Source organism: Lissotriton vulgaris, chromosome 7 (assembly GCF_964263255.1).
Source record: "Lissotriton vulgaris chromosome 7, aLisVul1.2, whole genome shotgun sequence".
In the NCBI taxonomy this organism is placed as follows: domain Eukaryota; kingdom Metazoa; phylum Chordata; class Amphibia; order Caudata; family Salamandridae; genus Lissotriton; species Lissotriton vulgaris.
Window position 1 is genome coordinate 1,696,133,143 of NC_141695.1, and position 72,089 is coordinate 1,696,205,231.

The window sequence follows — 72,089 nt, forward strand, 5'->3', positions numbered from 1 at the left end:
GCCCCTCACTTTCCATTGCAGTCCTCTCCCTTCCTTGAGCCCCTCTGTCTCCTGCTCACCTATAACCTCCCCTCATGTCCAGGGTCGGATTGGTAAGGCGGGCACTCGGGCAATGGCCGAGGGCCCGCTATCGAAGTTCCAGCTTTGGGCTGCTTTTTTGGCAGCCTGGGGGGCCAATTTCGGCTGTGCCTGGTGTGTTCAGATGTCGCCAGTGGCCCAATGGGACCCTGAGTGGCCTTTCTGTAGATAGATGGGCATCCAATACCTCCCTTTTATCAACGGGCAGAGGTGTCACTCTCTAGCTGGTCCGGCCAATTAATGTATTAATACTGAGGGGGGCAGGGGGCCTCAGCAGAAGTGGTCTCACTTGTTTTCAGGTGTGTATAAAAATTTGCTGAAGCAGTGTTTTGAGGACAGGCAATATGCAAATGTGAGCCACTTTTTTTTTAGCGTGCCCAGGCCGATTTATAATCCCAATCCAACCCTGCTCATGTCTCCCCTTTTTTTCTTTTATTTTGTATTTTTTTATGTCTCTCCCTACCTCCCCCACCTCAAAAACCCCTGCAGTCCCTCAAGGAATGCGGGTTGTCTAATGCCAGAAAGTGCAGGTTTCATATTGTAATCTGCTCTTTGTGGCATCAGACATCCTCCAGGCGACTCTGTAAGGTTACGGATGTGACATAGCACAGTCCCCAGCAGTGACATTGCACAGGCTGTACAGCATGAATGTGTCAGGCATACTTCAGTCTACTGCAAAAATACTGCAAACTCTGTGGTTTTGGGTCACCAATTTTGCCTTTTTTGGCTGCAAACTTTGCCACCCAATGTTTCACAGTCCTGTGGTGGCTGGTTTAGGTAGCGTAACCGATAGTCTGGGCCAATTCAATGATGCTGTTTTGTGCCAGAGCATTTTCGATACATGTGATTAACATTAGTAGCCTGATAATACAGTGTGTGTTGCATAGTTTGCAAATTTCAACCAACATTTTTTTCTATGAAATTGACCTAAAATTACTTCATAAAAAAAGCATGGGCCTCATTTATGAGGCTGTGCATCACTTTTACGCCGCCGGTGCGTCACTTTTTGTGACGCACTAGTGGCGTAAAAAATGCAACTTGTTGCGCCATATTTACAAAGTGACGCATTTAGGTAGATGCGTCACTTTGTAAACCCCTGCGCAGCATTATACCTGCGCCAGGTATAATGTAAGGGGGGCGTATTGACGCAAGGGAGGGTCGTAGAAGTGACGCAGTGAAATCTATGAGATTTCACTGCGTCACTTTTAGGACGCCGTTGCGTCAAAATCTTGCGCTTGCCTCACAGCAGGCGTAAGACTGACGCAGGCCCTTTCACATGGGGCTTGCCCCATGTGAAAGGACGCATTGCTGGAGTTGCGTCACTTTTGTGACATACTCCAGCAATGCGTCACTTTTGCGCTTACAGATACGTCAGAAATACTGACGTATCTGTAACTCCTTGCGACATGATGCATCATACATTAAAAATTACGCATCAGGAATGTCGCAAGGAGTGCGCACTGAGAAGTGACGCATCGCTGCTTTCACGCAGAGATGCGTCATTTCTCATAAATGAGGCCCCATGCTTGCAGTGCTGCGCAGTGCAAGACCCTTGGCAAAAGCACCTTTCTGGGCTGATTTCTGTGATCGGGTGTCAAAGTGGCTCTAATGAGGAAAAACGTTGCCCGGACAGACAGTATTAATGTGTGTTAAAATGCCAAGGGGCAGATTTACAAGCCCCAGGCGCCACTTTTGCGCCATTTCGATCATGGGGAAAATGACGCAAAAGTGGCACAAGGGGCTTGTAAATCTGCCCCCAAATATCGAAATAATACTGAATAATTTGCCTTTTCCTGCCGCACAATTTTGTCCTCCATTGCCACATATAGGGTGACCAACCGTCCGTAAATTTTACGGGCAGTCCGTAATTTTGGCTGTCTGTCCGTTGTCCATGAAGGATTCTTTAACGGACGCCATTTGTCCGTAATTTTAACCGGGCACAGCTTGCCCCCACCTCCCTTCTTGACTCCGATGCTGTATGAAAGCTCAGCCCCCCAGCAGCACTGTAGAGGCACAGCGGGATGGCAACCCTCACACCTCCAGCCCTTGATGAGCTGTTAAGAGGTGCTTGAAGGTGACAGAGAAAGGGCTGCAGGTTCAGGAGCAGGGGGCATCCATTCACATGCAAACAGCCCTGAATGTGTCTTGTATCTGCTATTTAGAGGGGGGGCTCACACATTCCATTTCTACCCAGGGCCCCAAACATCCTTGACTCGGCCAGATTACACCCCTGATTACACCGAGGCAGCACGTGGTTCTCTTCACCGAGCTTAATTACTGTCACTAATTTGTAAGCAAACCTCGGTTCTTCAAACATGCATAATGTAATACAATAAAGAAATGGCACAATCGCACCCACACTGATTAACAAAGTATGGAGGACAATCAGTCAGTCCTCTTAGAGTATCTCCTGTAAGTACTGTATATCACAGTGGGGGGGGGCTTTTGGACAGAGAGCCTGTCTTCTCCTTGTCGTGGGCAGGAGGGGGCGAGAAGCCCAAGATGATACTAGAATACAACATGCCCACCCCTGTGCCCACCCTGGTGGATCACGTTCCCTCTCCTGTGATGACTCCTGCTCCTGTCCCCCATGTGGTGGCTCCAGTCCACCCCCCGCCTGGGATGGCTCCTGTCCCCCCATGTTGTGGCTCCAGTCCACCCCCGCCTGTGATGGCTCTTGTCCCCCCCTGTGGTGGATCCTGTCTCCTCCCCGGGTGGCTTCTGTACCAGTCCTGGAACGGCCCCTGCAGCGAGGGTGAAGTTCTTGATGGGCCTCTTCTCAAAAGGGCTCAGCTCAAAATTAATATGGAAAGGTGGGCGAGTAAGTAAGTGAAGGGATTTGTAAATGGCTGGATGAATTAGTGAAAGGGTGAATGGATGAATGAAAGATTGAATACATGGATAATGAGAGAGGATAGATGGATTGATGAGTGAGGGGAAGGATGGAGAGAAAATGTAAATAGCTGGATGTATGGGTGGAAGGGTAGCTGGATGATTGATGAGGGGAAAGATGGATGAGGGGAAGGATGATGGATGGAGGGGAAGGATGGATGGATGAGGGGAAGGATAAATGGATGAGGGGAAGGATGGAGGGGAAGGATGGATGGATGAGGGGCAGGAGAAATGGATGGGATGGATGGATGGGTGAGGGGAAGGATGGATGAAAGGAAGTTTGGATGAGGGGAAGGATGGATGGATGACGTGAAAGGATGGATGATGAGGGGAAGGATGGATGGATGGATGGATGGATGGATGATGAGGGGGTGGGTGAACGGATGGATGATGAGGGGAAGGGTGGATGGATGGGTGATGAGGGAGTGGGTGAAAGGATGGATGGATGGATGATGAGGGAATGGATGGATGATGAGGGGGTGGGTGAAAGGATGGATGGATGGATGATGAAGGGAAGGATGGGTGGATGATGAGGGGAAGGATGGATGGATGGATGATGAGGGAAAAGGATGGATGGATGATGGGAAGGATGGATGGATGATGAGGGGAAGGACAGATGGATGGATGGATGATGAGGGAAAAGGATGGATGGATGATGAGGGGAAGGATAGATGGATGATGAGGGAAAAGGATGGATGGATGATGAGGGGAAGGATGGATGGATGATGAGGGAAAAGGATGGATGGATGATGAGGGAAAAGGATGGATTGATGATGAGGGGAAGGATGGATGGATGATGAGGGGATGGATGGATGACGAGGGGAAGGACAGATGGATGGATGGATGGATGGATGATGGGTGGGTGAAAGGATGGATGGATGGAGAGTGGGTGAAAGGATGAATGGATGGATAAGTGGGTGGGTGAAAGGATGGATGGATGGATGATGAGTGGGTGGGTGAAAGGATGGATGGATGGATGATGAGTGGGTTGGGTGAAAGGATGGATGGATGATGAGGGGAAGGACAGATGGATGGATGGATGGATGGATGATGAGGGAAAAGGATGGATGGATGATGAGGGGAAGGATGGATGGATGATGAGGGAAAAGGATGGATGGATGATGAGGGGAAGGATGGATGGATGATGAGGGGATGGATGGATGACGAGGGGAAGGACAGATGGCTGGATGGATGGATGGATGATGGGTGGGTGAAAGGATGGATGGATGGAGAGTGGGTGAAAGGATGGATGGATGGATAAGTGGGTGGGTGAAAGGATGGATGGATGGATGATGAGTGGGTGGGTGAAAGGATGGATGGATGGATGATGAGTGGGTTGGGTGAAAGGATGGATGGATGAGTGGGTGGGTGGATGGTGGGTGGGTGAAAGGATGGATCAGTGGATTGGATGGTGGGTGGGTGAAAGGATGGATGAGTGGGTGGGTGGATGGTGGGTGGGTGGATGATGGGGGGTAGGTGGATGAGTGAAATGATGAATGGATTGATGGATTGATAAGTGCAAGGGTGAATGAATGGACATATGAGTGAAAGGGTGGGTGTAAGGATGGATGAGTGAGTGAAAGGGAGGGTAGATGGACAAAAGTATGAATAGATGTGTGAAGGAGTGAAATGATAGATGGATGAGTGATAGGGGCAATGGATGGATTCATTAGTGGATGAGTAGATGGATGGATGGGTAGGTGGATGGATGGATGGAAGGAAGGCTAAGTGAAAGGGTCGATGGAGAGAGAAAGGGAGGATGGATGGATGACTAAAAGAGTGGATGGGTGGAAGGATTAGTAAGTGAAAGGATGGCTGGATTGGTGAAAGGGTAAATGGCTGAATAGATGAGTGAATGGATGGATGGGATGAAGAGTGGATGGATAAGTGTACAGATGGATAGGGTGAAAGGGTGGATGGATGGATGGAGGGGGGAGGATGGATGGATGAGGGGCAGGATAAATGGATGGGATGGATGGTTGGGTGAGGGGAAGGATGGATGAAAGGAAGGATGGATGAGGGGAAGGATGGATGGATGACAGGAAAGGATGGATGATGAGGGGAAGGATGGATGGATGGATGGATGGATGGATGGATGGATGATGAGGGGAAGGATGGATGGATGGATGATGAGGGGGTGGGTGAACGGATGGATGATGAGGGGAAGGGTGGATGGATGGATGATGAGGGGGTGGGTGAAAGGATGGATGGATGGATGATGAGGGAATGGATGGATGATGAGGGGGTGGGTGAAAGGATGGATGGATGATGAAGGGAAGGATGGGTGGATGATGAGGGGAAGGATGGATGATGAGGGAAAAGGATGGATGGATGATGAGGGAAAAGGATGGATGGATGATGAGGGGAAGGATGGATGGATGATGAGGGGAAGGACAGATGGATGGATGGTTGGATGATGAGGGAAAAGGATGGATGGATGATGAGGGAAAAGGATGGATGGATGATGAGGGGAAGGATGGATGGATGATGAGGGGATGGATGGATGATGAGGGGAAGGACAGATGGATGGATGGATGGATGGATGGATGATGGGTGGGTGAAAGGATGGATGGATGGAGAGTGGGTGAAAGGATGGATGGATGGATAAGTGGGTGGGTGAAAGGATGGATGGATGGATGATGAGTGGGTGGGTGAAAGGATGGATGGATGGATGATGAGTGGGTTGGGTGAAAGGATGGATGGATGAGTGGGTGGGTGGATGGTGGGTGGGTGGGTGAAAGGATGGATCAGTGGATTGGATGGTGGGTGGGTGAAAGGATGGATGAGTGGGTGGGTGGATGGTGGGTGGGTGGATGATGGGGGGTAGGTGGATGAGTAAAATGATGGATGGATTGATGGATTGATAAGTGCAAGGGTGAATGAATGGACATATGAGTGAAAGGGTGGGTGTAAGGATGGATGAGTGAGTGAAAGGGAGGGTAGATGGACAAAAGGATGAATAGATGTGTGAAGGAGTGAAATGATAGATGGATGAGTGATACGGGCAATGGATGGATTCATGAGTGGATGAGTAGATGGATGGATGGGTAGGTGGATGGATGGATGGATGGAAGGAAGGCTAAGTGAAAGGGTCGATGGAGAGAGAAAGGGGGGATGGATGGATGACTAAAAGAGTGGATGGGTGGAAGGATTAGTAAGTGAAAGGATGGCTGGATTGGTGAAAGGGTAAATGGCTGTATAGATGAGTGAATGGATGGATGGGATGAAGAGTGGATGGATAAGTGTACAGATGGATAGGGCGAAAGGGTGGATGGATGGATGGATAATGGAGGATGAGTGAAAGGATGGATGAGGGGATGGATGAAGGGATGGATGAGTGAAATGATAGATGGAAGGATACATGATGGGTAGGTATGCAAATGGTTGAATATGTTTGGAAATGGCTGGGCTTACTTATATACTATTGCGCGACCTCTGATGTGTCTGTAAAACGTACCTATTGTCCTGAAGTTTTGTCCTGAATTTTGACCTCCTGTCCTGAATTTGTGTCCTGAATTTTGACCCTTTGTCCTGAATTTTTACACTCACCGTCCTGAATTTGGACCAATGCCAGTTGGTCACCCTTGCCACATAACGTCAGTGAGTCTACACACAGTACAGCCCTTGCTTACTTTTTGACAGGTACTGTGAAGCACAGAAAACGCTAAACTTCGCTAAGTTGTTTTTTTCCCCTCAAATATGAGAGATAGAACATGAGTTTTCCCGCGAGAGATATATGGCCCAAACATCCAAATGGCTAGACATCTAGACATCAGTCGTTGCGCGCACCCCATCCCGTCTGTGCACTCTGAGCCGGTTGCACCCCCGAGAGCTTCGGAACCAGATCTGTGCGAGGGGCGGCTCAGGGCCGTCCGAGAGCCAGGCGCGCGCCATCTGCTCGCGATCCTTGTTTGGCGCCGGGCGGGCTCCATATTCCTGACAGCCGCCTCAGGCCTACAGGGGGCTCTGGGGGGTGGGGGGTGTTTAACTATGGGCTGCCCGATGGCTATATACAGAGTGCTAATGTATGTGATGCTCCAAATTGGCATTCCATAAGCCAGCCAGATTTTGCGTCGTCTGTTTCCACGTGACAGGAAGGTGCGAGCCTCGCGACCCTTCAACACGCGCGCAGATGAGGCTGACGAACCCCGTCTCGAGGAACCCCCTCGAGATGCAGCCCCTCGTCGGCTGCTCAGAAGGCTAATGCGCATGCTGCACAAGTCTGTGTGAGGTGGGGATCACAGCGTCTGCGCAACATGCCATTCCTTTTTTTGCGCTTTATCTGCACGTCACTCAATAGGCATAGCAGCCCTCGTGTGTGTCGCATGCAAACGACTTTGGGGGACTCTTTGTTGAAATGCGTTAAATGCGGGTGTAGAGAGATATATTAAAACCAAAAATGTATTAAATATAGAGAATTTTATTTTAAGAACGCTGGCCAGGCACTGGATGGATGGTGCCCGGAGGACTCATATTTTTGGTACAATGATGCAGGGACGAGTTGGGCAAGGGTTCACCGTGACCTCCAGGACGCTTATTAAAGTGTCGAAATTACTTAGGCAAACCAGCCTGCACTCTCAAAAAAACATGGATGATGTGTTAGGAGTGAGAGCTTTCTGTGTACATCCACTGGTTGGCTCACTTTTCCTCCAAACCTACCAGGCTTTCAATTACAGGGGCTCTGGCAATTGCTTGGGGTGTCACTGACTCTACCCTGCCCTACAGGCCCCGTGTGTTTGGAATTCTTAGCACTTCTTATGAGCCTGCCTTCGTTTGGCGATATGTGGTTTCTTTCCCTTTTTACCCTGCCTGGCCTAGGTGCAATGATCACAGCCTGGGGGCTGGTGTCTCTTTGGCAGTCATTTCTTACACACAAGGGCAGTCACAGGGGTAGGGACTATGGAGAGGCACCTAGGCAGTGAAAGTATCAAGGAGGTGAGGAAGAAAAACAAGTTTTGCAAGAAGAGGTATCGAGTTGCTCCTTGTTAGGCATTAGCACATATTAGTGCCTTTTTTTATAGTTCTGTGTATCGCTTCGTTGGTGATTGAATGTATGTGTTTGTTCCAGATTGACCCTCTTGTTCATAACTGGACAATGGCTCCTTTGGTCTGACCACCATATTCGTTTGAAACAAAAGTGGACTTTCGGCCTACCCTACATGCAAGTGACATGTCTTGTTGCATTCTATACATACTATACACAGGGCTTTTAGTGGGATGAAACAAGCCGTCTCTAAAAGGGGCATGACCTATCTACATTTTATTTATACAGTTTTATATAGCGCGAACGTGACCCACGAGGGTATCAAAGCGCTTTACAATATACAATTATTAAATATGGATGTGGCTTAAATATGTTAACTGAATTTCTGTCATTTCCAAAGTGCGCTCCCCTGACCAGTATTTTACTGCCTCTGAGTTTTCTGCTGTTGCATCCAGATATATAATGCAACAACAGTCATTCATCCAAAACAAGTCAGGACTATTGGTTTTGTCAATGGTTGCTACCTGTTTGAGATGATACCACTGATGTTAGGGTATCTGGGAGAAGATTCAAGCACTCTGAATTGACTCTGTGCCCTTGTGATACCTAATCCCCCGAAATGATCTTCATTTATTATTTTTCTGTGGTTCTTACGAGCGGGAAAGAAAGAAATTAATTGTCCCGATTTTAAAGCAGCATTATTTTAAACTATGTCGGGTTGCAGTGTAATTTTTAAAATTTATATAATCATAAATGCACTGTGTTACATTAAATGACATGCAACCTGTGATACTGTGCACAAGTGCTCTTAAGAAGTGAACAGAACCTATGACACATGAAGAAATATATACAGCGGGAAAAGGAGGTGCAAACAAGGTTATATATAGAGTGAGGTCATTTGTGATGCCTGTACAGATAGTATATTTATGGACAAGGTAGTTCTTCTTGGGCAACCACAGAAAAGGCGCTGTGAATTACGCTGTGGGGGTCGACGGCGTTTCGGCCTTTGCTAAATGTTAGGCCATCATCAGGACCAGGTTACAGATTTGTAAGATCGTAAGTCCTGGATGGAATCCAGGCTGGAGGCTTGTCTGTGGGGCAGGCGGGGGTGTTCTCTATCCGGGGTCTGTTGGATGAGCAATATGGGCTTGCAGTTGAAACTGAATTATGGGGTGCGGTTAAGTGTGAAATCAGCCAAGGATGCACATTTAGGTGGGGCTGGGGATCAGAGTGAGTCAGAGAAGATCACCGGGCAGCTGGAGTCAATCAGCAGTGGAGTGGAACAGCCGGGTACAGTCTGCTGGATACCAGGAGGGGCAGTACGTCCAGCATGAGTCTGGAAGAAACTGATTCTTAACTATTTCCCTTTCAAACGATACCCTGTGCGACATTGTCTATGTTATACAACGTTTCTTGACACAAACAGGCAATACAAATATTTTGCTTCCTGCTTCCCATGGGGGCTTTAACCCCTTCCGTGCGTCAGATGGACCCCGGCCGTCTGACGTCACTTTGGGTGTGTGCGTCGGGTGGCCGGGGGCCGTCCAAACCGCGCATGCGTCATTTTTTTGAGCACCTCGGCGGAATGTCTGCTGCCGCAAAGGTGGTAATGCAGCCTGCATGGAGAACATGTGAAGTGCGCAAGACTCTTTTGGGTGGCCGGAGAGGGTCGGTCAAGCATTCGTTGCGCACTTAAAAGGGTGCTACCACTCCTCCCCTACTCCTGCCCCCTCATGTAATACTGCGGAAGTAGGAGGAAATAAAATGATAATAGCACGAGTTATTATAATTTTATTTTCTGTTTCCGCCTTGGCGGAGGGGCCGCCACTGGTTAGTTAGATGCCCAAAACGCCTTGCCTTTCCGATAATACTCTCACCTGGCAGGGATAATTACCTTCATGACAGGGATACTTTTTTTGTCAAATGGATTAAAATGAAACAGAATTTGGAACTTAATTTCCTGCTAAAAGGCTCGCCTATCCCGACCTCCAGCCACCACCTGATATTTCACCTTCTCGGGTGGGAGGAAGCAGGGCAGGGGAGTTATCCCAGGCCTGGGCCAGAACATGTGGTGGGATTCGCTCAAGCTACACAATCCTGGATTGACAGGGCATCTCATTTTCAAAAATGACTCATGATGATCGATTTCCTTGGGGGCTGGCTGACTCGACTACAAATGCAGCAGCCATCAAGCATTGGCAACGTACACCATTTTTCAGTTGCTCTGAATCCTTTTACATGGTCCCAGTTTTTTGCCCTACTTGTCTCATATGATACACTCTGCCAAAAACATGAGGTAGTGTTTTTACAAGACTATGGGAATGCAAAATGGTTGGGTATTTGCACAGGTCAATCTGGAAATCTACATAGGAGATTCCTGTTGCATATATCAGAGGAAAAGTTGTTGTTTTGCCTTTGGTTTGGTGTTTGCAGGGCAAAGTGGATAAGAAAAAGTGGAGAGACTGGTGCTACCAAGACCATTCTCGATTCCTCCGGGTCACAAGTAGTCAACAATGTTCCTTCGTTGCTGGCTGTTGGAGCCTTTCATGGTCCAGGAGAGCAGGCGACCCAGCTTTGAGTTCTCTGTACAAAGTTGCTGATTTGTTTTTCATTCATTTTTGCCTCAGCACACACTTCATTTATTCATGTATGCAGAGCCCCTGTGCCAGGGAATGTAACTCAAATCCAAGATCTGCAGACAGGAGGGACACACTATGTACACCTTCTTTTACCAAGCTAACTCAAAGTAAAATTAATACAATAAAAAATGTTATTTAATTACAAACATGTTGGTGACATCCCTCTCTTTTCTTAGCCTAATCGAGTCATCATTGTCTGCACTCAACAAGGACGAATTAAGCATTCAGTGGCAAAGACAATAGGTAGCGGCAGATCCTTCTCCCACCTCTCCGCCAAGACCTGGAACACCCTCCCCATCCACCTACGGCAGACCCAAGACCTGCTGACCTTCAGGAAACTCCTCAAGACCTGGCTTTTCGAGCGGTAGCAGCATTCCCCACCCCAGCGCCTTGAGACCCTCACGGGTGAGTAGTGCGCTTTACAAATGATATGATTGATTGATTGATTGACAGCCGTCGTGTGCTAAAGCGTGACAAAATAGACATTTAACAATGTGATGGTGGTAATGATGGAAGTGTTAATGGTTTGGGTAGTAATTGAGCCACTGGCAATGGTGGTTTTGGTAACAGAAGTGGTCTTGATAGTAATAGATATTGATGTTAGTGGTAATGATGGAGGTAATAAAGTTGGTGGTGCTGTTCATGGTAAATGTGGTAATAGTGGTGATGGTGGTAATATTGGTGATGTGAAGTGCATTGTGGTGGATGGTAGTTAGAAAGAGATGACAGACATATGGGAAGAAGAAAGCTGTCTTTATTGAGGAGCCAAAGAAGGGGAGTGTGTCACAGAACAAACAGGAGCGCCGGTAGCGGGAGAGTCTTTGGGTGTGATTGGTAGAAGAGCCGCTGGGCCAGGACTTACAAGTTAAACACAAGTACCTGGCGGAAGTACAAGGCTGCCTCATGCTTTCCATTGTGAGAGCTACCAGGGTGCTCTAAGTAAAAGTAGCGGCCCAGCAGCAGAATAACCACAGCCACACTACTAACAGCAGTGGGCGGGTTGAGACAAGACAGCCATTCATTTTGGGGTGAGAAATCTCGATGCGTAAAAATGAAAATGCAATTTTCCGCCCATTTTAAGGTAAGGGTTGCATTCAAGTCCCTACAAAAATAATAATTAAACAAGCATTGGTAAAGCCAATAGGTCTCGACAATGCACGAGTTATTGGCGTTGTCAATGTGAATGTCTTATAGATGTATCTGGTCCCCTAACCGATGTTATTGTGACAGTGTTGTGAAATGTCAAAGAGAAACAGAGATGCATTGCACAGCGGTGGTTCGGATGAGAGCGTCAATGGGGGTCCTGTGTGATTGTCGAGGATGCTGTAGACGAGGGCTTGTTATGCAAAGACTTACTTCGGGGATGCATCCTGCAGCTGCTGTTCCATGAGCTGCAGGCTGCGATGTGATATCCTGTGTTAGGGATGAGTCACGCAGTGGCAGTTCTAATGCGGGGCTGTGAGGAAATGCATTGCTCTGCATCAGTTCTGCCCAAGAGACAACAGCCTTGCTGGCAGAGCACCTTCAAGTCCCATTTCTAGGGTCTAGGGCATGGGGTGGCACTACTTTGGGAGCAAGACTCACAGCAGCAGGCAGAGACCAGATGCTGGGTTCAAGATGGTTAGTGCATTTTCTGTCCCTGAGGCACTGTGCAGGAGGCCAGCCAAGTAGCAATGTAAGTCACTCGAGTGGTCCTTGGTTCAAGATGCTGGTCCGGTCCTCCTCACTCAGACAGCAGGGCAACAGGGCAGTGGAGTACCAGTCCTTGGAGAGCAGCACAACAGTCTTTCTAAGACTTCCACAGGTCCAGAGGAGTACTGAAGAGTTGGGTCTGAGGGTTCCTGTTACCAGCTTTGAAGAAGGAATATGTTCTGGAGGCTTCAACCCCCAAGAAGTGTTTAGAATTGCCTGCCTCCCTGCCTTGGCCCCTGTTTGTCTGGGGTCAATCAACCAATCAATCAATCAATCAATCAATCAATCAATCAATCACATAGTATTTGTAGAGCATGGTTTGTCACCCAAAAGGGTATCCAGGTGCTTGCAGTGGGTCTCAGTTGAAGAGCCAGGACTTGAGGCCCTTTTTCAAGTCAATCAGCGAGGGCAAGGTACAGAAGTGGAGGAGGAGGTTGTTCAGGCTTTGACGGTGAGATGGAAGAAGGAGCGTCCTCTGACATGGAAGCAGCATATGCAAGTGGTCAGGGTGAAGGCGAGGTGTGCAGAGCGGAGGTTCTTGGAGGGTGGATGGAAGTGCAGGCGGTGGTTCAAGTAGACGGGTCCTTGGTGGTGGAGTGCTTTGTATGCATGGGTCAGGAGCTTGAACTGCCATCTCTTCTGGATTGGGAGCCAGTGGAGGTTTTCAGATGCTGGGTGATATGGGGTGTCGTGGGTAGGTTGATCAGTCTGGCGTCTGCTTTCTGGTTTGTGTGGAGTCTTTGCAGGAATTCAGTGTTGGTTCCTGCATATAGTGACTTGCCGTATTCCAGTAGGCTGGTGATGAGGTCCTGCATAAACGTCTTCCTGGTATTGATGGTGAGCCACTTGAAGATTTTGCAGAGCATGCTGAGTATGTGGAAGCAGGCTGAGGAGAAGGTGTTGACCTGACATTACATGGAGAGTTCGCTGTCAAGGATGATGCTGAGGTTGCAGATGTGTTCTTTCAGCGAGGGGAAGGGTCTGAGTTCTGACGGCCACCAGAAGTTGTTCCAGAGGGCGGTGTTTTTGCAAAGATGAGAACTTTTGTTTTGTCCGTGTTGAGTTTGAGGCAGTTGTCCTTCATCATTGTAAATAGTTCTTCATACAGTTGTGGAAGTTTGCTTTAGTCACGGTGGAGTCGGCTGGGAGCAATAGGATGAGCTGAGTGTTGCCAGGGTACGAGATGATGTTGATGTTATGCGATCAGACGTTGTCTGCCAGTGGTGTCATGTAAATGTTCAAGAGGGTTGGGCTGAGTGATGAGCCTTGGGGAATGGCACAGATGTTGTGCTTGGCTTGGAATGTGAAGGGAGGGAGGCAGACTTTCTGGGAGCGTCCCATGAGAAATGATGCTATTCATCTGAGTGCGTCATCCATTATGCCAATCTGGCATAGGCGATCGATGAGTGTGTGGTGGGAGAACATGTCGAAGGCTGTGGAGAGGTCAAGCAGGATCAGGGCGGCTGATTCTCCTCTGTCGAGTAGGGTGCAAATGTCATCTGTCACTGTAATAGGGCTGTCTCGGTTCTGTGGTTGTTCTGAAACCTGATTGGGAATGGTCCAGCATGTTTCTCTCCAGGTGTTCAGTGAGTTGAATGTTCATGCTTTCTCTAGGACTTTGGCGGGGAACAGCGAGATTGGATGGTAGTTCTGGAGTTTACTGGAGTCTGCCAAGGCTTTGTTGAGGAGGGATCTAACCTCGGTGTGCTTTCTGACTTTGGGAAAGGTGGCCATGGTTAACAAGGCAATGGGGATGATGGTGAGTTGGCGGCTGATCTTGTCTCTTCCGAGGTTGAAAAAATGATGGGGGTAGGGATCTGTGGGTGCCCCTGAGTGGATGGAGTTCATAAGGGTGGTTGTGTTCGGCATGCTGAGTTGTTTCCATGCCTTGAGTGGGTGGTTGGCAGTGGCAGTCAACCAGAGGCTGATGAGGTTGAAGAGTTAGGGATCGAAGTTTTTATAAATGGTAACTATCTTGTTGTGGAAATGGTCAGCAAGGGCGTCGCAGAGTTCCTGTGATGAGGGGATGGAGTTTTGGGTAGCTGAGGGCAGGTGAACTCTCTGACAGTAATGAAGAGTTCCTTGGCTTGGCGCTGGTATCGATCAGGGGGTCAGGGCCTCCCTTTTGTTGGCTTTGATCTGTCGGTGGTATTTATTGAGAGCTGATTTGAAGGTGACTCTGTCAGTGTGGTTCTTGCTGGTGCACCATCTTCTTCCTAGTTGTTTGTACCTGTGTATTGACATGCTGAGTTCCGGTGTGTAGCAGCTGGCTTGTTTGGAGGGTCTGTGATTTTTGCATGGTTTGGTGGGGGGCGACTCCGTTGGTGGCATTGTTGAGCCAGTAGATAAAGTTCTGTACTGCATGATCCAGGTTGGTGGTGACTTTGGGCTGTGGTGCTGAGGGCATTGATCCATTGTTGCTGAGTGACCTTAGACCAGCTGTGGAAGGGGGTGTTCTAATGGTTGGGGATGGTGCAGGCAGGTCTGTCAATGGTGAAGTGTATGATGGAGTTGTCTGACCAGGTGAATTCCCTGGTGTGATTATATCTTATTCAGTAGCTAGACATGAAGAGGGGTTCCAGCATGTGTCCTGCTTTGTGCATGGGGTCAGTGACTAGCTGCTTGAGGCTGATGTTGTCTAGTCTTTCCAGGAAGTCAGTGGAGTTGGAGTCAGTGGTGGTCACAATAGACTAATGTCAAGCCATGTGTGAGTGTGCTCAGGCAGAGCCTTTGTGATGTGCAAGTGTGGTAGGTGACAGCTCCTCCCCCTCATCAATTCAGAGACGGCCCGTTCTCCAAACACCTATCCCCCTTTGTCTCACTGCCTGGGAACAATATACAAAGCCCCACTGCCAGCTACATCTGGTCATGTGACCCAGGATACAGACTGCATGCACCAAATGGTTGAGACAAAAAAATGCCAACTTTCCGACAGTGGTATTATCAGAATTATGACTTTGAATCTGACTTAACAATTAAAGAGACTTTTAAATTGCAATTCTATGGATACCAAACTCAATATTCCTACCTGTTTTCAATGGACAGTTATCACTTAATAAATGTAACAAGGTAGCACAATATTATCTTATGGGAGAGGCAGGCTTTACAGTAGTGGAAAACGATTTCAAGAGTTTTTCACTACCAGGACATGAAAAAGTTAAAAGTACATGTCCAACCTTTAAATGCACCGCATCTTGGCCCATTGGCCATTTAGTGCCTACCCTAGGAATGACTTATATGTCTGAAAAATGAACTTTTGGGTCTGGCAAAAGGTTTATTTTGAACATACAATTGAAGTGGTGCGGTGCACACCTTGTTTTTATATTTCTTTATATTTGTCCTGATTATCTAAGAGTGCGTGCTTGTTGGTGAGGTACCATGCCCAATAGGTACCTTAGTTACTGACAAAATGATGGGGTGGGGCATTCTCTTGCCCCAAACCGACCGCACAGCTGTATTGCGCCATGTTGGCAAATAGTTCATAGACTAAGGAGGAAACCGGGGATTTTGACTTGTGCATGAGCACACTGCATTATGGGCAACGTAGTTGATTTAATTTGAAAGCATTTTTGACTAACGTTTTCATGGCGGGAGAATGTTAATTAGTGGGCCAATTAGGAGGTACTGGCTACGGAGGTAGTGGTTAAATAAAGGGTAGGATTATGGGTGGGACAAACATTTGCCGAAATGGAGACGGAGATAGATTAGTTTAAAAGTCCGAAGCAGGTATGTGGAAGTTCCAGATGGTTCTGTTTCAGTTAAAGGTGCATGTGTAGTGCGTGTTTTGGCTAAGAGTGAGAATGTTTGAGTGGATGAAAGTTCTTATCAGGAAGAGGTGAGCACAAATACAGGAATTGTTTAAAAGAGTAATGTCGAGGACACTAGTAGAGATGGGAACAGATTGGATGGAGTGGGATGAATGTGTAGCAGGAATGAGGAAAGGGTTTGCGAGAGCGTGAGCCTAATGAAAGGAGGAGGAGTAGTGTGTAGTGAGAAGGTGAGAGAAAGAACAGGTTTATGGAGCTCCGTGTAAAATTAATGGAGGAGGAGAAAGCAGTATGTATGCGGAAGCGGAGATAAGTAAGGGGTGGAAAAGTATGTGGCTTTAAGCTATATTTACCCAGAGAAATGGCAGATGTTTGTTTAGCAGAATAGAGGGGGTGACATAAAGGAAATTGGCGAATTCGGTCACCCATGAGAACAGAGGGGTATTGGTGTTATTTCATATTGCTTACAATGAAGACGGGGTGAAACGGTGCAAGGGGTTTAAAAATTTTATTTCATTTTTTGATTGTTTTGGTGATTATCTAAAATGTTGATCTAAGGTCATTGTAATGATGGATATTTGTTTTATTACCATTTACAGTGTCCCCTGACGAAGGGCGCTCTTAGCCCGAAATGCATTGGGTTTTAAATAAATGCTGCTTTGGACAAACTCCTGCTTTTGTCGTGTTTAAGCAAGAAGTCCGGATGGGCGCAGTTTTTACATAAGAAACTTGAAAATGGCATAACATCCCGCGCTTGGATTTTGAGGATCAGTCGCAAAATATGGAGATGCAATAAGAGATGAATAGATGCTTAAAAATGGATTACAATTGAGAGAAAATATGAACTATTTGCCAACATGGCGCAATGCCCCACCCCATCAAAAGGTTTATTTTGCCAGGTCAAAATGACAGTTTAAAATTGCACACACAGGTTGCAATGGCAGGCCTGTGACATGATTAAAATGCTACTTAAGTTGGTGGTACAATTAGTGCTGCAGGCCCAATAGTCGGGGAACAGAAATGTTTGGGCCCTATCTCTGACCGGCTTGGACCTCAACTATGTAGCAAAAACAGAACAAAGTAGCCAGTCAGGATGACTTATATAATAATTTGGAGTCCACCCAGCCTGCCTGTACTGAGTGAAACACAAGGTTTGTTAGAAACAGTTTTTTATTATTTTTTGTCAAAGTTTGGTTATCTTATCAGCATGTTTTCAAGAGCACATTTATCAAAACAATCAAGTAAACATTCAGACCAAAATATGTGCGCAATATATACAAGTGTAGAAACTGTACACAATAAATAATCAAAATTCAGAAACACCAAAGAATGTACTAAACACAAATCAATTTAAAGTGTGAAAGCATTTGACACATATGCCAGTCCTTACAATTGTTAACCACAACAGACAGGCGGACAAAGAGACTGAGTGATACTGCCTGCCTGTCTCATTAGACCTGTGTTTGGATGTTTTTAGGATTGCGAAACCAGGGGGGGGAAACATTAGTGTTGTTGATTCCCTAGCTGCACCCTTCTTCCTTTACACAGGATGGAAGTCTACGCGTTTTCGAACCACGGAGAGGTTAAGGGTTCTCTTCAGGACAAAGACTGGGTCGATCCATTTCTGCTGGAAGCACAAAGTCGCTGCATAGATGAAAGGCAGCTTCGCACGGTAAGGAATTTCTGAATTTGAAAATGGGTAAGTGCAGAGACGAGTTAGGAGTTGAGGACGCTTGGTAAAAGATCCGGCTGTCGGGAAGGGGCACAGCTTGCCTTCGATTAGAAATGATGCTGGGAAAGGACTGAATCCATTGCGCGGTCTCCGACGTCTGGCGTAGCATTTAATCTACAGGCAGATATCACTTAACTGGGGACTTACAAGTAAATTAAATGTGCCAATTGGGTGTAAGCCATTGGTACCATGTTTTAGGGAGAGTGCACATGCACTTTAGCACTGGGTAGAAGTGGCAAAGTGCACAATATCGTAATACCAACCCAAACGAGTTCAGCAAGAATGGAAGAAATTTAAAAAGTTTGGGGGAAGACCACCCTAAGGCTGACAGGTCAATGAGTAATTGAGATCTGAGTGGAGCAAAATACAAATAAAAGCAAAACAAACTTGAGCAGGTGTTATTCGCATAATATTTAATGCAACATACCCAAGTCAGTATTTTGTGTAATATCATGTGATTTTTTTCAGTTTTTGGGCAGTTTGTCCACGCTTCTCAGATTCCAGACGGAGCCACTCAAAAGTTCATGCACAAGCATCTTTTTCGGTGTGGAATGGGCAGGGATCATGCACATGGATACCAATAAAAACCTGCTGAAACCATTCCTGAGGGTTTTGATGCAGGTGATGAATGACACTCACCTGATAAAGGTAATGGCAAGTCCAGTGATGGTTGCATGCAGTTCAGGGCATGGAAGAAGCACATCTAAAAGTACAGAATGCAAAGGAAAACGATCCTAAATGAACTAGTGCTGATTTAGAGGTTGGCAGAGGAGGTACTCCTTAGCAACAGCAACAGAGTACTATCTCCACGAGACATACAGTCCTCCTGCCCAATTTAGAAGTGGGCAGACCAATAGTACATTGACAATAGAGACTACTGCAGCTCAGTCGCCAACATAGGGGCATATTATCAAGGATGGCGTTAAGATTATCGCCAGTTTAGCGGCAAAAACTGCTGCTACAGCGGAGATAATGGGCTTGATAATATGCCCCAGAGAATTCCAATAGAAGCCCATGTTCACACCAGAAACCGGCGATCATTTTTAACACCATTCTTGATAATATGCCCCATACTCCTTTAAGAGCCCGGATGACTTTTTTTGCTGTCCATCAACACCAGGTCTTACTTAGCATTGACAGACAGAAGGGGAAAAAGCACAGCAAAAAACATTTTCCCCATGTCATGGGAGAAAACTTCTACAGTGTGTGGGTCATTAGTTCTACTTCCCAGTAAAACAGATTTCTGCTTTTGGGTTTTTTTTTGTTGAAAAAATTAAAGCTATGGAAAATTTTGACGGATGACCATCCTGTTTGACATAGCCATCCATCAAACTTTTTTTTTTACCTGAACTGCCATGACGGCGGTTCCTGCTAATATTAAGGCATGTCCAAGTAGACAGCGGACATTTCTAGATTAGGGGGACAGGATGTTCGTCAGGGTGACAGAGTGTTTTACTCTGTCACCCTGATGGACATTACTCTGTCCTCCAAACTACAAATCGACCGATAGTTTCTGAATGTATCTGTGCACTCTACAGAGCACCGAAAGATTGGTAAAGATTCAGGAACTGGACAGTCTTTCACTTCACAGTGAGTCCCTGTTGAATCTTGTAGCCGTCCTCAAGATAATCCTAAACTGTCAATCTCCTGGCCAGCTGGAGGGGTGTCTGCTCACTGTTACAGGACAAGTCTCTTCCCATTGGCTGGTAAAGATGCTGTACCAAAGCAGTACTGAAGGTGATCCTCACAAAGTGATGCAGGCCTTTTATCTACTCCCCCTGGTTGTGGGGACCAGTGTTCCTATACTCTCCAGCAGCGAGCGTATATTTAGTGAGAAACGTTACACGGCCTTTCAGTGCTCCAGGTAACATAGCCTGTAATGTTCTGCAGCTTGCACCTTACAGTGAAACAAGACAATTTTAGGTTGACTTTTATAGTAGGGTGGCCAAAATTCACATACTTTCCTTTGTCAAACGACACAAACTGGCCCCAAAATTACACACAATTTACCGAAATATTGCTTTGGCATTTTGGATGCGAGTATTCATTTGCAGTAAAAACCCACAAAAAATCACAAGTGTCGTGAATAACAGCTGCATGTGTACTGTTCATTCGCATTGTTCCTGTGCTCCCACAGGAAGACTTTATCTAACTGAACTTCTCAATAGCTTGACGTGGTATAACGCTATAATTTGCATTTCGCCTAAGAATTTTCCCTTGCCAAATTTGCAGTATTTTAGGGCCACCACTCTGAGGTTACCCATGGCTACTGCCTTACCGAGCCTAGTTATTGAAATCCTGGCCCTGGGATCAGTATTTTGCTGCAGGGACTCTGAACTTTGCAATGTTCATATAGTTACCTACAGTGTATGAGTAGAGATGGGGGCCTACTGGTCAGGGATTCTGGTCCCCTGTGGTCCACCTTACAGTATGGATGCCCGCATCAGGCACTGAGGCGTCTTCTATTCATCGTTGTGCTGCCCATGCCAGCATGACACTCCGCTGTTCTTGAAAGCACACAAATCTTCCATCCAGTGGTTAATTCGTGAAAAATTAAGTGCCAGGGCTCTCTTAAGGAGGGAGCTTGCACCCGTCCACTGCTCCTATTAGCACCATTTACAACTGAACCAACTACTAACCATGAAACCATACAAGCGGGGAGAGGATGTGGTGTAACAGCCAGAGCTGTCGACTTTGGAGATGGGGAACCCGGCTCGAGTCTCCGGTAGGTTCAACATCATGTGATTCTGGGCAAATCACTTAATCTTCTGTGCCTATCAAAAAATGAATGTGTCCTTAACTGGTGTACATGAACAGCACTCCAAATCAATACCTTTGGGTCCAGCTCAGTGCTGACAGTTAAGTGCCGGTGCCGAGCATCAGAAACCACCTGCTCAAATTAAGCACTGCAGTTCCAACTCTCCATTACTTGCGAGTCGTCCACTTTGGCATCGTTGTGTGCCTCCTTAGACTCAGTAGGCTCACTTCCTAGTAAACCATCATCACTCTTCTAAAATGGCGGACCTTTGTTAACTTTATTTTGACCACTTTCACTATAAGCCTTCATTACTCTCCTAAAAGAGTTTGTCCTCATTGAACCCTCCCAGTATGGTTTCACCCATCACCTTCCTCGACAGGTCGGGGCTCGGACGGAAGCACAGAGGTGCCACTTAGAAAAGTACGGGCGGAACAAGCCCCCCTTTCTGCTGGTGTGGGGGTGGGGGGGGGGGGATCATCATCAGTGCAGACAGGGCCTTGTGCGGAAGTGATTGCCTCTTGGACTTCAGCATCAAGAGACTCCCTGTGCGTTACTTTTAATTTCCCTGCAGTCAGGCCATAAAGGTTTTAATGAGCATCCTAATTATTACATTAAGACCGGAGTATCCTTCGTCGTTTGACATGGGGTAGGTCACAGTAGCCATAAATGGTAATACTCCTGCTTCCTATGGGGGGCGGGGGGTGTGGGTCATCAAACCTTTTGAAATTACAGAGGAGAAATCCTTCGTCGACCGAAATAAAATCTAATAGTGAAGGAAGATCTGCTGTAGTCTCACGGGGCAGTGACGTGTCAATATCTACCACTGCCCTTATGCGCGGAACCTGTGTTAATACAAGTGAGAGAAAAAAAATCCGCCTACACACCACTAACGAGGACCACGTGTGCACAAAGGACAAGAATAGTTGGTGTTTTAGGGCCCGATTCACAGAACTAACTTAAGACAAAATCCTAAACTTACTACCATTTTGGTATTCACAGAAGGCACTTACTCATTTCGGTATTCACAGTAGTTAGGAGTCCTAACTTTAGGACTCCTAAATGCCTTCTGTGAATACCGAAAGTCTTAAAATTAGGATTTTTCTCAGTTTAGTAGTAGTAAAGTTAGGACTCCTAACTTTAGGACTCCTAAATGCCTTCTGTGAATTCCTAAAGTCGTAAAGGTAGGATTTTTCTCAGTTTAGGAGTCCTAAAGTTAGCAGTCCTAACTTTACTACTACTAATCGGAGAAAAATCCTAATTTTAAGACTTTCGGTATTCACAGAAGGAATTTAGGAGTCCTCAAGTTAGGAATCCTAGCTTCTGTGAATATCGAAATGAGTAAGTGCCTTCTGTGAATACCAAAATGGTAGTAAGTTTAGGATTTTGTCTTAAGTTAGTTCAGTGAATCGGGCCCTTAGTCCTTAACATCATCTTCCTGGTCAGTGAATGTTAATGTCTTCCCCAACTTCCACTTCCAGATCAGTGAATGGCAGTGCAAGCTAGCACTTCCTCAGGTAGAGGTGTGTTAAGTTGCATAACTTTTTTCATTGCGAAGGACATATAGGCAGGGCTTTAAGTGGGCCGGGTCTCACCAGTGCTGAGCACCAGCAGTTTTTTAAAGGGGGCCTCGAAACCAGTCTCTATCGTCAGGCCCTGTTTTGTGTCCTGGCTCAGGTGTTCCGATTTTTTCGGACTGCAGTGACAGCAGCAGGCACCTCGATGTGCACTGCTCACTTCTCACTAGTGGAGAAGTTACGCATGACGTCATGACAGGTGAGGAATGGGAAATCCATTAAAGAGAGTCATTTTCTCTCTGGATTTCCCTTCTCTTTTTGAAACTCAAGAATAACAATATTGTTGTGGTGTCACTAGGGCTTTTTGTGGAAGCTTTTTCAATATTACTTACAAGCCATAGTTGCTGCTTATTTATCGTATGTAACTAACAGCCATTGACAAAGCCAATAGTCCTGACTTGTTGTAGGTATGATGTTACTTGTTGTATCATATATCAGGATGCAATGACAGAAACAGCAAAACACAAGTAGGCCGGCACACGTATGCTAAGGACATATTTTTAGCATAAGTGTTTTTAAGCCACGCCCTTAATTACATTGATCTCGCCCCTTTGAGAGACCCTCTAGTTTTTTCATCCCACTTAAAGCCCTGCATATAGGGCGATATTTACAATGAAGGTGACTCAGTGGGTGCTGCAAGCCATTTGGCTGTGCCACTCTGAATCACTTTCAAAGCACAGGGATGCAACATATTAACGACAATATGTTGTATCCCTGCGCCTTCACCTGCGCTGGTGCACAATCAGCTGCCATGAGCTCACGCAGGCACCCTTGCACCATGGTGCAAGGATGCCTGTGTCATGGGGAGATTTTTTTGTGCAGGAAGGGACACCTTCCTGCATAAAAAGAATAAATTGAGGGGATTTTCTCTTTCCATGCGTGCTGTAGAATGCAGCACGCATTGAAAGAGGAAAATAACGAGGAGAAATGTAAACACTCCTTGTTGCGCCTCACTGCACCACCCCTGGGGCAGCATTTCATTTTGACGCATTTCCAGGTTTATGATTTCTCGTACATCTGGAAATGCATCAGAATACATGGTTGTTTTGTGGGAACACCCACAGCAACACCCATGTCACACCCGTTACACGCAAAGTATTGCTCGAGAAAGGGCGATATTTATGAGGGTGGCTTTGGGTGTCCTTGTAAATATCAGGCAGCAGGTTGCGCCACCGGTGCGTCCCACAACGTGACGTAGCGGCGGCGAAAGGAGCTTCAATTTTTATAAAACTACAAAAACATGCATAGTACCCGCAGTTCTTTGCAATGGATGAAGACCTTCCACATGAAAATTGGGACTTTCACAAGAATTTTGTGTGGAATCATGGTAATATAAGAAAAACAAAATATCTCAGTATGGACAACTCAGTGCAGTAACCACTTAAGTGAACTGTGAACATAACAAAAACAATAAAAGGACTTTCAGAGCTGCTTACGGAAAACCATAAACGGTGCCCCTATCTCTCACACTTTTTCAACCATCACATTGCTAAGCACTGTGTCCCATGTCATGGTAACCACACCTCAGTGGTCATAAAGCCCTACATGAAAACACTTCCCACATAGGACAAACACAACATCATTTCAAGCATATATCCTACACAGTTTATTGAGCTACCCATGTAGACAAGCACCTAAGCACCCCACATAGGAGCAGTACGCGTACTCACGGGAAAAGGTGCTCACTAAGATCCCTAATTTTGTGAGTTACTGGAGCGAGACGCTTTTAAATTAATTAGTAAATGTTGTGATAGAAAATGCTTGAGAGGTACCAGTGAAAAACTAACCATCTCGAGAGAAAACTACTGGAATGTCTAAGCAAATGGAAAGCAGGAATCTCTGTGACCTGCAGGCAGGCCAATGATCGGAGCTCAGTGAAATTGCATACATGTTAAAAAAATCAAGGGACCTCAGTGAGATTACACGCATGTTACAAAATCGATGCACAACGAGCCATCAATTCTGCAATTGGACAAAATATATGCTGGGAACCCTAAAATAGGGCCAAGGTGCGACAGAAAACAGGGTGGAGTTACGAAAGGGAGAACAATGAAAAGCAGAATCCGAAAGTCTACTTACATTTATTTTAAAAATATACTGCAAAGAAATTGGCAACAAGGGTCAATGTGACAGTAAATCAGTTCGAGCTTAATTGGCAACAAAGAGACTGCAATTTGAAATATCTTACTAGATGAAGAAACCTGCTACAAAGTGGGCCCTGCACTTTTCATGAGATTATAATAATGGTAAAATAACTCTAGTGGGTAATGCAGTTCCTTTGAAAGTTTTGTGTTTTGTTATAATTTTTAGTCACAAGGAGACAGAGGGTTAATGTGCCTGCTGCAAAGCACATAGTGAAGCATGTCTATCATAGATTTGTATTTTATGTAGATAGTTAAGTGGGTTACTGCTTTTGACACAGAGATTTATTTATTTTATTTATTTTTTACACTTGTATGGCGCACAGCTACCCAAAAAGGGTTTCCAGGCGCCGAGACATATCACTGAACGGAGGTATGAGATGAGCTGATCATTCAAGTTATTCAAGATATACGTCTTAGGTCTCTCCTGAGACAGAGCTGCACTCTTGCCTGCAATACATTTTGTTTACTTACAGGGGACAGCCAGCCCATTGCTTATCATTGGATAGCTTCATCGTCGCTCTCATTTGTTAGCTCCTGTTTGGCCAGTCTGTCCTCTTCTTGTGTTTGTTCCTTCCCTAGAGCATGGCCCAAGTACTGCTTCCTTGCCCACTGTTCGTTAACTGCTAGCGCTTTCGGAGCTTCTTTTTTCTTCTTGTGGAATCACCCCATAAGAGTACATGTGTTTGCTCCCAATGTCTGTCATGTTGCTTGACCCTCCTGCCCTCCATAGTGTTGCTTCTCTCCTCCCAACCTCTTCCTGCTGAGTATCATGTTACTTGCCTCCTTTCCCTCTCAGTCTGCTCTCTGTCGTACTGCCTCCACATCCCCCTCTTCTCCCACTGTTAGCTGTGTTGTATGCTGCCTTCAACCATCTGCGGTTTTCCATGCACCCTCCATACCTCCTCCACTATCCATTGTGTTGCTTACTCGACCCACCCACCTGCCGCTGTCTGTTGTCTTCCTTCTGTTTGCCCTGCCCCCGCTGTTTGATGTGATCCTAGCCTCTCCTGCTTTTCCTTGTGTTTTCTGCACCCTTCTGTTTTCCTCATGCTCTCTGTATTGGCCCACCCTCACCCACTATAAAAAAGCAATATGGCCCAGCCTGCTCTGGTCGCTTCATAGCGCATTTTTCCTACCTTTTTCAAAAATTGCATTGCTGCGTGCTCATTCCCACCCCAGGGGCGGCTCTAGGCTCATGGCGGCCCTGGGCAGGGAGCGTAGGTAGGGGGCCCGGGAAGAGGGGATCCGGGCGGGGCAGAGCGCGGAAGCCAGTTAAGAGTGTGGGGGGGGGGTCAGGGTGTTTCGAAGTGAACCAAATCCCTGCCAGGGGCTGCCACGCAAATATGTCTCCATCCTCAGAGGATTATTATATTAAGGATATATATTGGCGTGGTGGCCCCTGGGGTTTGGTGGCCCTGTGCAGGTGCACAGCTTGCACTTGCCTAAGGCCGCCCCTGCCCACCCTATCCTGCTTTGTTGATATTTCCATCCAATTCTGTGTTGCAGTCAACTCCCATAAAACAAACAATGACAAAATGACAACACCAGGTAGTTTTCACATGCATGAGAGTTATTTGACTTTGTCTAAATTTTTTCCAGCCATGTTGTACAGTAGCACAACTGCTGTGCAACATGATTGAAAGAAAAAGAAAAAGAGCGCTGCTGTACAATATGGCTGAAACAACATTGATGAAGCCAATAGATCTCACATAGACGGAACCTAAAGGCTCTGCCTGTCCTTGTTTTACTTCCAGATCCTAAGTTGCAATCCTCCTATTATAGCATAGTGAGCTATGGATCAGCGTCAAGGAGCTGTATGCGTATCGCAAGTCTTGAGTTTATTAGAGTCTTAGGGTTTCATTTATGAGAAATGACGCATCGCTGCGAGAAAACTTCTCAGTGCCCACTCCTTGCGTCATGATTTATAATATGACGCATCATGTCGCAAGGAGTTACAGATACGTCAGTATTTCTGACGTATCTGTATTGTGCAAAAGTGACGCATTGCTGGAGTGTGTCACAAAAGTGACGCAACTCCAGCAATGTTTCCTTTCACATGGGCAAGTCCCATGTTGTTAGTGCCTGCGTCAGTCTTACGCCTTCCATGAAGCAGGCGTAAGATTTTGACGCATTAGCGGCCAAGAAATAGTGCAGTGAAATCTTACAGATTTCACTGCGTCACTTCCATGACCCTTTCTTGCATCAAACCCCCCCCCCCCCCTTGTATACATTATACCTGGCGCAGGTATGATGTGGCGCAGGGGTTTAAAAGTGACGCATCTACCTGGATGCGGCACTTTGTAAATCTGGCGCAACAAGACACATTTTTTACGCCACTGGTGCTTCACAAAAAGTGACTCACCAGGGGACTGGAGACCAGGGCCGGACTGACTGCCGGGCGTTTTGGAATTTTGCCGAGCTGGGGACTGATTTCACTGCGGTGGGGGCTGATTTCGTTCATGGAGACCTGCGTTTACTTCAAAGTAATTAAAGCAAAACGAATTTCGTTCAGTACACGCAGGTCCTTATCAACGAAATCAGCCCCCAGCCCAGCAGCATTCCATATCGCCCGGTAGCCAGTCCGGCCCTGCTGGAGACGAAGCACACGAGGAAGAGGGCAACACGAAGCGAGGGAGCGAGGGAGTTTGCATGGTAGAAGCCAGCAAGAGAGAACAACACAGAGTGCAGGTGGGCAGCTGTGTATTTGGCAAGATGGGAGAAGCGATGTTGATTCTGGACTGTCCAATTGAAGAGTGCACATGAGGTAACAAGTTTGCTGGTTTGATGACAGTAATTGCAAGCGCACATAATGTGGTATGTATGTAGGATTACATTATATCTGCTATGTTTGCGTTTATGTTTCAGTGTTTCAGTGTTCAGCTGTTCTGAGTCCTGAGGCGAACCCGGAAATACCAAATGATTCAAAATGGGTCTACAGTTTTTTCAACCAACAAGTACATTTGAAAAACGGGCACTGGCGCTCCGGGATAAAATTGAGTAAAACATTGTACTAGTGTTCATACAGTTGGGTCATCATTTGGGCACTGTGTGGTTGCTAAGTCCAATAACTCCAATAAGTAGGAGCATCAAATGTATGATGTACTAATTAAGCTCCCTTTAGCGCAAGTGAATTCAACACATGGGCACAGTATTTCAGTTTAAGTGTGGAAAACATGGGTAAAATAATGTTTGATTTTTCATAATGTTGTAAGTATTATCAGTGAGGTATATGTCGTAATTATTGTATGTTCAATGCATGACATGTATGTTCTGTGTATGCTCATTCAGCCAAGAGTATGAGCACTGGAACAATGAAAAATTGTCAAAATAAATGGTATTCACAGTAATTCATTTGTGGAATCATGGATCGAATTTATAGTTTGTGAATGAAAGTCAGTATTGACAATTGTGCTGTAGTTTGAACTTTCTAAAAGTGGCATTTTCAAACTTGTAATTGTTTACCGATTCCCATTTGGAGGTTACAGTTTATTAAATGTAATAAGGTAACTGCAATGTTATCCTCCTCGGATAGGTTGGCCTTGCAATAGTGAAAACATGTATTTAAGTCTTTTTCGCTATCTTGACATGTAACAAAACTTAAAAGTACATGTCCTACGTTGTAAATACACTGCACCCTGCCCTATGGGCTGTTCTAGGCCTACCCTACAGGTGACTTATATGAATTAAAAAGGAAGGTCTAAACCTGCCAAAAGGTTTATTTTGTCAGGTCGAAATGGCAGTTTAAAAATACACACACAGACTGCAATGGAAGGCCTGAGACAGGTTTTAAGGGGCAACCTAAGGGGTGGCACAATAAGTGCTGCAGGCCCACTAGTGCAATTTAATTCACAGGCCTTCTGTACTTCTAGTACCACTTTACTAAGGGCATATAAGTAAATGAAATATGGCAACTTGGGACAAGCCAGTGTTACCATTTTTTATGGAGTGAGCACGTGCTCTTTCGCATTGGTTAGCAGTGAAAACGTGCACAGAGTCTTAAGGCCAACAAAAACAAAATCAAGATCAGAAAAACATGGAGGAGAGAGACAAAAAGTTTGGAAGAAGACCACCCTAAGGCTTAACCTGGTGTCTTGCACATCAAAAGTGTTTCATTTAGTGTGGGAATTATGGTGTGGCTGTTGTGCGAGTAATGTATTTCCGAGCTAACTATAGCATGCACATTTCTGTGTCCTTTTGGTTTTATTATTTAATCATGACTGTACTTTAATACTCTGTTTTACCTGACTAGATATATTTGACAGAGTGACAAAAAACTTAAAGCTATTAATATTTCTTGCAGATTTGTTAAAATGGGTGCACAATTATAGAGGCACACTCTCAATAACAGCATCCAAATGGTCCTCATTAGATGGGATTGAACTCTAAATATTCATCTCATCCAAATTTATCAGCTTTATACTCACCAAAACTCCAACCAGGAGCCTCAAGTAAAAAAATATATGATACTTGTATCAAAAAACTAATTTTACCAACTACAGGGGTCATATATTCTTTGATGGTGACAATACAGTTCACAGGGTCGGCTGATGCCATCACGGCTGCTCACTCATTAGAGGACAGCTTGCCGTATTTAAAGACCCCTACCAGCCTTGCAGGCATCTTTTTACCCAAAGTGCAGAAGCCAGTGCAACACAAAAGCAAATATCTGCTTGAGCCATCATGCTGATGCAGTCTGCTCTGCATTAAATTTTCTTTCTCAAAAACAACTCACCAAAGGTTGGGTTCTGACAGTGGCCCTGATGAGCAGAGTCACCTCCCCGCTCACAGAAGTAATTGGGGTAGATTTTCTAACATTTTGTGCTGGGTTAGCATTACAAAAGTAACGCTGACCAGCACAAAATGTTTTTGGGGGAATTTACTTTCCAGAGCAAAACTCGAGGCGCTGCTTTACGTTACTTAACACCAAGGGGGCATTACATGGGCATTCCCATGGATCCACCCATACCTTTTGACGCGAAACCTTATCTACAAAGAATTGCAGACAGAGTTTTGTGCCAAAAGTTAGCGCCACAACACAGGAGGCGCAAACCAGGGACGGCTCCTCCACGTGGGCAGAGTGTCGCCCCACTACTTTCTTGCTGTTTGAGAAGCAGAAAGGAATGCCTGGTCGGGGGCGGGCAATCTTGCAGGAGTCCAGGGGAGGAGTGACTTGCCCACTCTGAGTGTGCTGACTGTTTGGTCGGCCCCATTGCAGCGTTGTAATTGACTTAGGGAAGGAGAGGGAGGCTGGCTGCTTCCTGTATAGAGAAGAGAGAGGAGACGCAATGCGATGCTGGACCGGAGGAGATAGTACACTCAGGGGCATATTATCAAGGGGGTTTATCTCCGCTTTTTTGGCTTTAAAAGCCAAGAAACTTGAGATAAAATTATCTCCCTATTACCTAGCTGTCGCTAACACCAGTTAGCGACAGCTAGTAGGAGATAGCGACCATCTTGGGCCCCACTTTGCATGTCAGTGATATTTATCACTAATGACATGCAAAGTGGGCATGCCAAGATGTTAGAGACTGAAAACAGTCGCTAACATCGCTATCTCCTATTACCAACTTTTGGAGATATTCACGCTAAGGGCGAATATCTCCAAAAGCTAACACCTGCCCCTGAGCAGTTCTTAGCCATGTTATCCAATGGGAGGTGGATAACATGGCTAAGAGCATAACTCGGTAATGCATGAATATCTTTGACTTTTCAGCGATATTCATGCATTGCGGCCGTTTTTTATCGCATTTGCGATAAACCTTGGTAATACCAAGGTTTATTTGCGATAAAAATCGCCGCAAGTCAGCGGTAATTTTTTGTCTCTAACTAAGCAATAGCGATAATTATCGCTTTGCTTGGTAATATGCCCCTTATTTTTTATTAAACTAACACCGTGCTCCCCGCGTGATACTCTTCCTGTATAAAACCTATGCTAGACTCACGCTCACACCCTAGAGCTATGGTGCTGAGGTGTTTGCGTGGTGCCCTTCAGATGAGATTAGCAGAGTGTAAAAAAGTGATGACCTTTTGACCCAAATTTGCTAAATAGGTTCGAAAGTGCTTTGCAATGAAATATGTAAAAGCTGTGTTTTCATTTAAGACCTCTGTCAGGAACCAATAGACGTTATCAAATCCATTAAAACATGTTTGTAGTAATCGTATCAGATTGGACCATTTTATTTTAAAATGCACAATTTATCGTTCCGTTTTCTTTTATTTATTCAAAGGATATCTCCACCCAGTGCTTAAAGTATTTAAATTGTTACCTCCATCTCCTTAGGTTTACCTTTTAGCCCTCCACTCGCCCTCTCCCCAAAGTTCGGGTCAAGTTGCAACAGTGTACATTAAATCAAAATAAACAGGGCAATTGCCACCTAAATCAAGGAAACACTGCCATCTAGTGGAAAATAGAGCGAATAACATCACTCATCTACTAATAACACATTTGAATCCAGAAGAGGGTCAAAACCTAGGAAACACTATCATCTTGCGGCATAGCATGGAAAGTTGTGTTGATTTATTGTGATTTTTGTTTCCTACCAAGATGTAATCGGGTGTTAAGTTGTAGAAGCAGGTTCATGCTCGAGTATGGGGGGCCAGGTGCTCATAGAAAAAGATGCAAATCTACCATCTCAAAGGATTATAATAGTTATGTATTTCAATATTCAACCACACATGCATTAGAACTGATGTAGGCCACAGCTGTCAACTTTGGAACTCGGGAACCGGGTTCAAGTCTCAGCATTTACTCAACATCCAGCGACTCTGGCCAAATCACATAGGGGAACATTTCACGCAATGCGGGCAAGGTTGTTGCACTGAAAGAGGAACAGCAGAAAAGCTCCACATCTACTAAGATATGACGACTTTCTGATGTCTCCTTGCCCATAGTGCAAGGGTGTCTGTGTCACAGGTGGGATTTTTTGTGTGTACAGGAAGCAATACCTTCCTGCACAAACACAATAGTTAGAAGCAATTTCTTGTCTCTTTGCAGGAGAAATACATAGACAGCTTCTCGTTACACCTGGGGGGAAAAAAACAATTGATGGACAGAATGCAGAACAATGTTATACATTCACCTCAGTACAGAGATCTGGGCCTAAATTGTTTTTTTGCTCACCATGCCATTCCAGTTTGGACCCAACCATATGCAAATCAGTCTTGACCCCGCGCCCAATGGTAAAAAAATTGTAAATTGATACTTGTATAGCGCACTACTCACCCGCAAGGGTCTCAAGGCGCTTGTACGAATACCACTGTGGAACCCATCCTGGCTTTCCCTGTGAGGAGTCCACTCCTGGGCACCCCCAAGGTGGAGGCCGGGCATCCTTAGCGTTGTGGGGGCCGTTGTCGAGATTAAGCAAGCTATTGCCCAGAGTTGCAGAGTGGGACTCCATGATTGGAATAGGCACCGAGGCGAGAATTATCAGGTCCGTGGAATTTTTTAGCCCAAGACCCGCTGAGGCGGGGAATTGAACCCTGGTCCCGGGCTAAACCTTTGCATCCGGGTCTGCCGCTCTAATCATTGAGCCACACTTCTCCATGGAAACAGTCCAGCCCGAGCTGCTAGGCCAGGCCCTCCCTGGACTGGAAACAAGCATCCTAGGACCGGTTTCAGGGGGTCACTCACCCCTCATCAGCCAGTATAGCTTGACTCCAGTGGCATGGAGAGCACTTGACTCATGTCTGGGCATACCTGTCCCTCTAGGCGGTGACAAATGCAAAAAGAACAATTGATGGACAGAATGCAGAACAATGTAATACATTCACACCAGTCCAAAGATCTTGGCCTTAATCCATCGTTTTATTGCTCACCATGCCATTCCAATTTGGACCCAGCCATATGCAAATCAGTCTTGACCCTGCGTCCAATGGGAACAGTTCAGCCCGAGCTGCTAGGCCAGGTCCTCCCTGGACTGAAAACAATAATCCTAGGACCGGTTTTGGGGTGTCACCCTTCATCAGCAAGGATAGATTGACGTCAGTGGCATGGAGTGCACGGGACCCACATCTGGGAATACCCGTCCCACTCGGGATAACAAATGCAAAAAGAACAATTGATAGACAGAATGCAGAAAAATGTCATACATTCACCCCAGTATAGACATCTGGGCCTAAATCCATTGGGACAGATCTACAAGGAAGTGCCGCAGCGTGGCACCGCAAGCCCTTTGGCTGCACCACGCTGCAGCACTTCCAAAGCACAGGGATGCAACATATTTACAAGAATATGTCGCATCTCTGTGCTTCCCCCTGTGCTGGCGCACAAACTGCAGCCATGCGCTGGCGCAGGCACCCTTGCACCATGGTGCAAGGACGCCTGTGTCTTGGGGAGATTGTTTTTGTGCAGGAAGGGGCACCTTCCTACACAAAAACAACCACTACAGGCATTTTCCTCTTTCAATGCGTGCTGTAGAATGCAGCACGCATTGAAAGAGGAAAAAAAGAGTAGAAATTAAAACATTTCTCCACGTTGCGCCTTACTATGCCACCTCTAGGGTGGCATAGCATTCAGACGCATCTCCGAATTTATGATTTCTCGTAAATCTGGAGATGTGTCTTGTTCCATTGGAACACCCACAGCAACATTCATGGAACGCCCCTTCAACACAAAGTGCTGCATGTGAAGGTATGTATATGTATGGTATGTATGTTCTTATATAGCGCTCGACTTACCCTTGGGCATCTCGGCGCTTGCATTGGGAACCCGTCCTGGCTTTTTCCCTGTGAGATAACCCGTACTGGGCATCCCCAAGGTGAAAGCCAGGCATCCCGCCGCGGGGGGCCGTAGTGGAGATTAAGCAAGCTATTGCCCAGAGTTGCAGAGTGTGAACCCGTGATTCGAGTAGGCACCGAAGTGAGAATTATCAAGTCTGTGGACACTTGGGCTCAGACCCTGCCGCGTCAGGAATTGAACCCTGGTCCCGGGTCTGACCTCTGCTTCAGGGTATGCCTCCTCTAACCAGTGAGCCACACTTCTCCACCGTGCCGTATTTACAAGGAGAGGAAAAGTCACGCAGGGTGGTTTTTCCTCTCCTTGTAAATATGGAGGAGCCACCTGCGCCACCAGTACGTCACGAAAAGTGATGTACTGGTGGAGCAGGGGGCTTGTAAATCTGCCCCAGAGTTTTTTTGCTCACCATGCCATTCCAGTTTGGACCCAGCAATATATGCAAATCAGTCTTGACCCTTTGCCCAATGGGAACAGTCCAGCCTGAAATACGAGGCCAGGCAGCCACGGCCGGCAGTGGGAGTACCTGCAGGACGGTGACGTGGGGAGGGGGAGGGGGAGGGTGAGGGGCAGGGTGGGGGTAGTAATGGATGGATTACAGAGTTTTACAGGTAAGTTAACATTTAAATAAATAAAACAAATTTTGTTGTGTGCACTGCATCGCATTTGGGGATGCAGTGCACTCAACGAAATTCGTTTTATTTATTTAAATGTTTACTTACCTGTTAAGGTCTGTAATCCATACATTACTACCCTCCACCCTGCCCCTCCCCCTCCCCACGCCACCGCCCTGCCGGTACTCATGATGCCGGCCGCGGCTGAGGCCAGGTCTTCCCTGGACTGGAAACGGTCCCAGGATGCTTATTTCCGGTCCAGGGTAGACTTGGCAGTTCAGGTTTGACTGTTCACATCAGGCACAGCGTCAAGACTGATTTTCATATAGCGGTGTATGAGCTGGGGTGGCGAGGTGAGCTAAAGAAATATGATGGATTCAACCCAGATCTGTGTCTGAAAAGTTTCAGTGCTCCGTCCATCATCTCCTTCTGTTTGCTTCTTTTTGCCCTAAGTTGGTAGGTTATGCCCAGACGTGGGTCCCTTGCCACTGGATTCAAGCTAGCCTGGCTGATGAGGGGCGTTAGCCCAAAACCGGTCCCAGAATGCTTATTTCCTGTCCAGGGAAGACATGGTTTGGCAGTTTGGGATGGACTGTTCTCATGAAGCACAGGGTGACAACTTATTTGCGTATAGCTGGGTCAGAACAGGGGTGGCGAAGTGAACTAAAGAACAATGATGGATTTAACCCAGATCTGTGACTGGGGGTGAGTGTCTGAAAAGTTCCAGTGCTCCGTCCATCATCTCCTTGTATTTACACCTGTCTCAGGGAGGCATAGCTTTTTGGGACAATCCCTGGTTTGCTCACCTTTGTAAATCTGATTCAAAGCCTTAGTAAATTCCACATCTTCCCGTGCCTACAGAAAAAAATGAATGTGACCTTGTGTAATGTAACTGGTGCTCATGTAAAGTGCTCCCATACCTCCTGGTCATGTCCACACTATAGAAAACTACAAAAAAGAAACAATCCCAACAGTCTTTTAGCGGTGTTGTTTTTAACTTAGTGGATCAGGGGTTTATTTTTAGGTTACTGAATAATTAAGTAACTGTGGATATGATGCACAGTGGACTTTCCTACTGAGCACATAAGGCTGTTAGTGGACACGTGGATGGTACAACAAGGGTCAGGGGCTAAATGGAGGCAGAGGGGCACCCTGCAGGAAAATAAATGCATTGTCTATGGTAACTCAATGGCTGATGGTCTGAAAAACAAGACATTTAGGGGCATATTACCAAGCAATAGCGATAATTATCGCTATTGCTTGGTTAGAGACAAAAATTTACCGCTGAGCTGCGGCGATTTTTACCGCAAATAAACCTTGGTATTACCAAGGTTTATCGCAAATGTGATAAAAATCGCCGCAATGCATGAATATCGCTGAAAAGTCAGCGATATTCATGCATTACCGAGCTAATGCTCTTAGCCATGTTATCCACCTCCCATTGGATAACATGGCTAAGAACTGCTCATGGCAGGTGTTAGCTTTTGGAGATATTCGCGCTTAGCGCGAATATCTCCAAAAGTTGGTAATAGGAGATAGCGATGTTAGCGACTGTTTTCAGTCGCTAACATCTTGGCACTCCCACTTTGCATGTCATTAGTGATAAATATCACTGACATGCAAAGTGGGGCCCAAGATGGTCGCTATCTCCTACTAGCTGTCGCTAACTGGTGTTAGCGACAGCTAGGTAATACGGAGATAATTTTATCTCCGCTTTCTTGGCTTTTCAAGCTAAAAAAGCGGAGATAAACCCCCTTGATAATATGCCCCTTAGGCGTATGGGCATAATTTAGAGGCAGCATCTGCTGGTCATGGCTTGCGGTTTAATACCCCTGGCACTGCCCTGACCACCACTGGCCTGAGGCATCTGGAAGTTATCAGAAGAAGAAAAAAGAAAATATGTGTTCAGCATCCCTATTTGAAGATGGTGTTGAGGGCGTATGGGCGGGACAAGGAGTGGGCCATGCAGCGTCACTGGTGGTCTAAGGGTGTGTGACGTCACATACACTTTCACTGGCATCTTGGTGTATCAGCATCTATGTGAAGGCTCTGTAAAAATCTGCATGAAGTGATTATGTATTTGGTCCGTTTATGTTGCCAGACTAGACATAAAGAAGGACATTTTTATTTGCAGTTAAGATTATAGGCTCAGAGAGACGCCTATCCAAGAACTGGTCTCCTGGAAAGAGCCACGCCTGGGTTTCTGGTGAGATGAGATCTCCCACACGATGCACAAGGGTTTGAGATAAAGCAATGAAATTTGGTGATGATTTGGTTTTTGGCACGAACAAGTATGAGATTTTTAGAATGTGAACCTCAATACAAATCTCAGATCATAGACATTTTTTTAAATCTCAGAGTAATATCCTGCTGGTATCCTGCGTGACATTTGAATGTGTATGTGTTTGAGCAAGTCTATTCCATAGTTTTCGTTTTTCTTTTGTCCACCACTAATGGTCGATCAAGGTATTAGCTCCTGGATTGAGGCCTCTTTCAAGATAAAGAAGTTTCTGCCACTTATCCTATTCTCTAAGTCCACGTTTGAAAGAAGAGCCATCAATTTTAGATGTGTGCAGACCTTTGAGTAAGGGCCCTACTGCATTGTGTTGTTTTGGAGGGGACATTTCTTCTGTTGAGTTGAGGGCTTAATTGCCATAAAAATAGCTTTGTAAATTGCTGAATTGGTTTCAGGGGCCATTCTTCACATCCCTCTGTCCTTTACCACACTTTAATGTAAAACAAAATCTAGAAATAAACCAGTTCAACACTCCCAAACCGAGGTGAAGGGCTTGTGTGCTTGCTCCTGTTACATGTCATGCCAACACTTTGAGTAACTTATTCGGCCTACAGAGCAAAGGGCATAGAAATTCACTTTGCAATTTAATGATCACGGAGATTAGGAGTTGCTACGCCCAAAATGGAGAGAAATGAGAGCTTTGAGGGATTGAAATAGTTGCGATATTATTGATACTTTTTGTCTTGTCAGAAATGAGGGGCCACTTGTTATAGACAATGGGCCCGATTCACAGAACTAACTTAAGACAAAATCCTAAACTTACTACCATTTTGGTATTCACAGAAGGCACTTACTCATTTCGGTATTCATAGAAGTTAAGAATCCTAACTTTAGGACTCCTAAATGCCTTCTCTGAATACCTAAAGTTGTAAAGTTAGGATTGTTCTCAGTTTAGGAGTAGTAAAGGTAAGAGTCCTAACTTTACTACTCCTAAACTGAGAAAAATCCTAATTTTAAGACTTTCGGTATTCACAGAAGGCATTTGGGAGTCCTAAAGTTAGGAGTCCTAACTTTACTACTAATAAACTGAGAAAAATCCCAATTTTAAGACTTTTGGTATTCACAGGAGGCATTTAGGAGTCCTAAAGTTAGGACTCCTAACTTCTGTGAATACCGAAATGTGTAAGTGCCTTCTGTGAATAACAAAATGGTAGTAAGTTTAGGATTTTGTCTTAAGTTAGTTCTGTGAATCGGGCCCAATCTTTCCACACTCCCCCACCTGTGAGTCAAGACTGCTCTTAGTTGTCTTCCTTTTATTTGTAAAATGTCTTGCTCTTCATTGCCTGGTTGCCAACTTTCATCTTGCAGGATCTAATACCCTTAGACCTGATATGTCAGTTACTAATGTGCACCAGAGAAGCCATAGGTTTCTGCTGGGTAGCGGTACACCCTGGCCCAGATTACCTATTGTAAGCAGTGCTGCATGCAAAACTGAAGTGTTGCATTGCAAGCACAAAAAAAACTATGCAGCATTATGTACAAATGACTACATCCACCAGCCAGACGTTCAGAGAACGGATTTGCATTATAAAAATGACAGATGGGGCTGTGCTTAACTGTGCAATGGCTTTTACTTCACAGTAGCTCCTACCTGGCATACCAGAGTCGCTGGTTTACCACCTTACGGAAAGCCCTAGTAAAGTTAGGCATGGATGCCTTTTGGACAAACCCGGAAAACATGAGGCGAACCCCAAGAGTAAAATTGAAAGAACTGCTTTGGAAATCGATTCTAAAAGAGGACCTTACAGTTTCAGAACCCACCCTGACAAAAGGCTTTTTTATATTTAAATGTTCTTTGTTCTTTGAGCCAACCATCGATGAAATTGTCGCGCCGAAAGCACAGAAACTCTTTCTGCAGTTTCGCTTCAAATCTCTTCCCACTGAACTGTTTTGTTCAAAATGGTCTAGCAATAATGACTTGGTTGATCTTTGTCCTGTATGCAAGGTAGTCCAGAAATCATACTCCACCTACTCTTTTTTGGCCCAAGCTACCAGTCCTTGAGTAACAAATGGATTGTCCTGCTATGTTCTCTAGCGGGATGGGAGCATTAGCTAGAGGTCCTAAGTTTTTTGTGTACTCACACAGTCATCAATCTACTGAATTGGGTCTTGCTAGATTCTGGCATGTCCTTTGGATTAGACGTTGGAAAATATGTATGGGAGACACCTCGTCTTGAAAAATGTTACTAGACCTGAATTTTATGTAACTGGCCACAAATGGCTGTGTAAATATGAGATCTTAGCACCGTAATTTTTATTATACATTTTGCTGCTTCTGCATGTGGCACTTTTTCAAATATTTTGGGGGCCCTTTTAATTCTGAATTTGTATAAATGTTGCTATGGATTTTCTTTTTAAATATACCTTTTAATTGTATTGTTGATCTATCTTTTTTAAAGGACAAACAAATCTGTGCTGTATATTTTTTAGGATCTGTGTGATCGTAATAAAGTTTGTTGATGATGAATGGCACTTAAGTAATGTTTGCAACCGAAGTGGAGGTCACACACTTCACTCGCTAGGAACCACTTGGCAAGATCCACAATGGACCTTGCTCCCTTCAGGTGCTCTCCTCCTCCTCTCTGGGTCTACTGGTCTTGACAGGCAGGCAGAAGGTTGGTGCTTCTGGCTCAGGGCAAGTGGTCTTTGCTTCAAGGTGATGTCCCCTTGCAGGGAGACTAGCAGACCTTGGTTCCTAGGCCTGGTTCCAGCGTCAAGAGGTTTTGGTGTCCCTGCCCACTGAATGTACAGTGGTGTTGAAAAAAGTGTGGAACTCACATTTCCACCATTATAATATAGCTCCAGGCACAAATGTGATCTCGGGCCAACAACCTATACAACACAACTTTTACAACGCACTACCATTACAACTAAACTTTTACAACGCAACATCCATTACATCGCATACCATTACAACGCAACCATTACAACGCCTGACACTACAATGCATACCACTACAACGCATGCCATTACAACGCAGTCATTACAACACATACCATTACAACACATACCATCACAACGCATAGTACCCTTACACTATTCAACACTTACCCTACTGTTGCACCCCCTGGAGTTAGAATAGTAATTTTACCCCTACACTATCCAACACTTACCCTACTGTTGCACCCCCCTGGAGTTAGAATAGTAATTTTTACCCCTACACTATCCAACACTTACCATACATGCAATGTAATGGTATGCGTTGTAATGGAATGAGTTGTAAAGGTAGTTTTAAAAAATTCGCTGTAATGGCATGCATTGTAATGGAATGCGTTGTAAAGGATGTGGCATTGTAAAAAATGCGCTGTAAAGGTATGCGTTGTAAAAGTATGCGTTGTATCGTCATACATCCCATCAACATATGTTATATAAGTGCATTATATTATATGGCACTTGTAATGCGGCAAACGGGATATCTATCATGTAGGCGATGTGGTATCCCACCCGCCAAACTGTAAATTAGGCCCCCCATGTCTGATCCTTTGAAATTCAGTTCATGGGTGTCTGATCCTTTGAAGTGCTCTCTCCTCCGCACTGCCCTTTGTCAACGGGACAGACTGTCACAACAGGGCAGGAGTGGCTCCAATTCTGAATGACCCCCAACCCAGGCCAAGGGAGTATCTGGGGATCACACCTGGCTGGCCGCCTCCTATGACATGTGCCTCTCAAACGTTCAAATGCCTAAGCCTTCATCTCAAACAAGAATCAAGATTCACACTGCCTACCACACCAGTCTCACTGTCTCCCTGATAATGTTCCAAGGCCTCACTGACCAGTAACTCTTACTGAAATCAAAGAGACCATTGATGTGCACAGAATATGCTCTGCTCCCCTTCTTCCAATCAATCAGGGAATTTGTAAAGTGAATCAAATCACCCGTGAGAGTCTCAAGGCACTGGAGTTGTGAGTTGCTTCATTGTGATCTATGTTTTTTGAGCAGTCAGGTCTTGAGTTCTTTCTTAAATTGCTGGACCGATGAGGCAGTCCTGAGGGGTAGTGTGTTCCCACCCCAGACCTCAGGAATATAAGGAATCTACATATCTGTCCTTACATCCTCTAACATCTTCAGCCCGTGTGTTTTCAAAATGGAACCCATGGCCTCTATTTCATGTACCATACGCAGACGCACACATGCATCCCAGAACGCACAAACAAGCATCTTGTGCAGTCCAGCACTACACACAATCCATTAAGGTCAAGGGTGAGTAAAGTGAACAACCACATAACTGTGCATGAGTGGGCCAGTAGCAACTACTCCATTGCCACAAACCACAAATAAAAAAAGCTTGTTTACTCTATTGATTACTGCTAAACACAAACCAGGCATGCTGCCACCACCATGCTTGAGTCACTTCAATCGTGGTATGGGCAGTAGCTTTTGTTAGAGAATTGAGTTTTAGTTGAGGGGGAGGAGAACCCACCTCAAATAATAATCACAATCCTTGTGAGCGGAACCAAAAATGGCACTAAATACCCCTGTGCTTAACCCTCTGGTAAAATGGCACAAATCAGTCAGGTTTAACTGAGAGGCAATGTGTAAAGTATCTATGAAATACTAAAACAGTAATTAAGTAAAAAAAAAAAACACCAACAAAATTAGGGCTTGATTAGGATTGCGGATTTCCCGCATCCTCTGGGCTGGCGGAAGCCACTGCCGGCCCGGAGGATGCGGGAAAACCGCTGCGGAGGCACAAAAGACCCACCGCCAAATTAGGATGGCGGTGGGTCTCAAAATCCGTCCGCAGCTTTTCCGCCGCGGTCGCCTTCCGACCGCGGTGGAAAAGCCCTAACATGGCTGGCGGTGTCTGTCAGACACCGCCAGCCATATTAGGATAGCGGAAATCATATGCTTTTCCACGGTGGCTTTTCTGCCGTGGAAAAGCATACGGACATTGACTTCGGGGGCCCGTTGCGGGCCCCCTTGGTGATGGGGGGTGCACATGGGGGGTACCTATGGTACCCCACTGCATTCACGTGGACAAAGCGGCAGGCACTGCGCAGTGCCTGCAGCTTTGTGCACGCAAATGCCATGCATGCATTTTTAACAATGCGGCGGGTGCAGCTTGAAGCTGCACCCGCCGCAATGTTAAAGATTGAGGATGTGACCGCCACCCTGGCGGTCACATCCTAATCTGCACGGAGGGACCGCCGCAGCCCCTGCGGACGGTCCCTCCTACTCTATAGTGGCGGACGGACTCAGGTCCGTCCGCCATCATAATCGGCCCCTTAGAGTTTATCTTAATAAATAAAATGACACCCAAAAAAATTAGAATCTAACCAGTCGAATCAGAGTTATGAATTTGTAAAGGGTAAGGTTCGAAATAGCACCAAAATGCATTGCGCACCACTGACAATGTTCTGGTTATGCTTGACCTGTACAACATACTTACTTATGCCTACTACCCCTCTCAGGCACCAGGTGTTTCTTGGCCTTCCTCTTTTCCTTTTTCCTTGAGCGTTCCAGGTCAGGGCTTGCTTGGTGGTATTTGATGCAGGCTTGCAGAGTGTGTGACTTTTTCAGCACAGCATATTTTCATGATTTCTTCATGAGCAGGGAGTTGGAAAGTCTGCTGCCATAGGTCTTTGTTACTGATGGACAGATGGTTTGAAGGATTTTCCTCAGACAAGTGCTGATGAAGGTCTGGACTTTGTTGGTGGTGGTCACTGTTGTCCTTTAAGTTTCTGTTCCATACTGAAGGACTGATTTTACATTAGTGTTAAAAAGCCTGACTTGGTTTGCGGTGTTAGGTCCTTGGAGTTCCAGATCTTCTTCAACTGCATAAAGGCAGCCCTTGCTTTGCCTATTCTTGGCTTGACAGAGGTGTCTTTGCCGCCCTGCTTGTCTAAGACACTGTCCAGGTAAGTTAGGGCCTCAACCTTTTCCTGTGCATCACCTGCAATAGTGACTACAGTTGTGCTGTCCGTGTTAGCCTTCAGGTTCTTGTTTTTCCCCTATGGATGTTGACACCAAGTTGTGCTGACATGGCAGCCACATTATTGGTCTTCTCTTACATCTGCAGATAGAATAGGAGAGTGCGGCCAGGTCATCTGCAAAGTCCCAGGAGTCGAGCTGCGTCTAGAGAATCCACTGGATCCCATTTCATCTCCTTGCTGCCAGCAGAAGAGAAAAGGTGAGAGCAAACAACAATGGTGAACTCGGGTCCTCACTTGTGAGGCGTCCATGAGTTGTCCTCAATGGGTTATCTTGCAGGTCATTCCCTCGGAAGAGTTTCCTAGCTGCTCCCAAACTGAAATTAAGCATTATAAGTTGTTGTAATGTACCACAGTTTTTTTCTATGGGCGAGCCTGCCCAGCTTCAGCGAAAAACACCTTTAGGGGATTTTAACTCTAACATGAGTACTAAAAAGTAATGGTTAGACTTAGGTTTATTTTGCCAAGACTAAATGGAAGTTTCAAAAACAGTATTACCCAGGCTGCAGGACCAGCCCTAGAGACATGTTTTATAGTGCTACTTTTGTGGGTGAAACAATAAGTGCTTCAGCCCACATGCAGCATTTAATTTACAAGCTCTAGGTATACATGTAGTACTATGTACAAGAGACTCATAAATTAAATGAGACAATTAGATTTATGGTGATATAACAATGTTTAGAAGGGAGAGCACAAGTACTTTTTCTCTGGTAGGAGTGGTAAAGTGCACAGAGACCTATGGGCAGCAAAAAATGGGTTCAGCATAGGGTGACAAAAATCAGGGTGAATGCCACACCAAAGATGGTCCTATCCAAAGAGTCCTCTATAATCATGAGGGTTAGGCTTGGTGAGCCCCTCCCAGTCCAACAAGACTGTATTACCATGAGACTGGCCTAGGTCATGGTGCATGGTGACGTGATCTGTGTTCGCCCATGATCAGAAATCCTTATCACGGGGCTGATTCACAGAACTAACTTAAGACAAAATCCTAAACTTACTACTTTTGGTATTCACAGAAGTTAGGATCTTGTCTTAAAACAGACTTAAGACAGATGCAAGACAGATGCAAGACAGAATCCTAACTTAAATCTGTCTTAAGTCTGTTTTAAGACAGAATCCTAACTTCTGTGAATACCAAAAGTAGTAAGTTTAGGATGTTGTCTTAAGTTAGTTCTGTGAATCGGGCCCCCAGGTGTCAACATATCGATGCAGCTATGGCAGACGTGGCAGGGTTACACATCCTTTGCCATGCAGGGGACTTTTCTGTTCCAACAGCTGCCTTTCAGTAGAGTATGTTACACTTCACTATGGAAAACCCAAGAACAACCACCGGACCTGGGTCAATATCAGTACAGAAAAACAGGCGATCACAGTGGAAAGCCTCATATACAAACATCGCATCACCCATATCATGAATTAGATAAAAACAAATTTGAGGGTTCACTTCTCTTTTTATCATTGCATTATTAGTTATGCATCGTAAATGAACATATACATAGGTGACAGGGTGGGGAGAGCTCAAAGGAATTGCTCGTTGTGAGGGTTTCCGAAGTGTAAAAGTGAAAAGTGTATATACAATATTCAGAGTGTCTTTCAAAAGAAAAAACCTGTCTGATTGCCAGTGAGGCCAAAAAGAATTTACATATACAATCAGTGATTATATACTGTAATACAATTAAAGTTATACTAGTTGCTTAACAAAAAACAGTACCGACATTGAAATACAGTCCAAGTTTTGACCCCATTAAATCGCTAGGTGCATTTTATTCTTAGACCGGGGTCTTCTTCAGGACAGAGGTAGGCACCTAAAATTTACACATAATGTAAAGAAAAGTCTGAAATCAGTATAGGTGAAGGATATATTTGATAAAGTAAAATTCAGTAAGTGTTTTGAGATATCACCTTATATCCAACCATAGTGACGGTGGAATTACGATGCAATTGTGGGTCATTGGGCTCCTAGGTCAGAGGTTTGGAAAAAGATGTGCACGCCAGTCCCATGAGTGGACTGCTTGAGTCTGAAAAAATAATAAAAGTTTTAATATAATCAGGTAAGCCATATGCTAATTATTTCAATTGTCAATTTGTTGATGTTGAGATTATACTTACAGCTGGGTCAGTCCGCTTTCTCTTTTAAAAGACACTGTGAATATTGTATATACACTTTCCCCTTTCACACTCCCAAAACCCTCACAACGAGCACTTCCTTTGAGCACTTCCCACCCGGAGCACCTATGTATATGTTCATTTATGATGCATGACTAAAAATGCAACGATAAAAAGAGAAGTGAACCCTCAAAGTTGTTTTCCTCTTATTCATGGTATGAGATATCCGATGTTTGTATATTAGGCTGTGTTTCAGTAGAGTATGACAAAGTACAGAACCTCTTTTTGTATGTATGTGGACGATATACATTTATTTTAAAACTATCAAGCACCTCTTCCACTGCCTGATGCTTAACATTCTATGACAAAAAGAATGACCCTGCACCCGAGAGCAACACTTATTGTTACGTATAGATGTCCTAGTACATCAAATTTAAGCAAAAACACAATATATTAATTAATAGCTTTCCAGGTGAATACTTGATTGTAGTCAATATATTCCTTTTATTCAGCCGCCAACTCGTTTCATCCCTCATGGGACTTCTTCAGGGCTAAAAGCAAATTACAAAACACTATTTACTACATATACACAATAAAACCTTCAATATACAGAAACTATACTACTCATTGTAATTCATTGTTATACTGACCTGGTATTGCTATTAATCACCTTCAAAGTTGAACACAGCTCATCCTATCAATTTTAAATCAGCGGGAAGCTTCACAGAGTGTCACATGATAGTGTTATCGTAATCATTTTAACTAAGGGAGGAAACAGAACAGGTGGACACATAATCTATTACATTTTGTCTTGCACATATTCTACTGCATTGTATCTTACATCAAGGCTATAATCTATATATAAAAAAAATGCATTTGGCAATGTAATAGCAAGAATAATATATACACTTTAATTCGTACCTTCATCAAAGTCTGTATCTGTAGATGTCATTAGCGAAAGTTCATGTCACATTTTAAAAACAACAACGATGATGATACCGTGTATCTATAAATGAACACAGTAATGATGACAATAAGTCTTGTTCCATTGTCATCATTACTGTGTTCATTTATAGATGCACGGTATTGTCATCGTTGTTGCTTTCATTTTGCAAGTCTTTAATTGCGAGTTGCAAAAAATCTCAATTATAGACTCGCAATATAAAGTTAATGTGGCCCTAAGTTCTTTCCTAGACCATAGACCATGTAAATGCCTTATCTCCCTAGTTACTTTGCTTGTGACCTCTTCTGCACCATCAACAATGCCTAACAAAAAATGCCCAGAGCAGGAGATTCAGTAACGCTGTTGTGTCTTTTAGAGATTGGAATAGGTCACTGTCCTCTTGTGATCCATCTTTGCAAAGTGCTTTTTTGATTCCACCTTTTGCAATTCTTACCATTATGCCAAGTGTACTTTGAGCGCTCACTGCTGGATACATGTTCGTCTTAGAAGGACAGCAGATGGTCATGGTCCTTACTTGGTGGCCTAAACTTTCAATTGTGCTCCGCTACTGCGTCCCTGTGGCCCCGCTCACCTGCAATCCCATTCGCCGCCCTGCTCCCGCCTCCCAGCTGCTCCTCCCTCCCTCCCACATCCCCTCATATGGAAGCCGCTGGTGCACCTAAGGCAAGCCAGTCTGTGCCCCTCCATGCCTGGACCGCTCCCAGCGCCAGGACCCCTGGACACCACGACTCCCGACACCGCTACGATGCCAGAACCCTCCACGCACTCAACACCGGACGATCACAAACCTGCTTCCTGGCTGCCCCGAAGCGCACCCACGGAGCTTTCACCTGCCGGAACTGCAGTTTCACAAGCATCCGTCCCACCATGCTGCCGACCAGGAAAGAACCCAACAACCTCAGATGCATCCTTCTCAAAACCCACTCCGCCCGAAAACATGCCGTTGAACTCTGGGACCTACTCGACTTAAACTCCCCAGACGTCGCCTTCCTGATGGAGACCTGGCTGAACCCCGCCTCGGCACCCGACATAGTCATAGCCGTCCCGGAAGGCTACAAGATCACCCGCAAGGACCGCACCAACAGAGTGGGAGGAGGAATCGCCATCGTCCACAGGAAAACTCTCAGAGTCTCGACCAACACCGACAACACCCTCAGAACCGCCGAACACCTGCCCTTCCAGATCCACACCGACCCCAACACCACCCTCAGAGTAACCCTCATCTACAGACTGCACGGACCCCGACCACAATTCAGCGACTCCATCGCCGACTTCGTCAGCACACACGCCCTCGCCTCCATGGACTGTATCCTTCTCGGGGACGTGAACTTCCACCTCAAGAACAATGATGACACCAACTCCACCACCCTGATTGACAAACTAGCCAACCTCGGACTCAGACAACTCGTCACAACAACCACCCACTCCGCCGGTCACACGCTTGACCCCATCTTCTCCGCAAGCCCCCACGTCTTCTTCAACCATACCACCGAACTCCACTGGACCGACCACCGCTGCATCCACTTCACCTTCAAGAAACCCACCACGCACCACCGCACCCAACAGATGCCTCACCGCTGCTGGAGCAAAGTCACCGAAGACCAGCTAACCACCACCCTCGCCCAGAGCCCATCCGCCGACCATACCAACCCCGACACCGCCGCCCGCAACCTCAGACAGTGGATCAACGACTGCGCCGATCAAGAAACCCTCCAACAATCATACCAACAAGAAAGCCAGCTGGTTCACTGAAGACCTCCGGGCCTCCAAGCAAACCTGCCGAAAGCTGGAGAAGATCTGGCTCCGTGAACGAACACCGGACAGCCACACCGCCCACAAGAATGCCACCCGCAGACATAATCAGCTCATCAGATCCACCAAAAGGGCCTCCTTCAAAGACCGCCTAGACAACAACGCGCACAACAGCAAAGAGCTCTTCAACATCGTGAAGGAACTCTCCAACCCCTGCTCCAACACCAACGACGTCCCACCCTTGCAAGACCTGTGCGACTCGCTGGCCACCTTCTTCCACCGCAAGATCACAGACATCCACAACAGTTTCAACGCCACAACCGCCCTGACAACCACTGAGACCTCCGCCCCCACGACCACCAACTGCACCAACCGCCTGCTCTACTGGACCAACATCAACGACAATGACACCATCAAAATCATGAACACCATCCACTCTGGATCTCCGTCAGATCCATGCCCACACCACATCTTCAACAAAGCAAGCACATCCATCGCACCCCTTCTCCGGAAAGTCATCAACACCTCCTTCGAAGCAGCAACCTTCCCGGATAGCTGGAAGCTAGCCGAGATCAACGCCTTACTCAAGAACCCCAAGGCGGACCCCAAGGACCTCAAGAACTTCCGGCCCATCTCCCTGCTACCGTTGATGGCAAAGGTCACGGAGAAGACCGTCAACGAACAACTGACCCGCTACCTCGAGGAGAACAACATCCTGGACCCTTCCCAGTCCGGGTTCCGCAACAACCACAGCACAGAGACTGCCCTCATCGCCGCCACCGTTGACATCAAGTCCCTGCTGGACAACTGAGAAACGGCGGCCCTCATCCTCCTGGACCTGTAAGCCACCTTCGACACGGTCTATCGCCACACACTACGAACACGCCTCCACAACGCTGGGATCCAAGAGAACGTTATACAAAGGTGGGGGTTGAACCCATATAGTCACGGGGACCTGGGTGCTATGCTGTACATATAAGAGGGGTCCCCGTAAGGGAAGTGTATTGTGAACGACATACACTAAAGTGAAATTACCAAAGGATCATTTGGATAAACATAGACAAAAATTATGAAGTTGGTACATATGATTTATTACCAAGAACACAGCAAAAATGCTGACAAATTAATAGATTAAATTATGCAAAGTGATAAGCCCCAAAGGGAAGAAGGGAAGGTGGTGCTCTGGGAGGTGAAAAGGGAGTAAAAAAGTATTGACACAGTGTTAAGAAGGTTAACATCCAAATTCAAATACAGTACAAAACAATTACCATACAAGTGCCCAATTACAATTTTATAGGGCAAATTTCACACAAAGTCAATAAATATATTCAACTGTCACAGCTAATCGCTCAGCAAATTGGGAGTGTGCCGGAATCTCAAGAAAGAAAAGTCGACGTTTCGACCCCTATTGGTAGGCTAACTAAAAGTCCTTAAGCGGGGTCTTCATCAGGACATCATACTGGAGAAGGGGAGGTGAGGGGCAGATCTGTGTAAGGAATAATTAGATTTTAGTATACAATGAGGACGACAGTGGTTCATCCTATCTAATTAGAGCAAAAAATAAAATAAGTTTACCATGGAGTACGGCCCAGCCGGGCTCTGTACAGGGTATGGCCGCCACACCAGGGAGTAGTGGTCAGTCCAAAGAAGTGGGAACCTCAGCTACAGAGGAGACAAACATAACTGTAAAAAGATCGGCTAATCTAATAAATAATGAATAAAATACTTCTGTATTAAGGGGTTGTATCCAGAATCATTACGTGAATATTAAGTTACACAGCGGGACACAAATAGTCCTGTTTATTACCTACAAGTCCTGTGCTCCTGTCAGTGAAACAGGTCTACGTGTGACGCATAGGAACAAATTGTAGCGCTGCTTCAGTATTCTACTGGAAGAGGAGAATACTGGATATGGTAAACATACATGGTAACCGCTACAGTTATGTAGCCACAAAGAATAATTATCATGATTAAACAATTTTATGGCTAATACTCACTAGAATACTCATTAATCAGACTCCATCATGATAGTAGAGCGTAGTAGTAGTGAATTGGAGGCGGGATGCACCTACGGCGTTCGCGTGTATATTCTGAAAATCAGTGATATATATTTTTATCGTTTTAGAGAAAACAGTTAGCGAGTCGTGTCCGTGACCTGACACTGATGGTAGCATATGCGCGCATAAAGAGTGAAACTAGCAGCGCTGTTTAAAAAGCGTGCTTTAGACTCCAGTGCTAGCGTGTGAGTCCTACGAGACAAGGGCACAGTTGTGTTATTACAGCACAAAGGTCGCGCATTACGTCATTACTGAAAAATAAATGCGGAATTACTCACAGGTCGTTTTTTGAAACTCCGTCCTACATGGACGAGCGGGGAAGGATCAAACACTGTGAATAGGAGCAGGGTTTTAAATCAGGCGCTCGCGTGTGGATTCTGAAAATGGAGGATACATTTGTATCGTCTAAATGTTAAACAACAAACGAGACGCGTGGGTTGCCGACAAAGACGGCGGAAATTACTCACATCTGCCTGGCACAAGTGGCACAGTTGGGGATTGCACGCTGGGGCCTTCGGCGCTTGCGTGTAACTTCTGAAAGTGAGGACACAGTTCTATCAGTTTGGTAAACACCAACAATTGGTCAAAACTGTCATAGAAAGGGCCAATACTCACAGCAAAGCTAGCAGCGTAGTCTGCATCCATGTGATCGCGAACTCCGCAGTGACTAGAACGCGGAGTTTGGGGAGTGGCCAAAGTAGAGAATGCAACACGGCAAGTTCATGGAAATAGAGGAGTTACTTACGAGATAGGCATACCTATCCGGATTGAATTGGAAAAATGCCAGGAAAACAGGGTTTTTTTGTGTTAAAACATTTTACGAATTAACTCACAGGTATGCTCAAGAATTGCTGGAGCATCCCTCACATAGGGGGCAAAAACCGGGTTTTTGAATTTTAGAACCAGGTATTGAAATAACTTTTTGCTGAAGAGAGAAAAGGAATTTGCAGGTATATCTCTCTTGCAGGAGGAAAAAGACAGACAAACCAAATGTCACATTAACTTTTTGTTGAAGGGAGAGAAATAGCTGGTGTATCTCTCTCACAGGAGGATAAAACCAGACAAACAATAAGACCAAGAGCAATAAGTCAAAGAATAATAAACATGCTACTGCATATATGTTACTCTAAAAGGAGGTCAAGGTGTACAACATTTACAATAATGCTCTAAATAGTCATCTTAGAATGAAAACAGTCCAAGTGAACATTTACAATAATGCTCTAAACAGTCATCTTAGAATGAAAACAGTTCAAGTGAACAACAGCTAAGATTGTATTAACGTTGTCCTAAGGCTGCTAACTGTGCTAGACTGCTGTCCTGTTCATTCAGGCCATTAATAATGGAGTCCAGAAGGGACATCCATTTTGACTCACGTGTATTTAATATTGCTGGGAAATTCCCTCCTCTTCTCCCTAAGGTAACTTTCTCAATCACAAGCCAACGTAGGTCTGTGACTGAGTGTCCTGCTGTCACCCAGTGGTCAACCAAAGGGGCACCTGTTACCTTGCATCTTATTCTACTGCAATGGGATGAAATCCTAGACTTGATTTTTTGTTGAGTCTGGCCCACATATACAAGGCTGCATGGGCATCGAATCATGTAAATGACACCAGCTGAATTACAATTCGTGTGATGTTTGAGCTTGTACGTTCTCCCCCCATGGTCAAAAGTTTTGGTTTGAATGGTCGTATCACAGGCTGTGCACGTTCCACATCTGTGGTGTCCGACCACCGGGGGCAAATTCCAGAGTGATGTTAAGGTGGGTTGACTTGCTGGTTCTAGATAGGAATGGACCACCATGTCTCTTATGTTTTTGGCTCTCTTGAAAGAGTGAAGAGGCAGTTCCGTATGATTGATGACATCAGCCACCAGAGGCCAATTACGATTGATGATCTTTTTTATATCATTGCTCCGTGTCGAAAAAGTTGTTACACAGATGACTCGATCAGTCGCTCCACGTGTCGAGTTCTCCGGATTCAGAAGTGAGTCCCGGGGATTATACCAGGCCCGTTTTCTGGCTCGTTTGACCATCCTAGAGGGGTAACCTCGTGATATGAGGCGTTGACTTAAGACCTCCGACTCTTTGAGATAGTTGGCTCGGGTCGAGCAGTTTCTCCTAATTCGTAGGAATTGTCCTACTGGGAGGTTATCCTTGAGGCCCCTTGGGTGGTGACTCTCATATTGTAATAGCGAGTTGCGCTCAGTTGGCTTCCTATACAGTGTTGTTTGGAGGTGATCTGATTCTACATAAATCGTAATATCTAGAAAAGGTATGGTGTCGTTACTGGATTCCATTGTAAACTGGATGTGAGGGTTCCGGGTATTCAGCCAGTCGTGAAAAAGTAGAAGTTGGTCTTGGTTTCCATCCCAGATACACAGAACATCATCGATGTATCTGACCCAGAGTGATAAATGGGCTTTGAAAGGATTGGTAACATGAAAGATATGTTGATGTTCGAAGTAATCCATGTAGATTATAGCCAAATTTGGAGCAAAAGTTGCCCCCATGGCTACCCCCTTGGTCTGTAAATAAAAGTCTTCTTGAAAAATGAAAAAATTGTGCATCATGGCAATCTCCAACAGTTCAATTATGAATTGTGTGGGAACCTGAACGGGCGCAATTCGAGTATCTAAGGCCTCTCGCATCACTTCTAAGGCATCTTGCTGTGGTATGCTTGTGTAGAGTGATATGATGTCACAGGTAACAAGAAATGTCTTTTGGGGGTCAAAAGGTCTCTCGTCTATCAAGTTGATCACCTGAGTGGTATCCCGTAGATAAGCCCTGGTGTTAAGGGCGATAGGCTTAAGGAAGAAATCCACGTATTGGCATAGGGGCTCCAACAGTGATCCACAGCCAGATACAATTGGGCGTCCTGGGGGTTGGTTTAGGTTTTTGTGCACCTTCGGAAGAGTATAAATTGTGGCGATTCTTGGAAACTTCTGATTAAGGAATTCGAATTCCTGTTGACTCAGAAAACCCGTGTCAAATCCTTTTTGTGTAACTCTCAGGATAGTATCGGCCAGTTCCTGCGAGGGGTCACTGGGTAGCAACCGGTAACTGATGCCATCTGACAATTGTCTGTAGATCTCCGCCTTATAGTCTGGGAGATCTTGTATCACAATGGCACCGCCTTTATCCGCGGGTTTGATGACTACATTTTTGTTGTTACTTAAGGAAGTCAGGGCCTTTTTCTCAGATCCAGGTAGGTTGAGTCTCAGGAATTTGTGCTGTTTGAGGGATTGGTCTACAGCTGACGTGACAATTTCTTCAAAGGCAAGGATTCGACTACTCATGGCGTATGTTGGTGGAAAAAAGGTGGACGGTGTCCTTAGGCCAGTTACCGAGTACTGTGGTCTTGAAGTCTGATTTCGGAAAAAATATCGTAGTCTTATTCTCCTGAAGAAGCTGTATAACTCAGTTTTGAGCAAAAATTTGTTAACCGAAGCAGTGGGGACATACGAAAGTCCTCGGCCGAGGACCTTAAGTTCTTCTTCCTGGAGGGTATGTTTAGAGATGTTAATCACAGGGCTGATGTTGGTTGCCACGGTAGAATCAGGTCTAATGTCAGAGTCTACCACCTGTATGTGTTCCTGCGGGTCGATATCTCCCCATGAGGCTCCGGACGGAAGGTCACCTGTTTCTGCTGCTTGCCTCGTCCGGCATCCCATCCCGCCTGATTCTGTTGCTGTCCTCTTGTTTGCCCGCGAGGCCAGTTGTTCCCACGGCCTCGTGGAGGGCGCCATTGTCCTCGTCCTCGGTCTAAAAAATGAGGTGGGAATTGTTGAGGGTATTGTTGGTAGAAGGGGTCTTGAGGGGGATAGGCTGGGTAGGGATAACTAGGTCCTGCCTCTCCGTCGCTGCCCGAACTATATGAGGAATCAGAGAAGGTAGTGAAATTCCTTCGTCCTCTGTAACCACCACGGCCACGATTAGCCCTGGACTGGACCACCTCCTTCTTCTCCGCAGAACACAGAGCGTCCACATTCCCCCTTCCGCTCCAAAGCCACCGAGACCATCTGCAGCATACCCCAGGGCTCACCCCTCAGCCCAACTCTGTTTAACATCTATATGGCACCGCTCGCCCATGTCGCCCATCGGCATGACCTCAACATCCTCTCCTACGCCGATGACACCCAGCTGATACTCTCCCTCACCAAGGACTCCCACACCGCCAAAACCAACCTTCACGAAGGAATGAAGGCCATTGCTGAATTGATGAGGAACAGCCGACTGAAGCTGAACTCGGAGAAGACGGAGGTCCTCATGCTCGGATCCAACCCTTCGGCCTGGGGCAAATTTTGGTGGCCGACCGCATTGGGAACCACTCCAACACCCACCGACCACGCACGCAACCTAGGGGTCATCCTCGACTCCACCCTCTCCATGACTAAACAGGTCAACGCCGTCTCCTCCTCCTGCTTCAACACCCTCCGCGTGCTCCGTAGGATATACAAGTGGATCCCCACTGAAACGAGAAGAACAGTCACCCAGGTCCTTGTCAGCAGTAGGTTGAACTATGGAAACGCCCTCTACGCAGGAGCCTCGGCCAAACTCATGAGACGGCTCCAACGCATCCAGAACGCCTCTGCACGCCTGATCCTCGACATCCCTCGCCGCAGCCACATCACACCCCACCTGAGAGACCTGCACTGGCTCCCGGACAACAAGAGGATATCCTTCAAGCTCCTCACACACGCACACAAGGCACTCCACAATACCGGACCAACGTACCTCAACAGACGACTCAGCTTCTACAACCCCACCCGCCAGCTCCGCTCCGCCGACCTCACCCTTGCTACAGTCCCCCGCTTCCAAAGAGCGACCTCAGGCGGTAGATCATTCTCCCACCTCGCCACAAAGACCTGGAACACCCTCCCCATCCACCTACGGCAGACCCAAGACCTGCTGACCTTCAGAAAACTCCTCAAGACCTGGCTTTTCGAGCAGTAGAGCATTCCCCACCCCAGCGCCTTGAGACCCTCACGGGTGAGTAGTGCATTTTACAAATGATATGATTGATTGATGTGAGCTGGCCTCCTGATCATAAGTCTCAGGGACACAAAGATTACACCCCCAGCTCCTCTGAACTCTGCTGCTGTGAGTTCTGACCTGCCTAGAGGTGCCTGTGCCAGTTCTAGGCCTCTGGAGGTTGTTGCTGCTGTTTGGGAGCTAGAACAAAAAAGAAGAAGCGTGAAGAACTACAGAAATCGACACATCGCTCTTCTTGCAGCTGTTTTCTCTATGCATCTCTATGGTGTGAGAAGAATTTCCATGCATTGCTGTGCCGCTACAAAAACTGCTGCAGCGCCTGTCACTGCTGCAATAATTGATACATAGAGGGATCGCGGCTGAAGAGGACCGATGCAGCGTTGCTCGATGTATCCTGGATTCTCACCCATCATACCTGTGCGGCACGCTTTCCCGATGCATCAGAGGCAAACCTGAACTGTCACAAAGAAACAACGCATCACTCACCATACAGACTGGATTTGCCGCAACTCATCCTCTGCGTGTTGCAGAACTGTCGCATTGCCTCCCCAAGGTCTCAAGAGTGTCGCATCTCTTTGTTTTCCGACTCTGTGGTTGTTTAGCTTTTGGAACTTTGACGCATCCACAGGTACTTTGGTGAAAAGCCACGCATCCATAGTTGTCTATGGTACAAGTTCTTGAAACCTTTTGAAAGTCATATATTTAACTTTGTATTTTGTATTTTTGTCATTTTGGTCTTATTTAGTTTAGATAAAGTTACTTTATTTTTCTAAACTGGTGTGGTGTCCTTTTGTGGTGTTTTCACTGGGTTACTGTCAGTGTTGGTACCAATACTTTACCCATTGCCTTTGGGATAGGCCTGCCTGCTCGTGCAAATCTACAGAGCGAGTGAGCAGGGGTTATCCAAAGTGTGTTCCCCCTTACCCTGACTAGAAGCAAGGGTCTCTATTTAGACAAAGCCTTTCTTTTATTTATTTTTGTACTTTGCAATTCTTCAACGCTGAAAAAGGTTACAAAACATATGCAGTTGGAAAGAACATGCATCAGCAATTATACACACCCAACATGGAAGATGCATGCTTTAGGCAACGTTTTACACAGTTTAAAGTGAAATCTAACATTAAAAATAATTATCACATGTAGAATGAATAACGAAAACTTATAACAAATCCATGCTCCTTGTAGGTACACCTCCACTTGTATCAAATGGCTGTGAAACAAAAACATGGCAATCAGGTATTGGTAATGACTAGCCTTGTATATCAGGCATCCCAGGGACATTTAGAAAACATTTAAAGAGCCACACATGCAGAATCTGGTCAGATCACTATAAGCCATATGTACAAACACATGTTCCCATAGACACAGAATGGGTACAACCCTTTGATACTTCTGGCAATGTATCCAACCTACCATTCACCTTTAATGTTTTTATTCTACCAATAGTTATCTATCCTAGGAATATATCTTCTCCTCCACTGACCTCATGATTGTACACCACTATGCACCTGATGTGTCTTGATTCGAATGCAACAAACACCGACCCTCCTCAAAGAGGGATAGGTTTTCTGACTACATTACACCCAAGATAATGAGGTACAAGCTGCTCCAGCCAGTGAAACTGTGAATTAAAGCAGATGCAAAACATGTGGTTTAGGAACATCATACTCAAGATGCATAATTTTCAAATGTATTTATGCAGACATTGTTTTGTTAAATATGTAGCATGCTTCTCAACTAGTACATGAACCTCGAGGCTCAGGGGGGCACGTGGTCCCTTTCCATGACAGTTACATCAGTCCTACTGTTCTGTGGAGTGGCACACTTGCCTTTCATAGCGCGGGTAGCCCCCCACATGTTTGCGATCTGTTCCTAACCTGTGGAGTGGTTCTTACAGATGTAACATTTCAGTATTGCAACCTAGCCAACCAATTAAAAATGGTGGCACTACAGGCGTGAGTGGGTGCAGTTCTCAACAGAGTCTTACTTGATTTACCAGAAAAATATGAATTGGTAAATGAAAATGTAAAAATCAGCAGACACAGGGGTGATTATACTAAATAAGAGGAGTTAAATAATATAAAAAAAACTACTTGTTCTACATCTCTGACTGCAACTGCACCTCCAAACTTTTCAACTTGCTATACAAATAAAATGGATGGATGAATATTGCACAATGATGGCATGCATACATTGTACACTTTTCATATGTCTATGCATGCAAATCACATATTTTCCCTAATGTGCGCTTAAATTCGTGAAATTTCAAGATGGCTACTTGAAGTGAAGCTCCATGAGTGGTCCCTTTCTGAGGGCCAAAGACTGGTAAAAATAACTCTCTTGCTGCGGGAGTGGATATGGTAAAGGCTTTGTGGCAACCCGGGAAGCATTTATATTTAGTGCCTCTCCACCTGTGAGGAGACATATGTACACTGGTCACAAACGCAGACCTTGAAGGCCCAGTGGCAACAGGGGTCGCTGGAGAACCTGCGGTCTCGTTTGCAGGCCGTCAGTCAAAACGAGACATCCCTGCTCACTCTCTGATGCTTGCATTCGCCGCATCCCATCTGTGTCTTCAGAGGACATTGTTGGCTCTTCTTCATGCTGCCATGATTCATACTTCTATGGGAAGTGGGGGTCACATGTGCCTTGCGGCTTTGATTGGGCCCTACCTTTGCTTTCAGCACCACTCCTGAGAGTGATCAGAGCCTGTGATGATCTGCACCAAAGTAGGAGGGAATCCCACCACAGTTGCCTCGACTGAAATGCACATTGAATTCAGCGTGGTGGTATTCTTGGCGGGACTCCCTCTGACAGCCGCCTCTGCCTCTGATGTTGATGACGTGGGATCATAGGGGCATATTAGCAAGGAATAGCGGTATTTATAGCAAAACGCGCTTAGTGCATTTTTTTAATCGCTTCCATATCGCTGGATATGTTAGCGGAGAAAAAATGCTATTAGAAACGTTTTTCTCCATTGTGCTAAAATATCCAGCGATAGCAGCGAAATGCATGAATATCGCTGGAAATCCAGTGATATTCACGCATAAACGTCAATGGGCAATCCACCTCCCATTGGATAAACAGGTAAGTTATGTTTTGAGCAGGCGTTAGATTATTGCAATATTCGTGCTTAGCACAATTTTTTTGATCGCTTCGCCCGCCTGGCTAATAGGCTATAGCTATGTTAGCGACTGCTTTCCATCGCTAACAGTTTGGGTACGCCCACTTTGCATGTCATTAGCGATAAATATCGCTGACATGCAAAGCGGGCCCCAAACTGGTCGCTATCGCCTGAAAGCTGTCGCTAACTGCTGTTAGCGACAGCTTGCTGATAGGATAATAAAAATATCGCCGCTTTAGTGGCAACAAGTGCTGCTAAAGCGGCGACATGGCCCTTGATATTATACCCCTCAATCCTTGGGGAGGCGGCAGGACTCTGACCATCTTCCCGACAGAGATTAGCCAAGATCTAAATACAGTGGGTGCACTGCCAATTCAGTGGTTGGTAAAACTGTCAAAAAAGCAACAGCTGGGCTGGATCCGCCAACATCGAATCCGGCTCAAAGTCGCAACTTTCCCCACTTATTGATAGCACTGCCCAGGTGGACCTGGTGGACCTGGTGAATTGGATGGCAAGTGAGGTCAGATATCTGGGTATCACGCGTCACAGTAACAGGGAGAAACACCTCCGACTGAATCATGGAACATTAGTGAGAAAGGATAACTGGATTCCATTACTGCTGTCTCTGATAGCAGGGTTCTACTCATCAAAATGTTGGTGCTCCCTAATATACTCAACCTGTTTTTTAATATACCGATCCCTCTAGAAGATCATTTTTTGAACTATTACTTAAACTTGTATGGGTGGGAGGTCAATCCCAAATTAGTTGGGACATGATTATGTTGCCTTATGTGACGGGTGGTTTTGAGGTTCCTCATGTGAAGTTGTATTATCAAGTAGCACAGTGTCATTTTGGCCGGCACTGGTATCATCCCGATGTCAGGTTCTCACACGAATCAGAGGGTATTCCACTTCGGGCTCTCTGCCTGTTGGACTTCCCAGGGACATGAAATAGCTTCAACCTATTGTAACTACATGCTCGACCTGAAAAAGACTTGGCAGGAAGCTTGGCTTCCCAGTATTATGCTCCCCAGTGCTACATACACAAAACCCGTTCTTTCCCCCAGATAATGCCAAAAGCTCTAACTTTAACAAATACGAGACCTATTGCATTAGAAATGCAATTTATCTCACATTTGTTGAACATATAGTACTGCACTCTGCAAAGTTAGTTATTTGTATTATAAATGGCAATTTTTTTACCTAGCGATATTGCAGCATGCAGCGCAATATGTGGCCAAATGAAGTCAAATTGGACCTCTTTTGGCCACACATGCTACTTCACCCTGCAAAGTTAGAGTTATTGGCATTATAAATGCCACTGTTTTTTACATAACCATGTTGCAGGGTGCAGTACCATATGTGACCAAAAGAGGTCCCACCGTACTGCCCCATGCGGAAGGTATGGTAAATCCACCCTACCCATAATACATTGCATGCACGACAGAACCAAGAGTACATTCAAATAGCTATATCCACATATACAACCTGTAGCTTTGAAATGTGACAAAATAATTATTATTTTAATTCCAGATTAGGTTGTGTGGAGGTGATGAAGGGACATTTATAGAAGGTATCATATAAATGTGAGATGTGCTAGTGAGTAAAGTAACCACTGCCAACCTTGCTTAGGACCAACAGTTGTGTTCTCATGGGACGTTACTGGAAGAGACAAGGCAGTACTAAGGTGGGAGTACTAAGCCTACTGACCAATAAAAAGCCATAATTTACAAAGGACAGGGATAGGAGTCAGTTAAAAAGATGGGTGAAAAGTGGGCAGAGCTTTATGCAAATATCCTGAATACAGCATGTCTCGAAGAGACAGGGCAAGTGCTGCTTAGGTGAGACCTAAATAAAGGACGATAACAAAAACTGTGTGATCTTAACATAAAGTTCATTAAGTTATTTTGCATTGTCTTCTCTAGCTCTTATGTTTGGGTACTTCTACAACAACTACTGGTGAAGTTGCATAGTCAAGCATGCTCCTGCTCTCCGATAATTCCTTCGAGGAGGTGATTTGAGTAAAGCGCCGAGATGCCCCCCGGTGATTCGTGAGCTATACAAAAAGGAATAACATAACATAACATAACATGGGGAGCATTGCTGTTTGACGACATTATGGACACATCAACCCATGACATGGCATACCGCATGGAGGTATGAATACACAACAGGGTGGGCTTCTGTGCTGGTGGCACCCAGTGCAACAATTTTTATTGGCACCTCCCCCCAAAAACCTCCTCCTCCACAAATTCCCCTTTTACGACTCTCCACCAGTGTCCCTCTTCTGTCCATAGCCCCTCTCTCACATGCATTTTATTTGCTTTATAGCACTACTCATGCCACTGTCTGGTGGCTCAGTGGACTAATGCGTCTACTGAAGGGACCTGTGTTTGACAACATGGTCACAGGTTCAAATCCCGGTGGGTCCACTAAGACTTACATCCATCTGAGTTTGATAAAATGAGTACCATTGTGTTGGGTACCAGCAAACATCTGTTATTCAGCTCCAAAATACCCGTAGTGGTGAGCGTGGGAGGCCTCAAGTTTGTCACGTCTTAGCCTGTACTTTAATACTCTTCTCTGGCTTCCAAAACGTTGACATCCTAAATGTGTTATTTCCTTCCAGCACGGCCTGCATGCGGTGTCATTGGTTGACTATTTCTGCATTCACAGTCTGTGTCTGCATATTAATACCTCCATTGTGGTTCTCTGTGCCAGGGGGGATGTTTGCTGCTGGCTTTTATGTGTTGGGAAAAATAGCTGACAGTTTTTGTATCTGATTTAATTTCAAGCAATTATCTCATGCTATTTGTATAGGTTTATTCACAATATTTTATGTGACTTCCGCGTACACCCAGTAAAATTCCCCAAGCCCCAATAATTATGGAGATAGTCAGATAAAGGGAATATTGCCAGGTGTTTTGTACCCCTCATTGTGGGATGTAGTCATTTGAATGAGTAATATTTGGATGGCCACAAATCTGCGAGATGACTTGAAGGAAGACGCTAACATCATTTCAGCCCCCCAAATCAGTAAATAAAACAAAAACATATATCAGCGTAATCATTATACCATAAATTGCTTTACAAAATAGGAGTTAGAATCATCATGTTTATGATAGAAATACTACCGAGGTCAAACAAAAAAATTTAAAGTACTTTTGGCTGGTATTTTAGTGAAAAAAATATAGGTTTTATAAAGGTCTAAATGGGGGGTTCACTGAAAGCCAAAATCTTTATCTACAAACACCATAGTACCATTTCTGTGTCAACCTACCAACATCCCATTTTGAGACTGCACTTGTTCCCTAGTATCAAGCTCATAGGATACTTGGAGCCTGATTTAGATTTTGGTGAATTGTTTAATCCGTCACGACGGTGACGGAGTAACGCCTCCATCGAAATCGAAATCAGGCTCTTGGTCTGTGATAAATAGTTGCCTCCAAATCTCTTCGACTCACTAAGGTTGCTTGGTGAGTAGTAAAAGTCTCCGCAGATGAATTGGTGTAAAGTTTGAGACTAAATAGAGGATAATATAAATATTACAATCTAACTCTCGATGAAGTGTCCATCCAGAATGGTAAAACAAAAGTTGTATGACATATATAGACTAACATAAATAGAGCCCAAAAATATTGAAAACCTAAATAACAGGACCGTATACATAAAGAGTGAAGATACACTAATGATGACAAAAATATTGTGAAAAAATGTCTAAAATACAACAATATTGAAAAGAAAAATGAAGAAATACCATATATCAGCTGCACATTCAAACAACAATCATGAAACCCTAAATATCAAACACTGAAACATTAACATTATTCTAAATATGACAAACAAAATTACATTTAATATACAAAATGAGATAAAATAAAATGAATATACATTAACCCCTTCCCTGCGCCGCGGCGTGGGGTCTAGGGGGTGGGCGTGGCGCTTCAGTACTCATGACGGCTCCACGCCGTCATGAGTCACGGGCGGCATGTGCTCATGACGGCGTGGTGCCATCATGACCCTGCCCGCCCATTAATTCACCTGCACAGGCGGGGAATTAGTTCCACGTGGGCGGAGCGGCAGCAGCATGACAGCTCCACGCCGTCATGAGCATACGCCTACCGTAACTCATGGAGACGTCATGAGCACCCAAGGGGTTAAATAAATAAGGAAAACAATCACCATTTACCATAAATGGTGTAAAAAAATGAAATTCAAACTATTCTTCAGTCAACCTATCATATTAAACTTAAAAGTAGTAAACAAATAGAAATGTGTTTTCAAAGAAAAAGCAGTATGCATAGGTCTGAAAAATGCATAAAAAATGCTTCCTGAAGAACACCAACAGTAGGACATTGTCACTTAGCTGGTTGCAATTCTATGAAAGAAGACCTCAAAGAACCATTAAATACTACCATCTAAGCGCATGATACAAGTTTGACAGTGCGGCTCATGGTCCACTCTGGTGCCGCACCGTGAAACCTGTAGTCGGGTCGCATGTCAGATTATGAGTATTTCTCGTGTCTAGCGGGCTTTTTTTAGATTCCCATGGCTGTGCCTCTAGAATTGGGCACCACAATGAGAATGCTAAAAATAGTTCCTGCATGGAGTTCCGAAGTCGGAACTACAAAAGTCGGACAGGAAGAAAACAACAGGCACTCCAGGATCGAGATAATTAATAAATTCGCGATCTGAACATTCTACAACTGGCCAAAGGGCGGGCATTAATTTCAAAGCCCAGGCAGGAATACTCCACAAAACAAAGTGTGTGAGAGAACATATATAAGAACGGAGTGTGGAGTGGATTTGGAACCTCATCTTATGAAAACTAACCAAATAAGTATATCAGTTTACACAAAGGAGGCAGCGCCCCTGTCCAGACTGACCAAGAAGCTAAGCAAAGTGAAGTGACTAAAATAATCATCATTTGGAACACTTTACGGCCCAAATTAAGATTGTTTTTATATTTGTCCTGAGGAAGGTGGTGCGCACAGCAGGATCCACCGAAAACGCGTCGACATTGTTTTTAACAATTGTTCATGAATTTATTTTTTAAATATCTATACTGATATAATGTATAGTATGAATTGTTTTTAATATTGAATGTGTAACCAAGTGTTAGTACAACAAACTGAAAAACACTAGCATTTTGTTTATTGATTTTATGTATCATTGCACCCTATGTTTCCATAAATAAAATGATGAATGTACTCCTTTATGGTTATGTGTTTACTCTATAGATTGTAAGTGCCTTTTTTTGCGGGTTTTTCTACTTCTAGCCAAGTATCCTTTAAAAATGAGAATTGGTGATTGTGTGTGAATAACTCAGAGTTCTACACCTATAGTGAGGTAGAAACCCACTAAGACTGGATAAGTTAGCATAACTAGGGGAACTTCTTGTTTTGTACTGGTGTCTGTTAGACACCACCATCCATATTAGGGTGTAGGCGGGGACAAGGAAAGGCATGCAGAAATGTCTTGTGGGGGCCCGATGCGGGCCCCCCGGGACTCTGGGGGGGTGGGGGTGCACATGGGGGGTAGCACTTCACTGTACAACGTGACAGGCACCGCACGGTGCCTGTCACATTGTGCATTGAAGTGCACAATGTGCATTTTTAACATTTTAAAAATGCAGGATGCGCCCGCCAGTTTGGCAATCACATCCTAATGGCCCCCACTGGATCATCTTAAAATATTCTAATAGAATAATAAGTATATATTAGGAATTTGATCCCACAGCATTCCATGGAGTTACATAAAAACTCTGTGGGGTTCCGCTGAGTTTCGTCAAAGGGTGGAAATAGGCACGTCGCTGCTCGAGCTGTGATTTAGCACCAGTGGCATGTTCTGTACGGAAAAATCAGTACGAACGGCACCACTTGGTTTGCCAGAGGGCGCAACTACTTGATTTTTTACTCAAGCGGCAGACTTCTGAGTGTGAATGATCGTGAGCACCCATGCTAGAAAAGTATCAAAGGATGTCTTTCTATCGACCAGAAATCACACTAGGGGATGCCAAATCTCGCTTGCGCTCTCCAACTTACCATTCTGGAGTCGAGCATGAGAAAAGCTCCACCACAAGGCGATTGCTCAAATTTGACCCGGAACTCCGCATCACCAGGGAAGGAGTGCTCCTGCCGGCCAAATGCCCTTACAAGCAAGGTGAATCCGGTGATCTCTTACCCGGGGGATTTGAACCAAACCAGGGTATTAGAAGAAGGGACATTAGGAGCAAATCAGTTAAAAAACAGCAACCCTGTGCAAAAGTCCATACAATTTCCAGCCCACCAAAGTGGAGAAACCCTTTGACATGCTTCAAGTTGTAGGTGGGGTGAATCACTTATCAGCAACTTTGCTCCCACATCCCAACTCTAACCTTTATCACAATCCCCTTGAAGGAATTACAGATCTGCCCTCTCGAAACAGTAATGCTCTACTAGACAGCTTAGATGGCTGTGATTGCTGTCTGAGGGGGATGTTGGGCTGGGGAGTGCTGTGGGTCAGAGCTTGCCATCGGAACAGGTACACCACAAGGAGATAGTAGGGAAAGGAATTATTAACCTAATAGTTTAGACCGTAGCTGGCCTTTACTGCAAGAGAGACGACATAAATTGGATAAAGATGATTGCCAAATATGATATTATATGACTACAAGAAACATGGGAGGTAGCCCAAACCTCCATGGATGGGCACAGAGTCTACTATACCCAAGCAGTGCCATGCAGAGTTGGAAGGGCAAGAGGAGGCATCTTAACATTATTGGCAAATAGGCTTGCCATTAGTGTCTTGAAATTTTATAATGAGTCACCCTATTTCCACTTTTTGGTATGTGAAGGGAGAGGGGACTGGGATTTATTAATTATAAATTATTACAATATTAATTCTGAGGGGAAAATGGATTCTGTGGTCGAAATTATGGAGTGGGAGATCAATGAGGCTAGTTCCCAACACAACAAACTGGTGAACTTCCTTCTTTTGGGAGATTTTAACATCTGAAACTGCCCCATTCTGGGGGAACCCATTTGTGGGGTTGTGGATTGTGAAGGTGACCCGATTGCTCTCTTTATTCATATTACATATGGAAATGCATTAAGTAGAAGCTTAATTATACTGGATCTGAGGATAAGTAATAATATAAACACAGCAACAGGTGCTATGTATAAAACATTTGAGAGTGCTTAGAGGGCGTCTACAATTGACTTTATAATTAGTTTGGAAACTTTGACAGACAGAGTTAGCAGCCCGCAGATAAATGTTACAGAATTTAACGATCGCGCTTACATCACTTGTAATCTGAAGTGGGTGCTTAACTCTAATAATAAGGAAATGAGAACCCAAAAACCCATACTTGCAAAGAAAAATGTGAACAAACAAGACATTCTGACAAAAGTAATAGCAGATAAATATTGAGAGGTCATGATATGGTGGGGGTGCCTGTGAAGAAGATCTAAAAGAGGTTAAATAACATTTAATGAGACCTTGCAGAAGTAGAGAGACCCCGATAGTGCACTTGTTTGACACAACATGTACCAAAGCCTCTTCTAATCTTAAAAGAACAATACCGACCCTCCATGCCAGTTATAAAGAGGCAAGGTGAGTACGCTTAAGAACTCTGAGAGAAAAAGCTTGGGATGACTTAAGGTTGGCAACAGAGAACAAAGATACCTGTGAGTTCTGGAAAGTGGTGAACACCCGCTTTCTAAAAGACAATGGGGAACCCACCCTAGATGTACGCATAGAGGAGGAGGGATAGGTTAAGGATTTTGGGAAAATCTTTTTAAATGTGAAGGAGCATACAACTAAGAACCCTAATATCCAGGAGATTAATAACTCGTTGTTAAGTTTTGAACTATGGGAAGTAGTGCAAGCCTTGGATCAGACCTGTCTGATGAAGGTCCCTGGACCCTATGGGATTCCAACAGACATCTTCCAAACAGACTAAAGACCTGTGGGACCAATACTGACAAATGTATTCAATGTGGTAGCAAATATGTGGAACCGCTCAGATCATTAAAACACTCTATCATTGCCTTGATATAGAAAAAGGGTGATAGATCGGAACCCAAAAACTTACAGGCCCATACCCCTAATAGATAGTTCAGGAAAATTGATGGCAAGACTATTAATAAACAGATTAGAGGAATGGGCAAGCAAAAAAATGCCCTTTTGGAGACCCGATATGGCTTCAGGAAGGGCAAGGGAACATTGTAATCTCCAAATATACAATGGCAAACTGTGATGGCATAGTGAGCAAAAGAACAATGGATTTAATCCAGATCTCTTGACTGGCAGTAATTGTTTGATTCATTCAGCATCCTGTCCATCAATTGTTGACACAGTACTTTTCTCCCTAAGTGGGATGGGTATGCCCAGGCGTGGGTCCCTTGCTCACTGTGCCACTGGATTCAAACTAGCCAGTCAGATGAGGGATGTTATCCTGAAACCGGTTCCAGGATGCTTGTTTATGGACCAGGGAGGACCTGACTTGGCAGTTGGAGCTGGACTGTTCCCATGAGGAACAGAATCAAATCTGATTTGCATAGGGCTGGATCCACACTAGGGTGGTGTAGTGAGCAAAAGAACAATGGATTTAACCCAGATCTCTTGACTGGGGAGAATGTTGGATGTTTGATTCATTGAGCATTCTGTCCATCAATTGTTGAGGCAGAACTTAATTTACTGATGAGCCATCCTGGGAAAGAGTCGTAGGAGGAGTTGTCCCTAGCACCTGAATAGGCTGTGGCTGCTCTGCACAATGCTGTCTCCCCCCATGTAGTGTGGCTGGACCAGGGAGGACAAAACTGGTTTACTGAGCAAGAGAGACTTTCTGAATAAACACTTCGAAGGAAAAAGTAGTATAAGGATAGGAACTCTGACCCCAGGATTTTAGAACACTTCTGCATCAAGAATAACCTCAGCCCAGAAGAAGAGCTGAAGAGCGGTGAGGAGTACTGCTCCTTTGTTGTATGTTGCTTTGCTGGGTTGGCCTGAAGTTGCTGCTTCTGCCTTAAAGAAGACAAAGACAGTACTTTGCTGTGAAATCTGCTTGAGAAGTTTATTCAGCGGCTTGATGTAGAGCTTAGCTTGCCTCCTGTTAAGAAGTCTCAGGGACACAAAGATTTCACCTACAGCAACCTTGAACTCCACTGCTGGGAGCTCTGACTTGCCTTGTAGTGCCTAATCCAGTTTCTTGGCCCTTAGAGGATGTTTTGCTGACTTTCTTGGTAAAAATCCATGCATCGCTTTTCCAGTGCCATTGTTACCACCACAAAGTGCAGTCTGGCTGAAAAACACATGCATCGCCACGGTGCCGGTAAAAAAATCCACACAGCTCCTGTGTGCGCCCTGAGAAATCGTCACAGCCTGAGTCCTGAGCACCGAGTTTCCGAAGTCCAAAACTCACACTCTGACCCCAAAGCAAGTCTGCCAAGTGGCTGGAAGAATCGACGCACCACCTGTCTGTGGCTGCAGAAATCGACACATCGCCTGGATCAGTGCTGCCTCGACCCGGAGCACCTGGATTTTCCCATGCATACCACCGCTGCGCCAAGTTAAACACCCGCAGATTTGAGTCATCTGGAAATCTATCCATCACTTCCCCTTACAGTCTGGATTTGATGCAACACTTCTGCTGCGTGCGACTCAGGAATCAACGTGTTACTGTGTTTTGCTGACCCTCACTCATCTGTGGCTGCTTTGTTTGGTGAATTTTGATGCATCCTCAGGTACTTTGTGAAAAACACCCCCATCCATAGTTTACTATAAAGAGAATTGCTAAAACCTTTTAAGAGTGATATTTTGATAAATGTATGTTGGATTTTTGTCATTTTGGTCTTGTTTGATTTAGGTAAAGATACTTTATTTTTCTAAACTGGTGTGGTGCACCTTTGTAGCTTTTTTAACTGTGTTACTGTGTGCGTTATGTACAAATGCTTTACATATTGCCTTTGAGATAAGCCTGTCTGCTCATGCCAAGCTACCATGAGGCTGAGCAGGTGTTATCTAGGTGTGTAACTCCCTTATTCTGACTAGAAGGAAGGGTTCTTACTTAGATAGGGTGCAAGCGTCTGCCAACTAGAGACCCCCATTTCTAATTGATTGTAACTTATGAGCTGAAGTAAAAAAGGATATTTGTGATGAAAGCAGTAACCCATTGAGCTATCCACATAAAATACAGTTCTGTGATCAGAATGGTAAACGTTCTTTGCAGCATGCATATTAACCCTCTCCGCTACATTATGATAAGGCATAACTACAACTAGACAAACTCCAATCTCTCTCTTGAGCAAAAACACTAATCATTATTTATCTTGACATTTTATTTATGTGTGAAATCTGCTAGAAAACAGGGAACTCTGCAGCAGGTGCTTTTAAACCCATAAGTTATTTCTAAACATAAACCACCCCCACTCCCTTCTCAGCACCAGGTGTTGCCACATTGGTCGCACCACACTTAAGCTAGCCCAAACAGTCCAAACAGAGCTCCGACACCAACCACATGAAGTGCATCCTACTCAACACCCGCTCGGTCCACAGACACGCCATTGAACTATGGAACTTACTCGACACCACATCGCCGGACGTCGCCTTCCTTACAGAAACCTGGATGAACGCCTCATCAGCTCCCGACATCGCTATAGCCATCCCCGACGGCTACAAGATCATCCGAAAGGACCGCACTATCCAAACAGGAGGAGGCATCGCCATCGTCCATAAGAACTCCATCCGCATCACGACCAGTTCAGACGATAACCTCGCAGCCGCCGAACACCTTCACTTCCAGATCCACACCGACCCCAAGACCACACTCAGAGGCACCCTCATCTATAGGCCACCAGGACCCCGCACACAATTCAGCGAAGACATCACTGACTTCATCAGCCCACACGCCCTCCCCTCCGAGGACTACATTCTACTGGGAGACCTCAACTTCCACCTGGAAAAGAAAAACGACAGCAACACCACCACCCTTCTGGCCAACCTGGCCAACCTTGGACTCGAACAACTTGTTGACACCCCCACCCACTATGCCGGGCTCACGCTCGACCCAACTTCACCTCCAGCAAGCACATCTCCTTCAACCACACCACAGCTCTCCACTGGACGGACCACAGCTGCGTTCACTTTAACTACAAAAAGACCACGACCCACAACCTCCCACAACCAATCCCCCGAAGAAACTGGAACAAAATTACCACCGACCAGCTCTTCACTTCGCTTCACCAAAACCCTCCTGCCAAATCATCGGACCCAAACCTAGCAGCCACCAACATCACACAATGGATCACACACAGCGCAGACGAACTAGCACCCTTGAAAAACCATCAAATCAAGCAAGGTAGCAAAAAAGCCCCCTGGTTCAAAGATGACCTTAAAAAATCCAAGAAGTTATGTCGTACCCTCGAGAAAGCCTGGAGAAAAATCCCAACCACTGACAACCTGACCACCTTCAAGAACGCCACCCGCAAACACCACCAACTGATCCGATCCACCAAGAAATTAGCATTCAAGGATCGACTTGACAACAACGCCCACAACAGCAAGGAACTATTCAACATCGTCAAAGAATTTACCAACCCCACCGCCAGCACCAATGACATCACTCCATCCCAAGACCTCTGCGACTCCCTAGCCTCTTTCTTCCACAACAAAATCGCCGACATACATAATAGCTTTGAAAACCAGTCCGGAAACCAGTCCACTCCACCCACCTCCGAACCAAAACCCCCCTCGAACAACCTTTGCGCCTGGAACCCAATCACCACTGAAGACACCATCCGCCTGATGAACTCCATCCACTCAGGATCTCCAACCGACCCATGTCCCCACCACATTTTCAACAAAGCAGACTCCATCATCGCACCCCATCTCCAAGACGTCATCAACTGCTCCCTCAACTCCGCTACCTTCCCGGAAAGCTGGAAACATGCCGAACTCAGCGCCCTTCTGAAGAAACCCACAGCAGACCCCACTGAACTTAAGAACTACCGCCCCATCTCGCTCCTCCCATTCCCTGCCAAAGTCATTGAGAAAACCGTCAACAATCAGCTCGCCGCATTCCTCGAATCCAACAAATACCTTGACCCTTCACAGTCCGGCTTCCGAGCCAAACACAGCACCGAAACCGCCCTCATCGCAGCAACAGACGACATTCGAACACTACTGGACAACGGAGAAACAGTTGCCCTCATCCTACTTGACCTCTCCGCAGCCTTCGACACAGTCTGTCATAACACCCTCATACAACGCCTCAGCAGCGTCGGATTACAAGGAAAAGCATTGGACTGGATCATCTCGTTCCTCGTCGGAAGAACCCAGAGAGTCCGCCTCCCCCCATTCAGATCGGAGCCCACTGAAGTCATCTGCGGCGTACCACAAGGATCTTCACTCAGTCCCACCCTCTTCAACGTATACATGAGGCCCCTCACATCCATCGCGAGCCAACACAACCTCAACATCATCTCCTACGCAGACGACACCCAGCTGATCCTCTCCCTCACCAAAGACCCAAACACCGCCAAAACCAACTTACACGAAGGAATGAAAGATGTAGCCGAGTGGATGAGGAACAGCCGTTTAAAACTGAACTCGGACCAAACGGAATTCCTAATCTTAGGTTCATCCCCCACTGCTTGGGATGACTCATGGTGGCCACCGGCCCTAGGAACAGCACCCATACCAACGGACCACGCACGTAACCTGGGCTTCATACTGGACTCCTCCCTCTCGATGACCAGACAAGTCAACACCATCTCATCATCATGCTTCAACATCCTACGCATACTCAAAAAAATCTTCCGTTGGATCCCCACCGAAACAAGAAAAACGGTCACCCACGCACTGGTCACTAGCCGACTGGACTATGGAAACACCCTCTACGCCGGAACCACAGCCAAACTACAGAAAAAACTCCAACGAATCCAAAACGCCTCAGCCAGACTCATACTTGACATCCCCCGCCAAGCTCACATTTCCGGTCACCTGAAAGACCTCCACTGGTTCCCCGTCAACAAGAGGATAACGTTCTGACTCCTCACCCACGCACACAAAGCCCTCTACGACCTAGGACCCGAATGCCTCAACACGCGCCTGTCCTTTTACACCCCCACCCGCCAACTACAATCGTCCAATCAAGCCCTCGCCGCAATTCCGCGCATCCATAGATCCACCATGGGGGGAAGATCCTTCTCCTACTTAGCGACCAAGACCTGGAATTCTCTCCCCACCCACCTCCGCCTTACACAGAACCACCTCTCCTTCAGAAAGCAACTAAAAACTTGGATATTCGATAAGTAAAGTACCCCCCCCCCCTCCCACAAGCGCCTTGAGACCCTCTGGGTGAGTAGTGCGCTATACAAATTCTGAACTTGAACTTGAACTTGAGCCCTGGAAGTTCATAACTCAGTAAACTGCATTAAAAGGATTGTAACGTGTGTCACACCAGGGTTTCTGCAACAACTGCATTATCCCACTGAGCTAGCGGCATAAAATTCACAATTTTGGCCTGCCTGCTACATGCTGTGCTTTTCAGCAGGCACATTAGCCTTCTATTCGATTTTATGATGAGCCACAGCTGTGGCTAAATTGCCCAGCGATCTCTTCAGCAATTGTACTGAATGTCAGAGGCATCTTACCCCTCTTATACCTTTTATCTTACTGGGTACACAGCGATCGCTGCAGCAGGCGCCTTAACTTTACATAGTATTTAAAATGCTGCATGTGTGCGACTATTAAGTAATATTGAGTGGATTTACTATTACATATGTACTTGTTGACAATTACTTTATGGCAAAGTTTTGCGACAAGCCATTATGGTCAGATTCCAACCCTCTGAACATGCAGCATGACCCCACAGCGCCTAGAGACCCTCACGGGTGAAGCAGTCACCCAATACAAATCCTGATTGTTGGCAGAATGTTTCCCCCAAAGTTCATGTTCACAATGTAGAATTTACCAGCCCTTGGAAGAGCGTTACTTTGGTAATAGATGCAAGAAATGGAAATTAAAAAAATTAAAATAAGAAATGCCACTTTTGCTTCCCACGTGCAAATATTACAATTTTGCCTGGTTCAATCAAACTTTGACAAATTAATAGATAACAGATTTAAATGCAGTTATAGATAGAAACTTGGGGCCATATTTTGGAAGATTGTGGCGTGGGCAGCGCAACAAGTCTTCTTGCTGCACTGCCCTGGGAAACAGGGTAAGGGCAGGAATGTGCCATATTTAAGGCATACGGATCATTCTTGTCCTTTCCCCCTGCGCTGGTACACACTGGGCGGCCTAGTGCCAATATGTGTGACATTTTCATAATTTGTTTGTAATTATGAGTGACATTTCAGCAGGGGCTGATCCCCCACTAAGGCGGAGGATCGTTACCCCACTGCTCGCAGAGCAGAATTTTTTTGTTAATGATAATAACCTTGGGCCTCATTTATGAAAAGTGACGCATCGCTGCGTGAAAACAGCGATGCGTCACTTTTCACTGCGCACTCCTTGCGACACCAATGATGCGTCATATTTAATGTATGACGCATCATGTCGCAAGGAGTTACAGATACGTCAGTATTTCTGACGCATCTGTAAGCGCAAAAGTGACGCATTGCTGGAGTGTGTCACAAAAGTGACGCAACTCCAGCAATGCGTCCTTTCACATGGGGAAAGCCCCATGTGAAAGGGCTTGTGTCAGTCTTACGCCTGCTGTTAGGCAGGCGCAAGATTTTGACGCAACCGCATCCTAAAAGTGACGCAGTGAAATCTCATAGATTTCACTGCGTCACTATTACGAGGCTTTTTGCGGGGGAACGCCCCCTCTGCATACATTATATCTGACGCAGGTATAATGTGGCGCAGGGGTTTAAAAAGTGACGCATCTACCTAGATGCGTCACTTTTTAAATATGGCGCAACAAGGCGCATGTTTTACGCTGCCGATGCGTCACAAAAAGTGACGCATCCGCAGCGCAAAACTGACGCAAGGCCTCATAAATGAGGCCCCTTGTTATTATAATTTTTTTATTTTTGCTATGGGGCTGGGTTAGGGCGGGGGGCTGAGGTCACAGGAGGAGGAGTGGTTTGCACAACTGCTTTGTTGGCATTCTCGGGCAGCCAAGCAGTCATGCGCACTTTGCATCTTTCCCACCAGGCTGTAATGCTCAGCCTGGTGAGGAACATGAACTGACTCCCTGTCCCCTTCTGAGTGCTTAATCACAGTGCTCAGAATAATTACAATGCTGCTTTGCAGAGATTGGCTATGGTGAGACTG